Source organism: Condylostylus longicornis, unplaced genomic scaffold (assembly GCF_029603195.1).
Source record: "Condylostylus longicornis isolate FDR11 unplaced genomic scaffold, ASM2960319v2 ptg000027l, whole genome shotgun sequence".
In the NCBI taxonomy this organism is placed as follows: Eukaryota; Metazoa; Arthropoda; class Insecta; order Diptera; family Dolichopodidae; genus Condylostylus; species Condylostylus longicornis.
The window spans coordinates 4,896,505-4,968,593 of record NW_026577996.1 but is presented as its reverse complement, the minus strand read 5'-3'; the positions used below and the strand labels follow the sequence as shown (position 1 = coordinate 4,968,593).

General features: G+C 26.5%; 2 protein-coding genes and 2 non-coding genes across 6 annotated transcripts; 2 read left to right on the top strand and 2 right to left on the bottom strand.

Moving 5' to 3' along the window:
* Positions 1-21,216: 21,216 nt before the first annotated feature.
* Positions 21,217-48,485, top strand: LOC129607325 (tyrosine-protein kinase Drl-like). 3 transcript variants are annotated; one of them, XM_055518253.1, is made up of 10 exons: positions 21,217-21,298; positions 34,104-34,354; positions 45,104-45,231; positions 45,298-45,538; positions 45,617-45,824; positions 45,890-46,184; positions 46,258-46,604; positions 46,873-47,013; positions 47,197-47,493; positions 47,572-48,485. In XM_055518253.1, the coding sequence occupies exons 2-10, from the start codon at positions 34,234-34,236 to the stop codon at positions 47,681-47,683; spliced, it is 1,890 nt and encodes a 629-aa protein (XP_055374228.1). In that variant the 5' UTR covers positions 21,217-21,298; positions 34,104-34,233; the 3' UTR covers positions 47,684-48,485. The 3 variants fall into 3 exon arrangements, with proteins under 3 accessions (XP_055374228.1, XP_055374227.1, XP_055374226.1); XM_055518252.1 differs by lacking the exon at positions 21,217-21,298 and adding an exon at positions 21,666-21,893; XM_055518251.1 differs by lacking the exon at positions 21,217-21,298 and adding an exon at positions 22,710-22,815.
* Positions 48,486-53,029: 4,544 nt separating this feature from the next.
* On the bottom strand, positions 53,030-53,102 carry Trnar-ccu (transfer RNA arginine (anticodon CCU)). Its single transcript has one exon. It is a non-coding gene; the product is annotated as a tRNA-Arg (tRNA).
* Positions 53,103-53,253: 151 nt separating this feature from the next.
* On the top strand, positions 53,254-53,326 carry Trnar-ccu (transfer RNA arginine (anticodon CCU)). Its single transcript has one exon. It is a non-coding gene; the product is annotated as a tRNA-Arg (tRNA).
* Positions 53,327-68,108: 14,782 nt separating this feature from the next.
* LOC129607366 (glutathione S-transferase 1-like) lies at positions 68,109-70,198 on the bottom strand. Its single transcript, XM_055518328.1, has 3 exons — positions 70,163-70,198; positions 68,885-68,990; positions 68,109-68,798 (listed from the first exon to the last, which is right to left on the bottom strand). Exons 2-3 carry the CDS (start codon positions 68,980-68,982, stop codon positions 68,240-68,242), a joined length of 657 nt encoding a protein of 218 aa, XP_055374303.1. The 5' UTR covers positions 68,983-68,990; positions 70,163-70,198; the 3' UTR covers positions 68,109-68,239.
* Between the last annotated feature and the right edge of the window lie 1,891 nt (positions 70,199-72,089).

Sequence of the window (72,089 nt, the reverse complement as noted above, 5' to 3'; positions counted from 1 at the left end):
AAATTGACTAAAGTAATTAATTTTACTATAATATTGCTATAATAAAATTATTTATGTGAGTACAATAAAAGATTATTACTACTATTGCTATATTAATTTGCGAGTGTGTGTATGTAAAATATAATATGAAACACTTAAATCTAATAATATATTAAAGGAATTCGTTTAAAAGGACATAATTTTGGTTTTTTTTTATTTCATTTTAAATACCTACATATAAGGTACATATAATGCACTTAAATTTTAATTGTGACTAATTGCCGACAACTAAATTGCTTTTGTTGGCGCCTAGCTATATGCATATAGAATTTTATATATTAGATTTTATGTGCTTAATATTTATGTGTGCCTGTGTGTACAAGTTTACATTATGTAATATATAAGATTATATGTGTGTATTTTATTAGAAATGCAGATCCTTTTACATTTGTGTCTTTGGTCCATTTGCAATTCAAATTTTCTATATTGTACGTATGTGTGTAGTTTAATGTTATGGGTGATTTTATTTCTAAAATTTTATTTATTTTTTTTCACTTGATTTTGTTTGTATATTATATTACAGCCATTTAAAAAATTATATAGGAAGAAATTTTAAAGCGAATTTAAATTGTAATGTGTGTAGTAGTTAATAGAAGGAAGAAAAAAATCTTGCTTATTCTGCATCCTTTACCTTAACACTCATATGTGGCAGTATCTTGTATTGTAATATTCTAGATTCCTTCATATTGTTATTATTATAAATGTAAGTCATAAGCTATTGCAATAATATTCCTAATAACTCAGCAATTCACATCTGCAAGCTGAGTTTTGCATACCACGGGTCAGGATTTTATTTTAAAAGTGCAGAACCGGTGCTCTTAGTAAAATTTTCCAGAACAAAAATGATAAAACTCTCTAAAATAAAACTATACTTGATGACCTTCTATTATGAACACAATAGTGGCTGCACGCCAAATTGACAATGAATACCAGAGATTTACCCCAACTAAACAGTATTTAATTTGAATTTTAAATTTTGTATCCCTGGCAGTCGCATGATACTTTGGCATATTCTTTCGAGAATTTGTTGTGTAATAAAATTCCAATACAAGTACTAATTTTCCTTAACTTTCGAAGAACTTTAATAAAATTACTATTACTACCATTTACTATATTTATTTTCTACTCTGTATTCTATCACTGCTTGTTTTTCAACATTCAGCCAAGCCATCAGCGACGTGATCTTTGCCGACACTTTGATTAATACCCTCACTGCATTTATATTCGTATTATTGGTATTATAAACCCAAGCCAGGTTTCTCTATTACCGCCCCTCGGGACCAGACACAGACCAATAAGCTGTCCGTTTTGGATTAAACTTGCCTGAATTGTGTTCAGATTTTAATGGTGGATATTTGCATTCCGCAACCCACCAATCAACTAACTGTTAGCCGGTTTGATTAGTCTTAAGTTTGTCAATATCAAATGAGGTGCGTTTTAGGTTGGGTTAAAGTCCCCTGCGTACTACTGATTGGTCTGACGATGATTTGAGTCGACCTTTTTTTGTCTGTCGATGATTCTTAACACCCATATAGAAAATATGAAAAAGACTGTAAGTCTACATGCACATAAGGTTCCATTAAAGTGTTTGTCAATTCTTTAACAAAATTATTGAAGCAGGTACATTTGATCTTATTTTAACATCCTATAATATATTGTAATTCCGTTAACCGAACGAGGCGACAAATTTGTTACATTCTTTGAACATATTTTTTTTATATTTTTATATACAAAACCAATAAAAAAAGAACCCAGGAGTATGAAAAAAAAACGTAGTAACATTAATTCTAATTAAAAATAAAAGCATATACAAAATATAGGTGTCGATCCTAAATTCCTGAATATAAACATCAATTTAAAAGAAATAACGTCAACAGAGGAAAAAAAAAAATTAACAAGTAGAGATTTTTGTATTTGAATACAAGGATTACAATTTTACATATACTTATAGGCAGAGTTAGGCACGTGTTCGTTTGTATATAGATATTAGATTCAAATTCAAAAAATCCTTAATACCATCTAAAACTGATTTAAAATATATTTTTAGAACAAAGCAGCACAAACAAAAAAAAAATAGAAAAAATGAAAAAAAAAATCATAGGAAATGTCACGCTGTTTTACAACAGCAACAAACGCAACAATAAAAACTCAAAATAAAATAAAACAGTAAAGAGTTGCTCTTGACAATTTACACTCAGCTGGATATGAAAAGCTTGGGTCACAACTTTGTTAATTTTACCATTTCTTATTCTAATGAATATTCCCTTCTGTTTTTATTTCCTTGTTCCTCTTATACTCTTTTTGTTTTTTGTTCAAACAAATTTCTAATACTCAACTCATTTCCATTTTTCATCTCCAGCAAGTTTTTAATTATAAAATTCAAGAAAAAATTTGTTTTCGAAAGTCAATTCACGTACATACACACACATACACACAAAAATAATGTCTATCACAGGGTGTATATCTAAAATGAATACTATGGTGAGCTCTTTGATTATAACATGCATAAATTAAATATGAATACATATAAGTAGTTGATGGGTGATTTCTATGGCGTACTTATGAAATTTATGAATTACAAAATACACTGACATTAGTTTCCAGTGTATAATCAGAACTGAGTTTTAATTGCATTCTAATATGGAGAACTGTGGAAAGAATGCCTTGTTAACGACCTTTGCAGAAACCATCAGTTCTTTGTACACTGAACTGTATTTGACGACTTTCGATTGGAAACACAAAAAAATTAAGAAATGCCACCTCACACCCAAAAAGGCCAATCCAAAGGCCTAATCCAGATCTCTGCAGAGGTTTCAGAGGCCGTTACTAAGAGCATATATGTGATGGAAAGGGAGTACGGCAACTCATTTGTTTTGCTCATGTCGGGCTCTTTTGCTTAAACAATCGAAATTCTTAAGGTCGTGCAACCTATTTCTTGAGATATTTCTGCGCCCCACAATATATTCTAGAGATTTCATTAATTTTGATGAGTTGGAAATGTTTTTTCTTAACTTTTCAGGTCAAAACAATTTCGATTCCAGAATAACCCTTATAGATTTATAAAGCAAATACAAAAACACAACCATAATACGAAATAAAAAATTAAAAGGAAAATTACGCCATTAAAATTACTATGAAATCAAAGTTTAACCAATTTTTTCCTTTCTTGTTTCTTTTTTTTCTAAAATGACCTGAATTTTACAGTTTTTTTTTTTCGTTTTATAATTAGAATTTACAATTTAGACGCCTACATAGATGTCGCTGTGCGCTAGTAATCATATAATATAGTTATACAAATTTTATAGACGGGAAATTTTAAACTAATTTAAAGAAAAAAGTAAATAAATTGAATTTACTTTGGTAACATACAATCTTTGTTACATATACAGTGGTCTGTAATTGAAATGAAAAATTATTTCAATGAATTTTTGTGCTAACCATATCTGATAAGGAGTAACATTACTTTGGACTCTGAATGTCAAATTTAAAATGAAAATTGGAATTTTTCGCCACAATATTAATTTTCTGCCTAATTCGTAGTTTTTTTTTAATATAAAAAATTTTTTGCAGGAATAAAAATTAATTCTACCCTTGATAAAGTAGAAATTAATTGTTTCACATAAAAATTACTGAAATTTTCTAATTATTATTAACGATAAGGGAGGATTTGACAAAATTAACGGTATTAAAATTGCAAATTCAAAATTTTTTGTAAAACAATACGAAAAAAAAATTGCACAGTATTCCTTATATAACTTACCCAAGTTGAAAACCAGAGGGAAAGTATCATATTACTCTCTATAGATACTTTTAGTCATGGTGAATAAAAGAGCTATATGCATCACATAATTACAGTGCACTGCTTAGCAATAATGATTAACATGACATTGCTAAGAGAAACTTAAGTTTTATTAATTCCTGATGGGAACATGGGACTTCAACAAATCCTCTGAATCGAACTCTGTTTTGGGCTAGATATTTTAACGTATTGCGGACAAGCATTTTCCATTTGATTCGGCCTGCATAAGTGCTGTTTTCCGGCACGTGTTACGAGTTCTTCCACTTTCCTTTTAGCTTGTTGGTTTTGATCTAATTCCTAGCTGGCTATCGTATGTATTATTTGACCTTCGTAACACTTGTCCCAGCTGTCTCCACTTTCTTTCTATTATAAGCTTCTGGTTCGTATAATCGCCCATAGTTCATTCTTTGTAATTGTCATGAGTCAAAATTTTTCATTAATTATTTTTAGGCATCCGTTGATATATTCCTGAGCCTTATTGATATAAGCTGTTACCATCATCCATGTTTCACTACCGTGCAGCAGTACCAATTCTACACAGGCATTGAATATTCTGATCTTGTTGTTTTTTACCAAATGTGACGACTTCTATACACACCGTAGTCGACCTATCCATCCTTACTTCCGAAAATCTTTTGCCTACATCTTGTTTCCTTCCTCCAATTCGATGATGCTACCCAGGTGATTTAGTTGGGAAACGTTCTGAATTTGATTGTCGACCAGTTAAAGGGACTTAAAATAACTTCAAATTCTCACTTATCCACTCATTTATTAGTCTTCTATTTAAAAATTCATTAAATTTAAATTTTAGTATTTAAAATTTGCATTTTTGTTGTGTAGTTTTTAAATGGAGAAAACTCATATTTTTTTATTCTCTTATTCTCCTGTCTATATTTAGATAGTCTTCTGATCTTTCATCTACATAATATACATGTACATATATAGTCTTTCCATGATAGATCTTAAATATTTACTTAATACCAAAATTACAAATTTATTCAATTTTCTTCATTTTCTTTTCCTTTAATTTTATTTTTCCATTTTTTCTTTTACCTATAGATAGGTTTTGTATAACAGCATACTTAGTGTATGCTATACAATATGAACACACATATGCACATATATGAATTTTAAGAATTTCTATTCTAACTTTCCATACCTTTGCCTTTATATACCAATCCCGATACTTCAATAACTTCGTCTTTTTTCTTGGAATATACAAAAAAACTCTTTTATTTTCAATTGAATTTAGTTTTCTAAGAAAAGCGAACACAAAAAAAATATACAAATAAAACGAAAAAATATTTTCTAGAAAGTGCACTAAAAAATTTTCATTTAAAAAAGAAAACATGGCAAGGATATTCACAAGGAAAAAGAAAAAACATAAAAGGAAAACGCTGAGTTTTGATTTCAAATAGAAGACAAAATTTTTTGTTATTATACGCTTTTGTTGGAAATTGCTTGCACCTTACCAAACTTAAATAGAGTATGAAAAAAAAAAATAATAAAGAGTATAGAAAATTTTGAATTGAATCAGCTAATTGTAAGATATTCAAATATTATTCAGGGAATAAGAAAATATCCAAACAAAAAAATCCAAATATCAAACAGATTTAAATTGAATTCAAACTGAATTTCTAAATGTTTTTACTAACTAATGCATATAGAATGATTCGTAATTTGCCCCACAAGGAAGTAGGTTTCTCTACATAACAAGTAAATTAAGTTTATATAAAAATATATTTCTATATAAACAATTTCCAAGACCATTAAAGTGGTTTTGAAATTTATTCAAATTCAAAGAAAAGTCTTGTAATCTTTAAATGAATGGTTGAAATAAAGAGTCTTTAATTAGACCTCAGAGGCTTTATTAAAATATCTCTTGCAATTAAAACAATATTAGACATGTAATTAACCATGAATGTAGTACAAACATGCAGATTTAATCCATTATGCATAAGCTTTTCCTAACAAGAACATCTATTTTCTTACAGCGACAATTAAAAGCATTCAGTCATAGCAAGAAAAAGGTCTACTTCTTAGCGATCTTGTATATTAGAACATTGTCTGTGATTATATTTGTTCAATCTCTATTATTTACTGGAAATTCTTAAACTTTTTAATATGGAATAGTTCTTCAAGTACGAGTAATAATTTCAAATTTAAATTTTTTCGTACTTTTCCTGAACTTTTTCTGGATCTGAAAAGGACTGAGATACACAATATTAACTACATGAATAATCTCTTTTATGAGTTCCACAACAATCAAAAAGAATATCAGTAAGCCAAAATCTATTCCTTACTTCAGATGGCATGATATTCTTGAAGCAATTTTAAACAGTAATATCATCAATAGCAGCCATCAAGACTACCCTAGCTTCCCATATTAATAAACCTCATTCGTCTGCGGAATCAAGATGTTTATTTTATTTGGTACAAGAGGCTTTCTCTATTTTCGCAGAAGGTTATAATTAACACAAAGTTTAGCAAAACTTTAAATGTTCTATCTTTTGATGAAATTATTTTAAATTTGAAAATGTTAAGATTTCCTGATAAAATTGTGTATTATTGAGTGTCTTACCTTAACGAAAGACAAAACAGATGATAATAAATGGTTACTCTCGAGAAGGTTTCATTTTCAGGAAACAAAGAGGGGAAGCCAAGTCTGTGGTTAGCTTCCTCAACGGACATTTCAGACTCGGCTACCAATTGTACAAATTGAGACAATCTGACGACCGTTTGTGTAGATTTTGCCATAACGAGAATGAGACGGCTGAAGATATTCTCTGCATTTGTGAATTATTGGTTAGCAAGCGACTGGTTCACTTGGGAGTAATATTTGGTGGCACCCTCGAACTTGTGCGAAGTGGTATTTGAACGAATCTACAATTAGATGAGGATAATCGGCCTAGCATGCGCTTTATAAACAGTGGAATATTACAATTAAGTGTTAATGGTTGCAGTGACCTGGTGGGAAGATGACCCCTACCCCTAATATTAAAGCGGACGAAATAACCGCCATAAATATAAGAAACCCATAACACAAACTTATCAGATAATCTTAACAAACTTGTAAACTAAACATGTTTGCAGAAATAATTTTATGGTTCGCTTCTTATCTTGCTTCCTCCTTTCGTTAAGCTTTTTCATTTCTAACACAAATGCAAAAAATTTCTTCCAGATTAACAGTATTACAAACGTCTCATAAATTCTTATAGCATCAATGCGGTTTCCTTATTATTTTTATTTGTTGAAAGCGGAAAAATTAAAGGAACACTTAAAAGAAATTGTGCACCGCATCTATATTACACAAAGCAAAAACACAAAAAAAAAACTGAGGGAAATTTTTGTGCAACAATTGAACTATTATATCTAAATTTTCATTTCGTTAATTTTTTCCCTAGACTTTTGTGTGTTTTATTTCAAAGTAAACATTTATCCTTTAAGGATAATATAAAAACCAATCTATATACATATATGTATATACGTATATATGTAGATGTATTTGCATGAATGTAAAATTTATAAGTATATGAAATAACAATGAAAATTTGTTTACATTCAAAATAATGTTTGTGGTGTACTTTTTGTTTTCTTCTTCTTCTTCTTCTGTTATGCTTACAATTTTTTGTTATTTTTATATTTTTTGAACTCATCTTTTATTCATAAATTTATAAAAAAATAAGCAAAAAGAAATCTTAAAAGTAACAAACACAGAAAAAAATGTAAGAATGGAACCCTTCAGCTAAAAATTTGTAAAAGTGAACTGATGATGATCCTTTTTTTTTTTTTTTTTTTTGAAAAAAAAAACAAGAAAAGAAGGGAAGGTGTCGGTAAATTAGTTCAGGAATATTTCGAAATATGGAAACTTTTTGTCGAATCATTGAAAAATATTGTTATAGATCAGAAACAGGATTAAGTGTACTTTTTCATACTCTATGAAATTTGTCATTATTTTGCATTAACATTAAAAATAATTTGCAAATTCACTCCCTTCACAAAACTGTGCTTAGTTTATAGCAGAAAAACTTCACATAAATCTGGGATTTCATACTTCATTTTTCATTTTACTTAAGTTCAAGACTGGAAGTTTGAATCGAAAGACTTTTTGCTTACGGAAAGTTTACATTGTCGCCCTCTTCCCGGTATTTTGAGGAGGAAACGATACGTTTATTTTTTTATGCCGAATTTTCGTCCAATTTCACATGGAATGTGACAAAACCGCTTTGTAAGACTATTTGTCGTTACAAAAAATTATCCCAGTGAATTTTTTTACCACAATGGATTTAGTTTGAGTGGTTTTGCAAGTGTTTTAAGTGTTTAACAGCAAAAAACATATTACAATGTCGGAAATCTGGTTCCATCTCATCATCACCTTATTATTTACTTTGAATATTTACAAACAAATTTTTGCTTAAGGGTTCAATTCAATTGAAATCACCAATAATATTTCCTTTACATTCTTGAAAACGCGAACATCTGAAAGTTTAAGGTATTTATCTTGTATGCTAAAATGTAATTACGGCGAAATTTTTCACAACTTTGTAACAAAATAAATAATTTCTGTAACACGAAAACTAAAACATTTTTGCGGTGTTAGTCTTTTTACATCTCTTCTTTGTTTTTTGTCTTAAAAACTTCAAAAAAAAAAACTTGTCTTTTTTCTTTCTTTCATTCATCTTTTTTTAAAGAAATAAGCAAAAATGGAAAACAAATACTTCATAATAAAACACACTTTCCAACAACAAAATTTAAGAAAATTTACATTATTTTTTGAGACAAAAGAACAGGAAAGAAAAATAATAACAACAACAAAGCTTTTTAAATTATAAAACAATGCGATATGTAGAACTCCGCACGTATAAACTTACTTTTAAAGAACTACTATTCAAGATTGATTTAAATAATTCCGGAGTTGATTTAAGTTTAGGTAGTCTAGGGACAACAAAATACTGCAAACATTACAAAATAAAATTTAATAAAACTTTTGATTCTGTAATATTTAAAGTTATTCTATTAAAAAAAAAATAAGAAACACAGGACACAAATCCCATAAGGTTTTGGTTTGTTTTTCCTGTATTCTTTATATTTGCGTTTATTAATATGAAATTTTGGGAATTTATGAAATTCATTCAGGCATTTCTCATTATAAATGGATAAAATTCACTTAACACCACAAATTTGAATAAATCTTAATATTATTTTTATCGAACAAAAACAGTTTTTATATTCAAATTGCTTACATAATTAAATTTCTATATACCTGAACGAATTTCCAATCAATCATACTTGATATGTTGAACCAATCGTATATACTTAATAATATGTTGATCTGGTTTCCATATTTAATATACGTAGGTATGAGTAACGAAATAAAAGGCTAACCTACGACAGTGAACTATATAAGTTTTTACACTATTAGGATTATTTCAACATTTTTTAGTATAGTTACCAGTATGCGATCAATTATCGGTATGCGTATCTCACGGAAAGATCTACAGAGACCAATCTGTTCCAGCTTACTAGCACTCTGTAAAGGACAATAGAACAAAAAGGTAGCGCTTTGTGTATTCAAAGGAACTTTCGACAGTACTTCACGGCGATTGCGATGACCCAAGGAAATGGGAACATGGATTCTGCCACCTGTTTAAGCATGTCCAACATGTTATTATCAAGAGTAGCAGAAACTGCGGTAGGGCACATCACCTTACGGATATACTTGGCTGGGAAATGTCAGCAGGATAGAGTTCTATTTCCACCGATGTGGAGTTAAATGGTGGATGAGCTGCTTCGTTAAGGAATTGATGCTCAGGTTTATGCGGATAATATTCTCATCATCGCTAGGGGTAAGTTAGAGGGAATTCTTTGTGACATAGTCTAAAGAGGTTTGAATTGCTAAAGTCTAAAAACGTTTGAATTGTCTAATACCTGGGGCTTGTATTTCGTTCCCACTTTCTTTCTCCTTCCGAGCCATATCGGGTAAGCAAAGGCCGGACGGTAAAATGAATGTATACCATGACGATTGTGCCGTTCCTGACAAATAGAGCAATGGATATGGAAAGTGATCTTTGAAAAGGCCAGAAAGAACCTGTAACGATTGCAGAAACTCGCATGTATTTTCATCACGGGACCTATGACAAGCTTCGGCAATGAAGGTAATTTTGATGCTTACTGCTCTGCTTCTTGTTGTTGAGATGGTAGCCAAGGTTTGCATACTAGCAAAACAGCTTTAAAATTATATTACTTTTAAAACCTTTATTAACCTCAACTGGAAAATCATAAATTTAAAGAAACTATTTTCAAAAAAAAAAGTCATTAACACATAAAAATTCATAAAATACTCCTATTGTCCTTTTCCATGTATTCACAAATATATCTTCATCATAGTATAGATTTGACGTTTGTATCCTTAATTACCATTTTATTGAAAAGCAACATAAAACAAAACTAACAACAATTTAAAATTTATTTTTCATTTTTTAACTTTATTTTTGCATTTAATTCAACTTTAAATCAAAATAACAACGAAAAAAAAATATTAAAGCAACAAAATACCACGTGATTATTTCATTTATCTCATATTTCATCATACATTTACAATTTCCATTTCTAATAAACTCATTGCATTTAATTATATGGAAAATTTTTCAATTTATAAGCGAAAAATATTTTTTAAAATAAAAATGTTTTCTTTCTTTCTTTGATGTTTTTTCGTTTTCCTTTACCGTATTGCAAAAATTTTCCATTCTTCATGAACTATAATTAGATACACACACATACATATGGATTCATAATAAAACTGATATATGCACACATGCTGAGCCAAGGAAATTCAAAACTTAAAAAAAAATATTGAATTTTCTTTTTAAATTCAATTTTGCAACAATTCACTTCAACATCTTGCAATCATAACTATATACAGCAAAATTGTTTATGCACATGAATTCATCCATATATACGGGATCATATAGTATCGGAACATATCGGAGTTTGTACACATATGTACATATAGATACCTGTAATATGTAATTTCTTTATCTTTAATCTAACTATGCAATCATTTTCAGCATCCTTCTTCGTTTTGTTTTTGTTTTAGATTTTTTTTTTCATCCATCTTTCAAGTTGATATACTTTCATATCCGATATCCTTTAAAATAAACTTGGATTAAGCGAATACTGTTTTTAAAGTAGCACATTTCCCTTAATATTATATGCACTTGCAGGGTGTATTTACCTATAGCTTGGCTTTACTCAACCCTCCAGATGTTATTTCCACCTAATTATGTGCTATTTCCACATGCTCCTTGAGGAAGTCATGATAATATAAAGCTTGTGTTTATGGGATTTATTACAATTGGTTAGACTGACCGCAGTGATACTAGGACTGAATACAGGGTTAATGTAATCATAAAATAAAAGACTGGTGTCAGTGCAAAAACTTATCTTCAATCAACAATCTAGAAAAATGTACAAAATTCTGAATATAATAGCATGTTATCCTCTTGCATACATTTAGGCTGAGAATGAAATCAGAAGAATTACCATTTTTATTCTTTGTATTTATAGGAATTTCGAAAAAGTTAGAGTTTCGAAGAAACAAACAGTCGAACTTACTTAAATGCTTACTTTGGAAGGAATTCCGAAATCAATAACTGGCAAAAAGAGAGAGGCAGGTAAAAAATTTGGTTTCAACATATTCTACGGTTGTAAAATTTCAAATGTATTTACGAACGCGATAATTTTCAGAAAAGTCTAACTGACATTTGGGGGGTGAATAAAAAAAAACTAGTGAGCACATTCTCATTGGCAAATATTCGAAAAAAAAAAATTTTATTTTTTTTGTATATTTTAATTTTTATATTTTTTTTTTTCATTTTCTAGTCTCTAGTATGTTATGTAAAAACGATTTCTATATAACTGAATTTTCACGATGATAATAATGATGATAGCGTTGATGATGACTACATATATATATATGATTGTGATATTGATATTGATGATAATATCAAATGTTTATTTATTTACATGCATAATTCATCGAAAAGTTTTCCAAGTTGAAAGGATCAACATCAACAATATAAGATGAACATATTGTGTGAATATTATTTGTTATACCTACATATATGAGAAAATAGTGCATAAAAATAATACAAACACATACATACATCTATATGTATAAAATGTAGATGTTAGAGTTTAACAGAGAAGTGAAGGAATAATGTTTTTATGAATAAAGTAAATTAAACACTGAGTAAATTGAAATAATGTCAAAATACTGAAAATTACTAAACAAAAAAAAAATAAAATTAAAATGTGCTTAATAAAAAAATAAGAAACTCATATAGCGACATATTTGACGACATAAGTTATAGTTCATGTACAATTTAGCATTTATTCAACATTAGTAGCCTTTTTCATACTCATCAGATTTAATGGAAGAATGCTTGGCATGAATTGTATGCTAATGAGAATAATTTATCGATTGAAAGTAGTCTTTGTAGCTTTCTTAATTTTATTATGCAAAACCTTAACAAAGTTACTTTATTTGAATGAACTTTATTATCAGAGTTTCTATAATTATTTGCGGCCACATTATTGTCTTATTTATAAAACATTCGTATAGCTAAGTCACAAACCAATAAAACAAACAGAAAAATTCAGGCATTCTTTCAAACAAAACTTACAAACAAAATAATCATGGTCAATAGTATTTCTTTTAAACAACTTCCAACAAAGTGACGCTTTAATTACGACAAGATTTCCGTTTAAAATTTCACAAAAACTAATTACTCTCTTGATTACTAATTACTCTCTTGAAAAGCTAAATATGTTATCGCCCAAATGCAAATAGGAAACAAATCAAATACATTCGACAATGTGTTTGTTCGTCCCGCCATGAAAAAACAAGTGATTTTCAATTTCACGTAAACAAATATTGCCGACTTATTCACACCTCTGCTTTTATAGTAGAATCTAATTATAAGCTCCGCTGAACATTGCGGTTTTTCACTATCACGTTCTCGTAATATTATCTTCAAGAAATTAATTTCTTAAAATGCTTACTTTGGAAGGTTCGTACAGAACCAATAACAGTTAATCCAATGATCAGAATTTTTCACTTTCAAAGATCTTTAAAGTCAGTGATATTTATCAATTTCAGCGATGTTTTGAAAGCCATTAAAACAAAACCAAACTGTCGTCGTATACAAAAATTTTTTTCTAACTACTAATACAGTTAATCTTGAAAAGACTCTTATCTTCTTTCCAAAAATAATGGAAAATAAATTGTGAACAAAACGTGTGTTGTGTGCGAACGTATTAAATCAAAAAAATATTTACTTAACATTAGAACGTAGAAACCAAAAACACACATTTATTTTTATTATTATTCATTTGAAAAGTAAAGAAAAAAAAAACAAGTTAGCTGAACTAAATGATTTTAATGACTGTATACTACAAACTAAGTGTACGTCACCAAGAAACAATACTTTAAGATATTTTATATTTATTACATAGCAGTTCATACTTATATTTACACAAAGTGTCCGAGATTTGAAGCATTAGACATAAAATGGCCGAGTGAAAAATTTTATTTTTCATACATTTTCGGATATTTGAGGTTACCCATCAGAAGAAGGGGTAATTGATGAACAGAAAATAATAAGGGATGCCTCTTCTTTTTCGATTTATCGTTTTCTTTCATTTTCTATTACAAACATAAGAAATATGACAAAACTATGATAAATCTATTTCCAAACACATTTACTTTCAAACCTCAGGTTTTCACCTCAGAGGCATGTTGTTATGCCTTATTATTAAATTTTCTGTAGATACACTCGGTACCGGAATAAAACTTATATATTAGCTACTTTTCTCACAATAAGAACCATTACATACTAATAGTACACAAAAGGGTATTGTCTCAAGTTGTGAACAACCTCTCTTACGCTTCTGATACTTGAATTATATGAGAAAAAGGTACGCCTTCGCGATAGGTTAATTTTGAGGCCAAATAAATTCAGAAGCAGGTCGAAATAAATTTTCTCCGATATTTTTTATCCGTCTTAGTCCACCACTTTATCAGTCCACTCCGTGAATACTATCAACACTCGAACAATCTGTGTAAAACAAAAAAAACCTACCCCTCTTTAAAATTACTAAAGTATTTTCTTATCAGTTTTATTAAAGGAAGAAAACAAAAAAATTCTTAAAAAACTTATGAATTTTTTTTTTTGTTTTCTATACAAAAAAGTTTTAATCTTACTTGCCTTTTAAATAATGAAAAAAAAAAATTTCCTAATATAACTAAACTATTTATTTATGTGTGTGTATGTACATATATATGTAAAGTATATTGAACATAATTTTAATAACCTAAAACGAATCCTTACACGTACACAAAAATTCTAAAAAGTATTTATAGAGCAACTAAAAATTATTCTAAAAACAAAGAACAAAAAGTCGAAGAGAACAACAATAAAGTCGGGTCAAGCCAATGGTTTCTAATGTAGCACTTTTTCCTTCAACAAGTGAAAAACCACGCTATTAAAATTATTTTCATTTATATACGAAACTATTTCTTGGATTGCATATCTTTAGGATTAACGATTTATGCAGTTAATTTACCGTAAGCTTTCTTTATTTCTAGAAATTCGGAAAACCTTGCATTTTTGGAAAGTACGGTGCCAAAAATTCGAATTTTTCAATTTTCGGGAGACTATAATTTGAGGGTTGGTATAGATGCAAAAAAAAATTTATTCTACGGAAATAAGGTTCTAGTAAAAATCTCATCTCTCTATCTTCAAGAAATTTCATTTCGCTATCTTCAAGGGTGTAGAAGTCTTGTAAACATATCCACGAACGGACGGACGGACAGAGTGGAATTAATAAGCACTTTTTTTCAATATTTTTTTGAAAAACGTCCCAAAAATTCGAAGTGAACAACAAAACAAAAAAAGACTGTTAGAGGGGAAGAAATTTCATATCTTTTTTCCTTTTTTCATAATATTTTTAGTAAGTTGTATAAGTTTATCCATTATCCTTAAAGAAATCTACAAATTTATGTGTTAAAGAAACACAAACTAAAACAATAAGAAAAGAACAACACAAGAATTGAAAACAAACATATTTTTCTTTTTATTACAAAACTAATACCGTAAGTGTACCTAATGCACGTGATTATGATTGCATATTATTGCACCCGTCCGGAGCTCTTGTAATCCTTTTTTCATATTACATATTTTGTTGTCGTTCTGTACGTAAAAAATTTTGTGATAATTTTTTTTAAACAATGATGGCATAATAATGGAATTTTATTTATTTTATTTTTTTTTAACAGATTGTATCAGCAGTCCTCTAAATTTCGAATGGTTTTTTGAGTTAAAACATAAGAACTGTAATCAAGTGATAAACAACTGTTCAAATAATAACAGTTTTCTAACTATAAGGTGGTGTTGTCATAGATTGTGTGTCAAAAATACTTTAATGGATTTATCTGAAATGTGTCTCAATTTGTTCATGTTAACAATGAATTAAATTCAAATCTATAGATACAATAATATTTCCATTGGATTGAACTTTTATCAAAATGTAGAGAAAGAGAAGGTAAAAATTTCGTTCAATTTGTAATTTTGTACTCGTATTTTTGTTATAATAATATTTTTGAATATTTTACGATTTAATTTTTTTTGTTACTAAAACTAGTCAATGAATTTGATTTAAATAAAATAAATGGAGGGTGACTTACAAATGTAAGAATAAAAATGCAGAATTTTTTGTTTTCCTTCAACATAAAAACAGGGAAGCAATTTTCATTACGATTGAAAGTAGTTTATGTGGCATGAATAGAATTTAGAATTTATACTTTTCTTAAATTTTACCAAAAATATATTCAAGTATGTTGGTGATCAAAATTTAATATCAAAAATTGCCAGAGCTGGATGTTAGAGGTGCTACACAAAATTCTATATTGTAGCACAAAATGCTACCCTTAAAGAGAACCGAACCTAATTAACTGAATAGTTTGTACCCTGTACGTTTCGTAAGCTTACCACATTAATTTTTTCATTCATTAAAAAAAAGGTATTGTATAACATAATGGAATTGGCATTAGCAAACATAGTCACGCCCATTTAGATGCTTGATCACAGCGGAGATACAGGCAAAGTTCTCAATGGGCTGGCACGAAAGGGTTGACTTTGCAGAGCCGCTGCTACTCTGTGAGCTGCCTTCTTCCGGAAACCGGATTCGTGTCATTGTTAACCGGCGTTGCAATTTTTTTCAAAGCAGTTTCTTAAGTATTCAAGAGCTGCTCCTCTAACTCCTTGGTATATTTTCAGCTTTATACTTTGAACAGAAATTTTATGTAAGTATTCGTAGGGCAGACTACAATATATTGTGGATGGCTGCGGCGGCCCGGGGAAGTGTCCTTATGCTTACCATTCAATTCGCTAGAAAATCTGTATAGTTATTTTAAAACCTGTATTTTGGCGAATTTCACTCAAAAGCAATGATTATTTTTCGACATCAATTACATCTTCTTATATTTTCAACAATTTCAACATTTCAATAGGGTAAACATCAGTGCCAATGAAAATCCAAGTTCACCATTTTAATTTTACACTTAAAAAATATTATTTAATTTTCCAATTTTCCTATACATTTAATTTTTCTTTTTATTCTGATTAAATAAACCATACGATTAATACAATTTATTTTATATACAAAATATATAATTAATTTAAATGCCATTTAATTTTTAATTTTATAAAAAAAAATAGCAATTTCAAATATAAAATTTTCAAAAAAAAAAAAAATTCGCAATAATAACCAAAAATATTAATGAAAAACCGCGCACTTTATAAAATAAAATAATTATAATTGAAAGGCAGGTACTACAATATGAAAATAAAATTAATTTTTTTCCGATTACATAAAAAAAAATAGATGTTTTTAAAATTATATTTAATATTTTGTATTGAATTACTTTATATAATCCATTTTTCAATTGTAAATTAATATTAAATTATATAACAAGATAACAATATGAAAATTGTGTTAATAATGATGTTAATTCGAAACGATAAAATTGGTTTTAATAATAATTGCTATTATTATATTTGAAAATTATAAAAATGAAATTATAATTATAAAAGAATTACAACTTTTTTTATAATACTCGTATTAATTGTGTAAAATTAATTTTGAATAATAAAACGACTTAAATACAAAGATAATAAAAAAAACTCATATTAGTGACTCATTTTTAAAAAAACTTCAGTCCATCTCACTCATAATTTATAAATAGTATATATATATGTTCCCTATACAACTAAGTTGGCCATTTTGTGTCGTAAACTAAAATATACATAAAGCTATAGGAATAAATAATGGTAATAGTAATATTTATTGCAAAAATTTCATAAACTTTATTGTTGACATGAATCATTTATATGAGTCGGTTTGTGTTTACACTAATAATATCGAATTATTTACTTTGCAAAATACGAAAGGCAATAAAATTTGTTGATTCGGTTATCTAAAACTGAAACTAAGACGTCACTTCTCTGATCATGTTCATACGAATTCTCAAACTCTTAAATACTTTTAAGAGTTTGAAAATTCGTAAACCGGTCTAGAGAATTTACTCACAAAATTTTAATTTTATACACTTATGAGAACGATTCAGGAATTTTTTAAATTTTGAAACATAAAAACGAGCGGACAATATAAAAGTTAGAAGCACGTTTTAAAATATTTTTCAGAAATGTGCTGGGAATAGAAACAATTTTCTTATAATTCAAGAAAAAAAGAATAGAAAAACTTTAAAAATGAATAAATATTTCATAAATTTAAAATCTCTAAAATCTCCTAGTTCGCCCAGGTAGCTCTCCATTTGTTCCAAAAACTTAAATAAAAAAAAATGAACTTATTATTGAAATAAAAATGGATAAAATACAATAAAAATCAAAATTAAATCTATGACCCCGCTCCAAATATTTTCACCACTATTTTTTTATTTTTTTTTTTCTTACTTGTTTTCCTTTTTCTTTTCCTATACGAAATAACTTAAAAAAATAATATTATGGTAACAACTAAAAAAAACTCATAACAATAAAGAAGAACAGGCAAATGAAACGGTGAGAAAATAAAAAAAAAATGAATGAACAAAAAAAGTTTTCAAAAACTAATCAAAACTACATTTACTAAGAAACGGTAATTTTTAATATTTGTTTTTTTTTTTTTTATATTTTTATTATTTTTCTATTTTATGTCAAGAACTTCAAAGTTTTTTCTCTTCTTTTCGTTTTGTTTCTCTTTTTTTTTATTTGTTATTCTTCTTGGAGGCTATTGTTTTTTTTCCTTACGTTTTTATTATTGTTTTTGGTGCTGCCGTTGTTTTGTTTTTTTTTTGCCTTTCTATAATGCAATTTTCTGCCTTTCAGTTTGTTTTTTCTATCATTATTTTGTTATACTCTAATATTCAATAATATTCAATAACCTTCGATTTTTTTTTTTCTTGTTCTCTGTATTGCTTTTCGACTATATAATTTAAAACTATTTTAATAATATACGAATATACTAACGATACGAGTATACTACATTATAATAACTATATAACGGTATACTTGTATACAAGTTATGTTCATAAATATATCTATAATAATTATAAGAACAAAAATATAATATCCTTATTGGAAAATTTCCAAAAACTTTATTCAAAAAAAAATAAAAACTTGATTATATAAAGGAAAACAAGAACAACAAAAAAAATTCTTTTCAAGACAACTTTTACCAGTAAATACCAGTTACCAGAGCAGTTGTGTTTAACGATTTTTGATTTCATTCTCTCTTCTTTCTTGTTCTTCTTATTTTGTTTTTACTTTTCCTTAAATATTTTTTGCTTTCTTTTTTGTTGCATTTTGAATCCCGAAATTTTATGCTTAAAGTTGAAAAGAATAAAAAAAAATTGAAAAAAATAAATTCATATTTGAAATTTCAGGAAACACCTGTTTTCCGTTTTTGTTTTGAAAAAAGCAATAAAATTATTCCGTACCTTAATAAAAAAAAAAAACAAGAGAATTGTTTTCGTAAAAAAAAAAACACAAATGAGACCCTGAAATGTGCATAATAAATAGAGAAAATATTTTTTATAAATTCTCAAAAATCTCATTTACAAAAAAATTTTAATTCTCCTATTTTAAAAATTAACCATGCGCAATAAATAAAATTGCATATTTTTGGGCAATTAATATGTGAAATTTTTATAAAATATTTTCCCTATATATAAAATTTTCTCTCTCACCACATTCTTCCCATCTGTTTCAATTTTCAAATTGCAATGCAATCTCTTACTATATTAGAATTGTTTTTAAGAAAATCAAAAATAACAAAAATTAAAATAAATATTTTTATTCAATTACCCCTTTTCTCCTTTCCTCCCTCTCTCACACCCTTTGATTTTATAAAAATTTCCTTAAAAATATTACCAAATTTACAATAAAAACATAAAAGGAATTTTTTGTTTTTTTTTTTTTTAGAATACGCATGTGACCAAAATGTTCTCATTTTAATTTAATATTATACAAACATACACACCCACACACACAGTTGACAATGACAGTACCTGTAAAAATATTATGATAACAAAATAGCAAAACACAAGAAAATAAATCTAGAACAAAACAATTACGGATAAGGAGAATAAAATAGGAGAATCAATAAAAAAATTCATAGTTTGTAGTATAGAGGAGTATAGGGAAAGGAAGAGAAGAGAGCAATAAAGGTCATCCTGACTATATTGAGTATTAGAATTTCATTTTTTTTTTCTGTTTTGTTTTGCTTTATGTTTTAAAAATTATGCATTTACGGTATTGTATTTTCATTGTACTTTATTTATATCGTAAAAATATTTTTTTTTTTTTAATATTTCAATGAATATTTTAGGAAATATTTAAAAAATTATTTTTATGTATCGTAATTTTTCTCTCGTAAATTTACGATATTAAATCCATTCTCTATAATGTATATTCATAGCTTTATATCATAAATTTTACCACAGTAGCACAATATAAGGATAAGAAAGAAAATATTTTGAAAAATTAAATTTTTGTATATTGTGACAAAAAATAAAACATTTCAGTTAATCGCGACTATTTTCATTCTCCACTTACCCTTAACTAACTTTTTTTAAATAGAATTTTTCCTATACTTCCTATACAATATAATTTTTTTTTTTATTTTTCATAATTCCAATAATTTTTTAATATATGTATTTGAATTATGTTTAAATTATAATTTTTTTCTTATTTTCATTTCTTTTTTTTGTTGTGAATATTCTTTGTTTCGCTATATTACTCGTATGTATTGAAACTTTGCTAATTAATTTTTATTTTAAATAATATTTTATTAAATTTGTTATTGTTTGTTAAAGAATAATATCTTAAAAATTATTTTAAATTTCTTGCAAAATTTCCTATTACATTCCTATAATTACATACATAAATAATAAATTGTATATATATATATATATATATATATATATTTGAGGAGTATAAAGTACATGCATTGTTTATTTTTCTTCCGGTATAATTATATTTGCATATAATACAATCAAGTGCGTGTGTGTATAAAATGTAACAAAATTAATATAAAACAAGAAGAAAATAAACTGGGGTATAAGACGAAAGTAAATTGAAATTTAAATTTTATTATTTTTTTTTTTAAATTTTAATTTTAAACAAGTAATTTTTCGCATACTTTAAAATTCATATTTTGGCATTATTTTTAAGCATGAGTTGAGTACATTTGTACTCATATTTTAATTTTTAATATTGTTTTGTTGCTCTTTTCTCTTCTAATACAAAAAAACTCTACCGTTGTAGAGTAGGTAAGCAACGGTACTGTTATATTTTTTTTTTTATTTTAATATATTTTTATATATTCTCTTACAAAATGATTGCTTCTCATTTTAATTTCATTAACATTTTATTTTTTCTTGTTTTCTCATACCATAATTTTTTTAAAACTCTTTTATTTTGTTATTTTGTGTTTGAAATGTTCATTTTATTGTTTTAATGTTTATTATTGTTGCTTTTCCTTTCTTCTACTTTTCTTTCTTAATTTGACTTTTTAATTATATCTTAACGGGAATTTTATGATAATAATTAAAAATCAAAATACACAAGAAAGCAAAAGAGAAAGAGAAAAAATATAAAGAATTTATTATTATTATTGTTATATTTAACTCATTTAGATAAAATAAAAAAAATATAATTCGGAAATCAAACTAAGATTAAGAATAAATTAAATATGGCAATAATGAATGAATTGCATATTGAGAAAGAAAGCTATATAATATCATGAAAAGAATAAAGAAAATATTAAAAAGAAACATTTTTTTCATAAATCGCCCCAATAATATAATATAAACAAAAGGAAGGAAAAGGGCTATAATATTGTGTAAGAGAAGTATATTTTGTGAATAGCAGCGTATATATATTCCTACATTCATATGTATATACTTATCATTAATAAATCGCGATTATAATAAACAAAACCAGTAATCAGAACTAATATTGGAAAAGTATAAATAACTGTGAAGAAGAAATTCGATCCATAACAAATACCTATATAATATAACACTTTTATAATCGAACTTTTTCATCCTTCATTTTTCACATTATTTTGCTTTTGTTTGTATTTTTTTTTTGGTTAACAATGTATGTATTTAAAGTTTTTATTAATAAATAATATTTTGTGTGTTTAGCTTTCACTTATTCATTATCTTTATATGCGTGTTGGATTGCGTGTCTTAATTGCAAAAAACCAAAAAAAAAAAGGTATACATTGAAAATTAATTAAGAATAAAACTGTGAAAAATACACGAACAAATAAATAAATAAAACAAACTTAACTATGAATATATAACAAAAATGAAATATAAATATAATATAACAGTAAAAATAAAGTCAACAAAGTTATATAAAAAAATATCAAAAATAAAAGACTTCATTAAACCGTATATAAATATGAATGGGCAGTATTTTTACTTCCTGTAAAACTAAATTGGATTAAGTTGTTGTTTTTTTATTCATTTTATATTCTTTTAATATCATATATATATATATATATATATATATATATATATATATACAAACACCTATAACTATAAATATTTTAATAATATAATTCATATTCACGCAGCATATACAATCATACACACATATTTAATACAAATTATTTTATGCAAAATTTATTTTGATTTATTTATGATTATTGTGAATTTCAAACGGAAACGGAAATTAATACAAATAATATTATATTATATAATATGAAAAATGTAGAGATTTTATATTGGTATAAAATAAAATTTTGTTTTGATTGTGTATAAATTTATTAAAATTTAAAATATAAATTTAAAAAAAAAAAAAAAATTTTTTTTTTCAAAATTTTCATATTAAAAATTATTGTGAATAATATTTCATTATCATTTATATAACAATAAAAAAATAAATTAATAAAAGAGAATGTTGTTTTAAATTTGGGAAAAATTTATATTAAAGAGCCTAGAATAGGGTTAATATTTGGCCATTATAAAAAAACGATAAACGAGGAAACGTGCTGAATAATAATTTAAAATAAAATTTTTAAAATACTTGCAATTAAATAAAAATGTTAGATAAAATGTGAAATTTTCCTAATTAATGAATTAAAATTCAATTGTATATGAAAAATTAATTGAAAATTTTCTTGTAATTTTGAATAAAAATGTCATTACAAAAAAAATATTTTATTATTTAATTTTGGTGTGAATGAAATTGAAAAATATATTTAAAAAATTTTTACTACAATAAAATAAATTAAATAAATTTAAACTAAATTAAATTTATTTTTAATAGTTTTGTGGTATAATTTTATATTGTACAACAAATTTTATGAAATTTCAATTCAAAAATTTCTAATTATTCGAAATGAGAGTAAGTTTATTGAATTATCTTGAGAAAAGTGAATTTTAGAAGATTATTTTTGGAAAAAAATTTTATTTATTTAAATATTTTTTTAAGATAATGAAAATACAATTAAGATACTTTCGATTATACTTGCCTCTTCATTCTCAATGCTTTCCAGTAATGATTTAAGAATGAGAACAATCAAATTGATGAGAAACTAGAAATATTTGACACAGTTTTTTTTTTAAAATTAACACATAAAATTTTATTGGAGCACGCAATTTTCTGGTTTACAACAATACTGCTCCCTTTATTCCATAATAAATTATTTCAGTTGAATTTGGGTAAAAAATATCAAGAAACTGGGAATGTCTCTATTGACCACATTACTTTTCTAGTAGTTTGAGTTTCTTTTCTTGAAAAATTTTTTTTACACCTCACACAAGTAAAAACATTGATTTCTTTGCAAATTTTCTCTCTTACAATTAGAACATTTTGTATCTCAAAATTACCTCAATTTAAAATGCTGTTTTTAAAAAAAAAACTCGGTTCCTTGAAATTCCGAAACTCAATTTTAATCCCGTACGTTCAACTCAATTTTATTATTTATTATATTCCTCGAAGGACGCAATAGAAAGTTCATTATAAAGGTTCAATAATTCAAAAAATTATTTTTCATAATATCCGGTTTCATCTCACACAAAAATATTTTACATATACGATTACATTGAAGCAGTCAATTCTATACGTAATGCAGCCTACTTAAAAAAAAATGTTCATTAGAATTAAGAATTAAAATTATGGTACTTATGGATATTTTTTTAAAAAAATAATTAAAGTATTAAGTAAATTGAAAATTTATAATATTAATTATTAAGTGATTAAAATTTTATTAATAAATTTTGAACAATTGATTCCGAGGAAAATTGCATCCTTTTAATTTTTATTTTTCTATCAGAAGTTGAAAAATATACATAATACATGTACATTTATTCGACATAACTTTTGGGTGGAAGGAGTGTAAAATATATTCAAATTGGTAAATTTGGGGGTTTATTTTATTTTTTGTAACTTAATGTAACAATGAGTAACGACAATAGTGTTTATAACTACATATAAAAGTTTATAAGAGTATATAAGGGTCTATAAGGGTATATAAGGGTATATAAGGGTATATATAAGGATAAGCGAGTTGTTTTAAGAAAGAGCAGTTCACTCTTCTCGAATACTCCTTTAAATATGGTCGGGCAATTAACAGTACTGTACAGATGTCATGCTTTATACAATGATTTAGATAACACTTTAACATAATGTAATAATAATGATTATTTTTACAATAACAATGAATATTTCATTTTTTTTTATTAATCATTGATCTTAATAAAAAAACTTCATTTTGTGACTTAGTATTTTGCTTGACCTTAATAGCTTTAATAGCTATTAACCCTTTCGACCCGGCTGGTACACATATTTACCAGTAAAGTCTAAACATTTTTGAAAGTAAAAAAAATTACGTTGTATTTGGTTATCTATTGCATCATTTCGTTTCTACACAGGAAAAATGTGCTAGTTACACTATTCGAAAGCCGGGTCGAATGAGTTAAGTCTATTAATTTCAAGCTATGTCATCATTCAAATAATATTCCAAGTTCCGAATTAATGCTCGTCCTTAATGATTTTATAAGGTCCTAAACTTAATATTTCTTTTCAAGAAATTTCATAATTTATTTTCATTCCATAATAACTAACATGGAAACTAAACTTTCCCATGCAGATAAGGGCTACAATAATTTATTTTAAAATTTAAAAAAAAAATTTCGGTATCATTTTAAAACTCTTTCAAGTTTTTAAATCGAATCTCAAATAATAATTTTTTTGGACCCATTTCAAAATTTCCTTTTATTATTTCCTTCCATTTAAAAAATAAATATGTATGTATACAAAATTCCGAAAAAAAATTAAAATACTTATAATTTGAAAAAAACCTAGAAAAAAAAAGCATTGCTTCGGGCAGATATCAACTTGAATATGAAGATAACATTGAAATAAAATTTGGCACAAAAAAAAAAAATTAATTGGAAAATTTCTAAATTATAAAAAAAATTTCTTTTTTTGGTCAAGGTCAATAGTATACTTGTGGCTGCCCAGAAAAGCATTTGGAATCCGAACAAAAGCCTAAAGAATGAAATTTATTATACAAAATAAAAAGACTGTATATGAAATTTCAGTCTTTTGTTAAAATTTCTTTAAAATTTTTCCTCGTTTCGACAATATCATTTTAGTTTTTCTGAAATATATTGCATTATATTTTTCTCTCAAATTGTGAGAGATAAAATTAAAAATTGAAAAATAAAAACAATGATTTGTTTTCGGCTATTATGTTATTGACAATAACATAAACACACGTATAAATAAAAATTTACAAATTCCCGAAATGTGGACATTAAAGAACATTAAGGAACAAATTGGAAAATGACTAATAACAAGCAATTAGAATATAAAATTGAAAAAAAACACCACAAAAAAATATGTCATGACATACCTTGAATTCAAAAGTTTTCTGAAATAGTTTCACAAAGAAAGTTATTGGCAAACATATTAATTTTTTCAAAGAAATAAATAAATTTTTATATTATAATTTAAATAAGCTGGTAACACTATATGCTATTGAGATTTTCTCTTTTTACATACATATACAAAAATTTTCCAGCATAGTTCTATACAGAGCGCCTTTAACGGTAACTGCGTCGCCATGTCCATCTGCAAATAAATATGGGCCAATTATCCTTTCGGACGATATACCGCACCAAACAGTACATTTAAGTGGATGTAATTGGCGCTGATGTACTGCTTGTGGGTTCTCCGTCGCCCATATTTTGCAGTTTTGCTTATTAACAAAACCATTTATTTGGAAGTGAGCTTCATCGCTCATTATCAAATTGTCTATGAAATTTGGATTTTCTTCTGCTTTTTGTTGGAAAGAAATGGCATAATCAAGCCTTTGTTGATAGTCTATCTGCTTCAACTCTTGTACAAGCTGAATTTTATATGGGAACATGCGTATTGAGGCCAAAATTCTCTGAAGGGATCTTCGTGATAGTCCCAGCTGTGTCGAACGTCTCCTTGTTGATGTTCCTGGATTCTCATCTACACTGTTGACTACACGTTCAACATTTTCCTCCGTTTGGACACGGTCTTCCACGAATTTGTACGTTTCTTACTGATCCATTTTCTTCAAAATGTCTTACCAGGCGGCTTATTGTTGCTGCAGAGGACAGATTCCGCACATTGAACTATCGCCGATATGCTCGGCGAGTTAAAGTAACTGACCTGTGATTTTGATAGTAAAATTCTATGATTTTTGTTCGCTGCTGCGTTGTATACTGGTCCATTATAAATTTGCCAAGCCTTGTTTACAAGATTCTGAAATAAAAAAAAAAAATTAATAAATAAAAAAGTTATCAAGAATTCAAAACATATCGTTCCTTTTGCGCCACCCTGTATAAATTGAATTCCACTCAGAATTCAACCATCGAATTTTAGTTAAAAATTTTACCTGTATAGTTCGAAAATCCTCTTCTCTTCAAATAATCTTACTCTTATATACTTCATTTGTTCACTCTTCGTTATCTTCATATCAAGCTCAAAAATTCTCATTTCGCTTTTCTACGTATTCAAAACTCTTTTCCTCCTTTTCTCCTTATTCAGGTGTGAAATTATTTTATAATGTATAAAAACTTTCAAGTTCAGTCTATTTTATTCGGCCTTCTGACTCAACATTCAAAATTTTTCAGTTCAATATTAATGTGCAAAACTGACGGTCTTACATCGCATATTTTATTTTTGAGGAAATGTTTTAAGTATCCAATTAAGCTGTCCATTAGACTGGTACGCATACCAATGAAATAAAATTGAATTTTTCCGACTAAAATAAAATTGAATACAAAAAATTTTCTTTTGAAATTTCTAAAGCTGGAAAACAATATATTAAACTAAATTTTTTTTTAAAACATCAGAGATAACATTGATTCTGTTTTAAATTTCCAAGTTTTCCCTCTAGCATTTAATTATAAAACATCCTTTTTCCTGAAAAAAAATAAATAAAACAGGTTTGCAATTAACCACATAATAAAGTTTTTCTATATAGAAAATTAATAATAAATTAAAATTTTTTTATAATATCAAGACCATTCACAACTAATTTGGAAATCAAAATTTTCCAAAAAAAAAAAATTAAAAATGTATTTGTGCCTGCTTAAATTTTTTTTATTCATAAAAAACAATTTTTAATTAAAATTTTATTATAAATTTTTTTTTTGAAACAGATACGATTTAGACATTTAAAATTAAAGAAGAAAAAATACGGAGAATTATGCAAAATGAATTTAAAATAAATTTAAATTTTTATTATTTTTCATTTTGTATTCTTGAAAAATTTTAAATTCCAAATATAAAAAATTTATCTGTTTAGCAATATTGAATTTTATCACATGTTATTTCATCATTATGTCAACAAGTATAAAACATTATGCTTTAAAAATACATGCACAAATACATTGTACACTACCACTCACATGCAAAATCCAAAAATATCAAGGATTTAGCAAAAAATTTAATATTGATTTATTTGGATGAAAAGTAGCACAAGTTTTTCCTTGAACAAATGAAATCAATATTTTTTCTTTGAAAACGATGCATAATTTGCATTAATATCGTAAAATTTCGTTTTATTGCATACTTTGAGGAGATAATTTACAAAATTTCGATAATTTGATTGATGCAAATCCAAAAAAGGAAGTACAGAAAGAATTTTATTCCAGCTATTTTGCCATAGTAGTTTTGGGCAATAGGAGAAGGTGGTGAAATTGTGCGCACTTCAGGGGAATAGTCAATACTTGCTTTCCTAAAAAATATTTTCGGCCTATTAATGCTGTTTATGGCAGTGTAATATTTAATCTAGCATTTTATATTTATGTAATGTAAATAATTTCAACCAAACCAAAATATAACCGTTTTAAAAGACCCTTCCATTTCGCATAATTACCCACGGGTATGGGTAACTACCCACACAATAGGGTAATTGTGCGTAAAGTTAAAAGTTAAAAATGTTTTTAATTTTAATAGAAAATCTTTATTAATTCACGTTCAGAACATAAGATAATAATGTAATATAACAGAAAATTGCATTTAATTCATTTGTCTGTAATTTTAATTTAAATTAGGGTAATTACGAGTATGCGCAGCGGACAATTTATTTTCTGTAGTAATTATGCGCAGCGTGCAGTTACCTTTTCCCACTTGCCTCAAAAATATTAAATAAATTTTTAAAATAATTGATTTTCATTTCAAGCAACAGCATATTCGAAGAATTCAAATCAAATTCGTTATTATAGCAATATCAAATTTTTTTCGTCAATTTTCCGATTACCAAATATAAACATAAATATAGGTAAATTTACATTTTACATATAGACATTTCACAGAAATTTCCACAGAATCCTGATCAATCAAAATAATCATGCCGCCGTACATGTTGAATTTCAAAAAAAAACATTATAAGCACTTTACTGCAATCTTGAACATACGAGTAAATTCCAAATCTGTATACATACATATAAATTATCATTTCTTTATATTATCGTTTTTATACTGCTGAAGCGCGTATGATGAATAAATAAGTCGATACCAAGAATTTTTGTTGAAAAGAAATGAGAGAGAACTAAAAATTTACACAAATAAATTTTTTGAATATAACCTCATATACTTCTTTTTGCAATGTTAATGTTATGAATATGATGAATACTGCTTACAGGTGAGAAAAAATTTTATAAACTAAATGGAGAGCTAAGACATACTACCCAATTTCATTATAAATCCGGCCAAAATCGTAAAAATTTACATTTTCTAAGTCTAGGAGTCCCTTTAAGGAAAGAAATTCAAGAGAGATCTGGTTTCTTGTTCGCAAAAGACAGCAATGAGCACATTTACATCTTAATAGAGAGTTTAAAACATTAACCTAGTACCTCAACATTAACATAGTACCTCAATATTCTTATATTATAAACATATTTTAATTTTAAAATTTTTAAATATAAATATTAATATTAAATTTCCTCCTAAAATTGATTTAATTTTAACATAATTGAAATTCGAGTTAAAATAAGTTATTTTCATTATAATGTATGTACACATAAAACTCATTATAATAATCAGAGAAAATCCTTAAATTCATAATATCAGTTAATTTCACTGTCTATTAACATATTTCTTACACATATACGTATAACATTAAAAAAATATTTTTTAATTGCCAATAAACAAACAAATAAACACTAACAACAAGTGCAATTAAATTTATAACAGTATACATGTACCTCTCTCTGGCATAGAACCTCTTTCAGAAACAAAATACACAAACACACACCCACATTTTATTATATTCAATATAAATTTATAATGAAAATTAAACTATACAGAGTATAAATGTTTCTTTAGAGATCAAAATTTATTTTTCTCTCTTTTACCGACCGTATTGCATACAACAAGGGAAATGATGTGATGGCACCGAATTCCAAAATTTGAATTTTCGACGGAAATACGTTTTTACATACTACGGAAGCATAAATAAACTACTTTTGGAGGGATGTGTGTCGTTCTGTTTGCCTGTCTGTCTGCTTATTTTACTGTCTAAAAGATCCTGGCCTGCCGCAGTTCAAGACGGCAACCTCATAGCTACCATCCCTCCTTATCTATTTCCTTCTTGAGTTACATCAAAGAACTCTTATTTAAAATTTACTAGACTACAGTATATTAAACAGTTCAATACATTCTTGCCGGCTTTACACTTATTTTACTGTCTAAAATGGACAGACAGAAATACTTTTGCAGAAAAGTATCTCGAGCTCGGCTGAATCTATTTTAAAGAAAATTTATGTTTAAGTTTACTTTGAAAATGAAACGGTTTGATCAAATTTTCAGATATTCAGTTCAATATGAGTCAGTTCTCTGGAGCTGGATTTTTACAATTTCACAAGGCAATATTTACGTTTTTCGACTATTTTCAATGAAATAACAAGCGAATTTTCGTGAAATTATATATATCAAGGTCCGACGGCCAATACAACAAATGACCTAATTTTTTGTCAGTTCTCCGCGAGTGGGGAAATAATCAACCAATTTACTGGAAATTTAATATTTAAACTCACAGTGGTACAAAAATGACATTTAATTTTTTAGGGATATTAGGGCTCGTAAACTGAATTCGGGGTTGATTTGGACATTTTTCGCCATATCTGAGGAACTGGTTGACTTAGATAGATTAACTAAAGCCTACTATTCTATATTTCTATTTCTGTAAAAGAAATTTTCATAATCTGATGGAAAAATTTAACAGTGGGGTCGGTTATGTGCTGCGCACATCAGAATTCTTTTCTCTCCTTTATCTTCTTCACTCTTTCCAAAATTAACTTTTTAGCTAATAAACATAAAAAAGAATTTCAATATTTTAAAAATTTCTTAATCTCAAAAAAAAATATTCATTTTGTCCAAATGTTCCAAATATTTTATAGAAAAAAAATTATTATAAATTTTTATTTTATTATTGAAAATTTGCAATAAGGAATTTAATTTTAAAAAAATTTCTTAATTTCATAATTTTTTATTATAATTTTAAATTTAAGATATTTTTTTTGTTAATATTTTTTGTGTAGGTTTACAAAAATTTTATCTTAATAAATGATTTTTGATCAAAACAAAATTTCTTTGCATTTGAGTCAGTCAACCATTAAAGGATATTTTATTTATTTAAGATATATTTATGTAGGTATGTGTTATATACATAAGTACTTATTATAAATTATTCTTTTTAATATTACCACGTAGTATACCCAAAATTATGCTAGTGTAAAGGTCATTTACAGATTATTTAATATTTTACAAATACACTTTATTAAAAAATTCTTAGACCATACATACATACCGTTCTTTCAATGTGCAAGCATTCCTGAGGAAACTTTCCTTTCGATTCCTAATGGTTTACACATATTCGCCCAGAAGCTTCTGGCCTACCGCAATCTAAGACGGCAACTTTATAACTACGATCCCTCGCTGTCTACCTCATTCTAGAGTTTGATGAACATTGATGAACTCTTGTTTAAAATTTATTAGACGACAGCACATCAGTTCAATACATTCACGCCGGCTTTACAAGACAGGAAAGAAAAAATTTACTAAGAAAAACGAAAGAAAAATTTTTTCTTCACGAAGGAATAAAAGCAGATTTTCACTTATCTACTGATTATGTACAAATAAAGTCTTATAACTGGTAAATTTCAACAAATTCTTTTAGAAACTTTACACACATTCTTGGCTATTGTTGTCTACTTAATTTTTCACGTAAGTGTACTACTTACAGATGATTCTGTAACAACAAATAGGTTCAATCAACACATAACCCAGCACATCAATTTCATAACCCTAAATGAACATTTTTATTTCTCATTTCAATTTTTTTTTTTTCTCTTTTTTCTCTTGAAAGCCCCTAAAAGCCTACTATACTAATGTAGTTATGAAAATAAACATTAGGCTCATATCATCCAATTATTATAAAAACTCAAATATGAGAAAAATGAAAAAAAAACACTACAAATTTGTAGTTTTTAAGTTATCATAAAAGCCGGAAGGTTTTACATGTCCAAAAAAAAACTTGATTTGAAAATGAAATATTTAAGAAGTTTTTATTCACAAAAAAAAAGTATTAATTTTCATCCCTTATTTCTTATAAAGATCTTCTTTTTCTTTTCTAAGAAGGATAAAAATTATTTTTGTTTTTGTTATTCACAAATTTTCAAATATCTTCATCTAAATTGTAAATATTTTTTCAAGGGCTTGTTTTCTTTTCATTTTATCTTTGTCTATATGTATGAGAGTTTGTTGCCCATTTCAATGATATCTGCAATAATATATGGAAAACTTTTTCATATTTACAATATTAAATTTGTAATAAAATAAAGTAAAAAATATATGATTAGGACAGCATATAAGCGGTCGCAATGATTATTTTCTAAAGTGTTTTAAAGGGTTTTCTCTCTTTTCTAAAGGGTTTAGCGAAAAGAGTTACCTCATTGGCCTGCAAAAATGTAAATGTAGTTTATAGAAGATTTCTGAAAGAATATTTAAGTTATGTTTGTTCACTTCATCCCTGTAGAAAAAAAATAATGAGTATGAAATTTCAGAAATTTTCTAAATTGTGATCTTAGATATGGTCAATAACGTAGAATCTCTTGTAAAAATCAAGATGTTCTTGGAAAATCTGTTAGCTCATACTTGTTTCCATCACGCTTGGTAAAGTTGCAGAATGATTTTAGATGGATCGAATTTCTTTACCGGGCACCTTAAATATCACCTGCATAAGTTAGAAAATGCGAGCTTTACCTTGTGCAGATTTTGTGGAGACTTTCACGAAACTGCCTTCAATATCCCTTGTCACTAGCCGGTACTGAGTGTACTGAACTGCTATTCAATCCCTAATAGTCGGTACAGGGATATTATAAGCAGAGCTTGGGAAGGCTATAATAAGCCGCGAAAGGCTGCGGTGATTCGGTGGAGATGTCCTCTTGCCTCTTGAAAAATCTACAATTTATGACCAAATCGAATACTAAATCTGAACAATATTTGTCGCGTCCTTAAAGCAAGATACTCATAATCCAAATCAGTTTTCAGTTAAAACTGAATTTAGATCCACGAATACACAAACAGACCAATAAATATTTTGCTATCTCAATACTTCCCGTATCGAATACAATGCAATCGATAAAAAAAAAAAAAAAAAACAAAAAAAAAGAAACCAAATGGATACTATTCGTATGTGACCTTTACGTATTTTATTATTTTTAATATAAAAATTTTGATATCTTTGTAACAAGAATATTATATTTTAAGATAAGCAGTTTAGTTAAGAAAATTTTTCTAAGAATATTTGTTGACATTTTGCCCTTTTTTTTTTTTGGCTATTCATTTTGTATAAAATGGGAAAAAATCATTTGGTTACCTCTAAAAATTAGGGTCACTATGTTTGATTATAAAATATAAATTGATTTTTGTTTTTCCTCTCTCTCTCTCGTTTAAGATAACCAATGTTATGAATCGTAGCCAATGCGGTAAAAATCACATATATATATAGGAGTTTTTTTCCGGGGCTGCAGTAAAGATCCAAAGAAATCTCTATATTTGACATTTATTCCATACTTCGCATTCCAATAATATTGTAATTTTAATTATCTTACAATTTTCCTGCAAAGAATTAGACCCGTTGAGGGAGGCATCAGATTTCCTTATTGAAGCTTATTTTTTTCGTCAAATTTATTAAAGTTGACATATTTACCATATCCCGATTGATTTGCTCTGCATCTGGCTGGAAAACATAAAACAAAAACACATAAAACCAAAACCAAAATCAGAACACATTCAAAAACGCTTTAAGGATAAATTTCTTTGAAAAATTGCTGACACAATTCGAAATCAAATCGATAAATTAGTTGTTTTACGTTCGCGTTGTCAACATAGAAAAAATATTTTTGTAGTTCAATGTAAAAATTGCCTAAGGTAAATTTTATTAGTTTTACAGTTGCGTTGTACTGATTTTTTTTTTGTTTAATATTGAACTGTTGTACTGAATTTGTTAAATCAACTTTTACTTAAACCCGAAAATATGCATAAAATCTAGAATTTATTTTGAATTTAAACCCAAAAATTGGATTAATTCACCCGAAGCACGATTTCTTTGTATTATCAAAACACATTTTTTTTTCTTCAAAAACCACAATTTTAATTCTTTTGTAATTTCCTCGTTCATGGATTCAAAAACAGAAACAAAAACACACTGGTTTCATATTCCTTACATTGCATGAAAATTCAACATTTAATTATTCTTATTCCTACGTTCTTAGGTTTTCAACACCAATTATTTTCAAAAATTATTACATTTTTTATTTTCAATTGTCACAAAATCCTTAAACTTATTATTCAGATAAATAAAATTTTCTCCTATATTCGCTTTTCCTGTTCCTTCAAAAATAAAATAAAGCTGTTTTGGTTATTACAAAACTTTTCCCGATAATTCAATACAAAAATTTTTTAATTTTTTTTTTTTTTGTTTTTTTTTTTTTTACTTTACCTGTTCGTGTAAATTACAATATTATGATATAAAATATGAATAAAAAAAAATAAGAATAAACAAACAAACAAAAAAAACCAAAAACATAAATAATAATTTAATATCGTAATTTATATCGTAAAAATGTCACCTGAATTTTAAGGTCATGTAATCGGTAAAAGTTTTTATGTTACAAAAACAAAATAAAAGAAACAATAATAATAGCATAAAATCAAAAAAGAAAAGGAAGAGAAAAAAAAAACAATAAAAAAAAAAAACAAAAAAGAGGTGAAATGGAAATATTTTGGAGGCGATATCTTTTAGTTGCTTGGAATATAATTTTTCAATATTTGAATTTTGTTAATGGATATCTAGACATTTTTATTGCCCATAAAGAGTTCCATAAATTAATAGGTAAGTTTTCAATATATATTTTATATAAAATGAAATTCTTTTTAATAGAAAATATTTATTTGAATAAAAATTTTTAAACAAAGGGTTTCAGCTTTTTAAAATGTGTACTCCTGTCGGTTTTAATTATTTTCATTCTTTAATATTTTTGATTTTGTCCAAGGGAAGTAAACGGTACTTTCTTTTACCCATCTGTAATAATTTTGACGAAAATTTCCTTTATTATAATGGAAGAAACAAGTTGGCCGCCTGCCGGCCAAATCTTTATAATGTCTTTGAGTAATAATTTTAAACCCCAATTAATTATTGCTACTAAAAATCAACAATACGTCATTCCTTACCGATTAAAAACTTCATACGAACAATATCACCCTTTTCTCCCTTTCTAAAAAATCCTTTCGGAATGAGTAAATGCAGGCTGCTATTCAAAATTAAATCAAAATGGTCTGTAGTGGCTCATTCCTTTTCTTTATCAGAAAATTTCATAACTTTGGAAAATCGAACATGTTCGAAAATCGAATTTAGTCCGATTCTGTCGAATACGTTCGAAAATCGAAATTGTAAAAAATGATTGGAAATTCGGAATTAGTTCGTTAATTATCGAATATGTACGAATATCGAAATTATTGAATTTTTTTTGAAAATCGAATTTAAATCCAACACATCGACAAAATATTGGAAAATCGAAATTTATTTGAACATTAAAAAGTCGAACATATTCGAAAATTAAACTTGTAGGAATATGTTCGAAAAAAAAGTTAATTTCGAATATCGAATATGTTCAAATATCGAAATTAATTTCAATATGGAGACATATGAAGTATTTTCGAATTTTCACGTTATTTGATCGATTAGTGAAATACCTTGTACTTTACATTGAATTTCCGATTCTATTTTTAAAACAAGATTTCTGATACAGAAGAAAAAATAAATAAATAAATAAATAACGTTTATATACATATTTTAATTTAATTAAATAGGTAATCTAATTTTATGTTCGAATATTTGTCAAGATTTATGATTATATCGAAGACCATCTAAACGGAATATACTTATGTGGAAGGATCATCTACTTTGTTTTTGTTTTCTTTGAATATCCTTTAGGGACTCATAATATAGGTTCAAGTTTTTATGGGAATTTCATTCCAATTTTTCTGAAATTTATTTTTAGTTTTGTGAAAAAGAAAAAGCAGAAATCCAATTTTTTCTTAGAATAAATTTTTTCTTCCAAGACTTGTAGTGCGAAAGAAAACGCATGAGTTATTTTTCTAAAATGGTTGTTTCTTTTTAGGCTAAATTTATAGGTGAAGGTCTATAATCCTTTATTCAATTTAAGAAATTTAATGAACTTATGATTACCATAATGTGCTACATTAAATTGAAAATAAGAGAAAAAAAAAAGGGTTCTCTAAAAGCTTTTTTTAATAACTTATGCTATTAAAGAAATTTTTTCTTGATTTTAAGGCTATTATGAAAATAAAGTAAAATAAATTCCTTGTAATTTTCCAGTAGTAATTGATAAAAATAATTTGGTAATGAATACTACAAAACTCTAAAAAAATCTTATGGACCAAACGAATGTACGTGATATTGTACTCCTTGCATATATGCAAGTGGCATTGCAAACTAGCAATGCCACTTGCATATCACAAAATCACTGTCAATTTCATGTTAACCAAATTCTATACCGCAGACTCTACAACAAATTAGACACAAGTTAAAAACTATTGTTTGGGCATTTAATATGGATAGTTAGAGAGAGAGAAATTACATATATTTTTTGGGCAAGAAGGAATATAATATAAAAACACCTTTTTCCACCTCACAGAAGGCCTTAAGTAAAGATTGCACTTAAGATCACAATTGAGACTTTCCATTCTTAAGTTCATTTAAGATTTTTATGAATTGAAAAAATATATTTTGTTTTAAACTTTAATAGTTGAGGGGGGTGGGCAAATACCTTTAACATAATTTTCAAATATAAATTTAATTCTAATTACTTAAGAACCGTATTATGTATGGAAAACGTTAAAGAAAAACTCGCGAGCATAAGCGCATACGTAAACAACAAATAAATTCATATTTGTATATGAAAACAATTTGAGATAAACCATGAATTGAAATTCTCCCCAAGACAACAAAAAATTTTCGTGTCATATTTTATAAAATTTCGTGTTCATACATCTGATTCAAAGGATTAGTTCATATTTTAATTATCATAATAAAAAAAAAAACAATAAAATTATGAAAAATTAGTTGCGTATTGTATAAAAATTTTAACCCTTCAAAATTTTACTATGCTTATATGGAATTATAAATTAGATTTAACCCCTTTTCAAAAAGTTAATAACCTTATGACATTTATGAATTTAAAAAAAAATTATAATAAAAAATTTTAACGTGCACAATTTACCTTTAATTCAATTAAAGAGTTTTTAGGAAAAATTTTTCCTTTTCCGACTTTAACCTGGTTCAATTGTTCTTGCTTTTGTTTTTTTCTTCAAAATTAGAGTACTCTCAGCAATGACGCTTTTAACTTACCTAAATGAAAATATGTGACAATTTTGTGATGAAAATCAATATTTAATTGAAAGTAAATTTTTTATTACAACGTTCTTTTTAAGAAATTGAAAAAGACCCTTCACACATTTGTAAAAACTCAATCTAATTACAACACGTAACTGCAGTTATCATCTTAAGTCATTCAAACATGCTAAATTAACGTAATTAACACAGTTAATCGGCAATACTAATAAAGAAAAAAATATAAAGAACCATCATACCGATTGGAGATAGCTAAAGAAAGCACTAGACATTTCGCTAACGGAGGTGGAATTGAATAAACCCCAGAATGTAGCCAGCAACGAATTCCAAAGTCTTACTGAACGCGTGAAAAATTGGTGACTAGTGAATAAGTAGTTATTCCTGGGAAAAATAATTCGTATGTTATTCTTCTTTGTCATTACATGAAATAGAATTAACATCGTTTTTGGCAGCAAAGCCCAGGTTGAAATTGGCACGACATCGTTTGTGGGCTATAGCGAACGGATTTCAGCATAAACTTTCTTAATTATTAGACGAACTTGATCATCCCAAGTAAACGTATGATTTAAAGTCATGCCGAGCACAATTTTGTGAAGGAGTACAAAAGAATTCCTCAAATACTAACTGTGGTGAAACTATCTGTATGAATCGGTTTTTGATATATCATAAAGCATTTAGATTTACGTGAATTAACGGACAATCATTTAGTAATCGATCAGGCATTTGTGTAGTCCAAATCCGCGTTCAAGCAGAAAATACTATTCTCAAGAAGTCCAAGTGGTCTCGACAAATATGTCCTTGGTAAGCATAGAAAATAATTAATATCCCAAAATTAAACCCTATTGAAAACCAGTACTACCAGCGAAAATTTTCTGTCGTGTATTCCTTAAATAATCCTGGATAAGCGTGAACTGTGAAACTAAGTATAGGGCTAAGATGAAATTCGAAATATAAGGAATGCGACAATAAATTATTACCATTTCGGATTGTATTACAGTTCTTCGAATAAGTTCAGACGTTCCATTCTAATATCACATCTTCCCGAACCAAAAGTCCAAACATCAATACAATTTTTAAATATTCACCCCCGTTTTGCTTTTTAAATTTTGTTTTTCAAATTTTCATAGGCAATAAATTTAAAATTCATTTGATCTTTAAACTATTTAATATGATTTTGTTATAAATGTAATATAATAAAATACCTATTGTGTTTGTGTACAAACACAGTATTCATACATATAGCTTTATAATACAATCTTAAAATAATTTGTAACTATTCATTCGTAAAAGAGAAAATACATATTGTGTACTTTAAATATGACTCTAATACTCCCACTTTAATTCTTTTATACAATTTACTTACATATTTCTTATTCAATTCTAGTGTTCAATGTTTTTTTTTTCACTTACATATGTACATACTTTATATGTATAATACTTACACAATATTTATACGAGTACTATAGAAGAGAACAAATGAATGAAAGCAAATCGAAAACAATCAAAATTCCATTCATCTCTTTAAATATTTGACAAAGATGTCAGCATGAACATGCTTGACATCAATCATTTTTTTAATTCTCTTTCGTTTTTTTTTCTAGTTTTTACATTCTCTCTCCTTGTTTCTTATACTTGTTCTACTTGTTCTTGGGCTTTTTTAAAGAAGTTGAAATGTACAACTGAACTAAAATGTCTAAGAAATACAAGATGAGAAAAAAATGTTTTTTTTTTTTTTGAGGAAATAAATTTATCAAAGATCTTCAAATCATAGAAAAATCCTGTCGTTCAACACAATCGAAGGCCAAAGTAAAAAATCTTTGCAAAAAAAAAAAACAAAATATAAAAGTAAACCTGAAATTTCAAGAAAAAGAGAAAATAAATAACAAACTAATAACAATTACAGAGGAGAAGAAGAGAGACGAAGAGATTGAAAAACCGGCGAGCAACCAGAAATATAATATATAAGCATATACATATATATTTTTTTATCACAAAATGATTGATTTTTCATGACATAAATTCCCAAAAGAATAGTTTCATACAAATGAAATTTTAAGTTGAAAGGAAACAACACCAACATAAAAAAAATCATAAAAAACCAGTCACAAAAATTGAAAGCATTTATATAAGAACAATCATACAGCAGTAACATCAATAAGAGCAAAACATGTAAACAGTAATATTGTAAGAAATCTGATGTGGTCAGCATATAATCACGTTAACCATAATGTATACTGTCTAGTTCAGTAAAAGTGTTACAGAAGATTATAAAAAAACATTTAAAACACTTCTTTATAATTTTAATTCGAATTAACTGAAAAGTTCGCCAATTAGTTTGGACACGAACCAGAACTGAAACCTAAAATTTCAAAAAACTAATTATTTCGATAGATATGGTAAACAATGTGAAATCGGCTCCTAGTTTATAAACAATTTGTGTGTTCATTCCGAATTTAAATATTAAATTTCAAGGAAATTGGTTAATTACTTCTCATTATATGCACAAAAACGTAAAATCGACCCGTAAAATAGCCGAGTTTCCGAAGGCTGACATATCCCAAAAGTTGATCAATCCGTGACAAAGCCGAAATAAACTCAAATATAAAATTCCGTCGAAATCGGTTTAGCTGAACTTGAGAAAAGGCGTGTACAGCTCGAGAGACCGCCAGATTATACTTCATTTACGCTTCCTTACTGCATGGAGAAGTCCGTTCTAACGGAAAACTCGGCATCCGAAATTTAGTGCCATCTCATAACCTCCATTATTGAATGCAATGCCGTCCGCAATAATATTAGCAGTAACAAAATAAAAATAACAACAACAGTAAACAACACTAATACCCGAACTTGTCATTTCTCTCTTTTCTCTTTCTCTCCCTCTTTCTTCTCTTTTCTATTATACAATACAAGAGTACATTAATACTTTTTTATTTTTCTGATACTTTTAATAAAACTTGCAATAATAACAATTTACAAATTCCCTTAAAAAACCAAGGAACATTCTTCAAATAACAACAAAAAAAATAAAAAAAAACAAAATAAAAAACCTCAAACTTACAAAAAACTTTTCATTCAAACAAAACCATCGATTTATTTAGTCCAACTTTTTAAAACAAATTTTTATCGACAAAAAAATCTATGTAGTTTGGTAATTTATTAAAAAGAACAGAAAAAAAAAACAAAATAAACCCAAACCAATAACTAACCAACTTTAAGTAAGTTTTTAAAGCGAAAAATTAAAACATTTGCCATGAAAATTTTCTTTAATTTTCTGTCCTTTTTTTTCTTTTTTCATTTTATTATCTTCAAATTTTTCTGTCTTGCTTTTCTTATTTTTTTTTATTTTAATTCTATTTTCAATTTCAAAGTTTCGATTATTATCTCATTTTGCCATTTCACTTCAGTGATTTAAAATATAACAAAAAAAAAAATATCCCTAGCTGTTATACTATTTCAAAAAATTTGTTGAAAAAACTTTTTCATCCCTACCCTATATATAAATATTCCTCGCAGTTTAAATACGAGTAACAAGCATGAGCTAAATAAGAATAGAAATAGTGTTCAAAGCATAAAAAAAAGAGAAAGTAAGAAAAATAGATTGAGTATGAATGGAATTAACTAAAATTTTTCTTTTCCTTCTTCCCCACTCTCTCATCTTCTTCTTCTATTTCTTTGTTAAATTTATTCTAAGATCTATTCAAGAGTAGGAAGAAGAGCGAATCACTGATTACTAAAAATGTTTAACAGACTATAGATGGAATGATTATAATAAAAAACAAAACACAAATAAAAAATTACAATAAAAAATGGTGACAAGCTTTCACTAAATTTCATTCACTCACTCACTTACTTACTCACTCACCCGCACTCATTCATTCATTCATTTATTCATTCATTCTGAAAAAAATAGAAGTGGAAATCATTTCAAAATCCTCAAAAAAAAAAAATATAAATTCTTTTTTTTTTTTTGCTTTGCTTCCTTTTTTTATTTTTTTAAATGTCTAAAACGGTAAATCCCATCATAAAAAGGAAAAAAAAACAAACTGCAGTAATACAACAACAATAACAAACAAAACAATAACAGAGACAAACTCTAACAACAAATGACATAAAAAAAAAACATGGAAATCATCCAAAAGAGACACATTACGTTGCGTGCCACTCTCGTCAAAAATATTATACTGAGCTTCTCAAAAAAAAAAAAAAAACAATAAAATTGGATTTTGCAAAAAAGAAACGAAAAAAAAAATTAAACCTGAAAACGGAAAATATCTCACACTGGGTAAAGAAATTGGAAAAAAAAAAATAAAGAAAATTATAATAGAAAAGAAAAAGAAAATTATAACAATAATAATAATAACAATAAAAGAAAAGGACCTTTTTAGACGTCGGGATCGTGAACGCTCATAAAAATAAATGTTCTTATGGGTGTGAGTACACGTAATCCCTAACCAAAGAAACGTGTATCGTTTATCAAAGAAAAATTTACTATCATATACAGTAACTCTATATATATGCATATGTACACACTATATCCACACTATACATAAACTATACATATGTAACTTATTAAAGTTTGTATTTTTATATTATTAAATATATTAAAGAAAAGGATAGGTTTATACTGAAGTGTATAAGTGACTGTTTATAAGCACGTCTCCATCAATGAAATGAAATGCCTGTTTAATATTGTTTTATAATTGGTGAATTGCAGATAGCATTATAAGTAGTAATGAAACTTTTCAATTATTCTAACAATCGTGAAGATTAAGAGTCACAGGATGTATCGCTCTTTTCTTTTATTCATCGTTTTTCGTATAATACATCTTTCATCAAACAAAATATCCGGGGTTCAAACCTGAAACATTCGTTTTGACATACAAATAAAATGTGTTCAAAAAAAGATGCCATAAACACCAGTTGCCCTAACAAAACCTATAACGTTCAATATTGTTGTGACACCGCAAATTAAAACAATCCAAACGCTTTATAAAACAAAATAATGTATCGAAAATACATACAGTTTCACTAAGATTTGTATCGGCCGCAAAACTATTTAATCTACTCAATGTTCGCGCACCATACAAGTTCAATTGTTGGGGAGACTATTTCATATACTCTATCCAAGAGATATCAAACATCAAAATGTGGATACTAAGATTGACCTCGTTATGCGAATGCCTGGTTCTGATGAGAAAGGGAGAACTCTTCTTTGGAGGATATCAGTTCGACGGATTGGAGAAGCTCTCGGGGTCACCTATACGTATTCTGCTGAACTTTTTCAAGGAACTTTCAAGGGAATGGATGTGCTGTGGAGGGATGTCGATGGACCTCCTACTGGCCTAATACTGGGCGGCAGCGTTGACTAAACTATTTAAGGCGTTCAATCAACTTTCAATTAAAGAGTGAACGCTAAACGATGTAGACAATCAAAAGAGAATGATAATATGGTGTATAATTATCACATTAAAGATGACAGAAAAATTTATCAACCTTTAAATCTAAAGCATCGAAACTAATATACTAAGTTCACCCTTAGGCAAAAATTCATTAAAAGAAAAATGTGGCGAGAATAGCATGCAACCAAGTTAAAAAATCATCAGAGAATTGACCCAAAAGTTTTGAAATAGATGAATGATCATTAAACCTGGGTTAACAATAATAATTTACCCGCTTCAAATCGAAACTTCTTAATAATACAAAATTCTTATCAAAACCGGACTAACCATCAATTTTGCAAAAATAAATCGCTTTTTTAAAGATTACGGTACGTAACCAAGGACTTTATTTTAAAAAAAAATTTAATATACATTTCTGTTTATGTAAACAAAGAATCGAATAAGTTTCACAAATCTCAATAAACGTATAATATGTATGTATACCTAATATTAGCCAATTAGAAAATTATATATATAAAACATTCACATACTCAGATACACGAATTATCTACTCAAATATTCAACTTCCTGTACTAAATTCTTTATTTTCACATATACATAGGTATAGACACCCAAATATAATATACATACGAACATGTATATTACTCAAGTATAACATATGAAAAGGGAATAGGGATATGGTAAAAAAAAAAATAAAAAAAAACGAAATATAATTGAGTTGAGACAAGACTTAAGCATTTTGTAGACATCATAAAAAAAATCAGACAGAAATAAAAAATTCTATACTCAAATCCTCAGATATATACACACACCCTATATTCATATACACATGCATACATACATAGATTTACAAAGTATATATACACTTAAAATTTAACACACATAATTTGTCGAACTACAAAAAGAAAAGAGAAAGTAACAAAATAAAAAACCAAGCAAGAAATTAAGGATAAGAAGAAAACAAAAACAAAAAAAGTAAACTGTAAAATATGTAGGATCTATTTTGAAAGCTCCTTTAAATTATTTTTGATTTTGATTAAATTTAAAGTGAATAAGGGAAAAAGAAGAAAGATAGAGAGTGAAAAAAAAAATTTCAAAGTATACGAGAATTAAATGAATTAAATGGGAAACAAAAAATATAAGAAAAACCTTAGGGGAAAACGGAAAACATACAAACTAAATACTTAAAAAAAAAAAAACAGAAACAAAATTATTACCGTTAACACAATAACGGTAGAATTTTTTCATAACATTTTATTTACATTCTTCTCTTTTCCTAATTAAATATTAACGTTGTACTATAAATATACCGTAAAATTTTTCCATTTTACGCTATATAATAAAAATTACAGTTCGCGCCCATAACTATGCAATTACTTTTTTATTACTTTTTAGTACTATTATACAGATATATTAAAAATTTGTTGAGATTTCTTATTATAGTAAAATGGTTTTTAAACATTAAACAAATTAAAAGTATATTTAAGCATGCAAAATTTTGTAGCTATCTGATAACGTGATTAATGTAAATATTCTATAATTGCATAAATAAGACTTTTGATTGCCCAATTCATAAGTATATAAACAGTTCAAATTTTCATTGTTATTTCTACTGTAAATAAACTAGATTCTGTAGTAATATAAATGACTATAAGGAGGATTATCATTTCAAAAATAATATTCTCATTAACTCGCAAACAGCTCCGTCATAATTTTTTAATCAGTAAACTCGAATCATGATTAAATTTGACGCTGACGTTCAATTAACATTTTAATGTAGTTCTAAAACTTGGTTAATTGTGCTCCCGTATTTGTTAATCGTAGATTGTAGATTATACAGATATGGGGTAACAATGCACCGCGACCAGCATAAGGAATCTACTGTGATAGTCTCCCATCAAGTATGGTGCTCGCACCTAAAACTCTTCGTCGAAATCGAAACCAATGAATTCGAATAACTTAAAAGGCTTGGAAGACAGTAGCTCCGCTGGAGTGAGCAAATAGTTTCCCAGTGTTTCCCCTATCGTACAGGTGAGCGCACCAAAGCCTCCCAGATAATGCACTGAGGTCTCATCATTCCCTCCACAAAATCTGCAAGGGTCCCCATTATTTAGTTGCTAAGCCTGCAATGACCCGTCGAGACCCCGGTGAGAATTTTCACCTGGTTCCTTCCCAACCATTTGATCTTCCTAAAGCGGTCGTAGTCTACCAGAGGAAGTGCCTATCGACACCCGAAAGACATCTCAAGTTCCTTAAACGCCCCCTTCTCCATTTCCTTTCTTAATTCTTCACGAACTGTATGTGGCTCGAATTCGCACAAGGGCTTTACGTCAAGAAGAAATATGCTAGCCTCCTTTCTCGCGTCGCTATATTTATTAATACTCTGCACTGTTATATTTTCAGTAATAGAAATAATTTAATAGAAAATTACAGAGAATCAAAATTATTAAATTGAAAGAAAATATTCAATTTAATATAAACAGACAGACGAACATTGCAAATCAATTTAGATAAAGTAAACTACAAAATTGAATCAAAAAGAGCGGATCAAAATAATTCATTTTGTTTTATCACTCTTACTATTTGCCTCTTCTAATTTATTATCCCATTATAACTTGACAAAAATTGGATCTGAATTCCCTCCTTACAACGCGATATCTAAATTTCTTAGTAAATACGAGCAAAAAAAAAATGATTCCAAATAAAAAAAATAAAGAAATGAAAAATAAACTGATTTTAATTTTTAAAAAAATTTTTTTTTATATTTAAAAATTAATTTAAATTTTTATATTTGAATAATCATTAATAGGATTAGAAGCAGATTTATTTTATGTAAAAAATGGTGCTGTCAATAGTTTTGCAATACAATTTCGTGTTCCGGTTAAAGCTGATCATTTTGATATACAATTTTCATGGCAAAGTTTAACAACATTTCCGGTAAAATACTAAATTTTAACACTAAATTCAAATTCACTTTAAATCTTCATTTACCATATTTAATAGTTACCATATCGAATATCAGTTGAATATGAAATTAATGCCACAAATGCAATTGGATCACCACAAATAAGTATACCAACTGAAGGTTATGTACCACAACAAGTTGAAACTTTTACTATTAATTTACCATGTACTGGTAAAGTAACACTTGAAGTTCCTTTTACAATACATATGTTTGTTAAAGGACCGCCGCGTCATAATGACACGAAATTGGATTTAAAAAGAAATAAAAATTGTACAAAAGGTAATTTTCTAAAACATGCAAATTTTTGAAAATTTATCAATTTAATTTTTCTCTTCTAATTTATTAAAAAACAAAAAGGGTTTCAAGCACCACCTAAAAAATTTATTCAAGCACCAGTTCCTGCTCCGGCATCAGCACATTCACCTTCTTCAGCTCAGGCGCCATCACAAGGACCTGAATTATTGGGTGCAGCTGCTTGTGCAATGGGTTTAATATTAGTTGTTGCATTAATTGCTAGTGCAATGTATGTTCGTGCTAGAAAACAAATTCGTCAGGATTCATTACAGTAAGATTACAAAACAAAAATGTTTTTTTCTTTAACTTTCAAAAAATTTTTTTCTTAACTTTAAGAACTAGTTTTACTACAGCCGCTTATGATAGTCGTCAAAATGTTTTTATACGCTTAGATCCATTAGGACGTCCACCAAGTGCAAATAGTGGATCATATGCAACAATAGCTAGCTTAAATAAATTTCCATTAACAGAATCAAAAAAATCATGGTTTCGGAATACAGGTTCAACACCATCACCATATGCAACAGCATTACTTCCAACATCTGATCAAATTGCTGAAACAATATATTCAAAACCAGAATCAGTCTGCCCATCTATGATATCATATTATGCATCATCACAAGTAACTCAAGTAATATAACACTTTATTTATCCTTTCTATTTTATTTGTAATTAATTATATTTAAAATTTTTAATATATATAGTTATTATCAACACCAAAAAGTATACGTAATAATGGAACTTATGAAGCTAAGGAAAAACTTCGACGTATACCAAATATACAACCTGGTATGCTAACATGTGAAACATTAATTAAAGAAGGAACTTATGGGAGAGTCTATTGTGGTAAATTGGGTGACTCGTGTAATGTTTTAATAAAAACAGTTGTTGATGGTGCTTCTTTAACACAAGTTGCATGCTTAATTGCTGATGCTTCATTATTAATTGGTATTAGCCATCAAAATATTTTAACACCAATGGTAGCAAATACTGAATTACCCGGTCCACCTGAAATTGCATATCCAAATCCTCTAAAGGGTAATTTAAAATTGTAAGTACACAAGCACATATATTTTATTATAAATTATATATATATCTACACATAAGTAATATGATATCAAATTAATTTAACAAACATAAAGAGATAAAAGAGAAAACATTAAAAATAAAAGAAACACAAAAATAATTTAATTGCATATTTAAAAGGGATAATTTTTTTTAATCCTTTTTCTTTTCTTTTTTCTCTCTTTCTCTCTCTCTCTCTCTCTCTCTCTCTCTTCTATTTATTTATTTTCTATTCTATACCATCTCAACATTAGATATCTTGAAAATGCTAGAGAATTAAATTCACAATTAAGTACACGAGTTTTAGTTGATTTTGCAATTCAAATAACAAAAGGATTGGCACATTTGCATTCATTAGGTATAATTCATAAGGATATTGCAACTAGAAATTGCTTGTAAGTATGGATGACATAAAAGAAAACAATAATTTTAAAACAAAACAAAAAAAAAATAAAATTGTGTTATAATATTTGAAATTGAACTTTAAAAGAGATTTTTGTCATTTTCCGACTCATTTTTAATTCATTCCTTTTTCTATTTCTCTTGTTTTTTTTTTTTTTGCAAATATTTGGATATAGTCTGGATGGTGAAAATGTAGTTAAAATAAGTGATAATGCATTATCGAAGGATTTATTTCCAGATGATTATCATTGTTTAGGTGACAATGAAAATCGTCCAATTAAATGGATGGCATTAGAGACATTACAACAAAAATTTTATTCAACATCAAGTGATATATGGAGTTTAGGTGTTTTATTTTGGGAATTAGCAACATTAGCTGCAATACCATTCGTTGAAGTTGATCCATTTGAATTGGGTCCATATTTAAGAGATGGTTTTCGTTTAGGGCAACCAATTAATTGCCCTGATGAATTGTAAGAAAATTCCATTAATTTAGCTAAAAATATCGAAATATTAAAATTCTAAAAAAAAATTTTTTTTTTTCATATTAGCTACACCGTTATGTCATGTTGCTGGTTAGCTGATTGTAAACAAAGACCATCATTTCCACAGCTTACTGCCTATTTACAGGATTTTTATGAAGACTTAGGAAAATACATTTAAAAAGCAGTAAAATAATAAGATTTTCTAATCTACTCTATAATTATTTTGTGCAATTTTACGAATTTATTATTGATAAATTTAAATTTGTTTTTTTCTTTTATATTACGCCAACAAGCAACATTTTTTTTTATTTTCAAAATAGTTCCACATGATTGTAAATAATAAAATAAATTAATGTTAGTTATTATATTGAAAACTATAAGAAAAAATCAAAAAAAAAAAAATATTAAAAAGAAAAACAAATTATACCTTAAACCTAAAACATTTCTCCTAATAATTATACAAAAAACAAAAACTGTCACACATCGATTGTCAATCAAATTGTAAATTAGTGCGGAAGAAAATTGAAAAATAATCGAAATGAATCGATTTGTCAAAATTGATTTTTCCTAAATTGAGTGATAATTAATAATTAAAATTAGCGTCATTGCAAAGTAATCAAACTATACCCAAATGATTTTAATTCAAATACAGTAGAACATCCATAATTCAAACCACATTAAATTTCAAAAATAAATTCAAATTGGTATAGTGTGAAAGTAAGGAACGCATGTAGGTAGGAAGTGAAGTATTTTATAGTATTAAATCAATAAAAAATACTAATACATATATGTTCCATTTAAATTTAATTCGAAGTTCACGTAAGACAAGTTTCACTGTATCTTGTGTGAATAATTTCTATTCAAAAGTGTATTGAATTATATGACATACAAGGTAAAATATTTTAAATTTTAATAATTCAAATAAATAAATCAAAAACAGGAATAATTAAACATTATTTTTAACATCAATCAAGTTACAATTTCCAATTTTCAATTTTACAATTTCCAATTTGTTTTTCAATATAACGACAAGATCCACGACTAAAATTTACAATATGATAAATGGCAATGATGTTGTATAATTAATATATTATAAATGAATCAAAATGAATTCAAAATGAATGTTATTATTTTTTTTTCTCTATTATTTATTCAACAAAAAAATAAAAATTTAAAATAGCTAGTTTATTTTTAAAAATATGTTACTTAAAGATTTTTTGTTACCAAATGATTGTTTTATAGGAAATTATTTATAATATGTACTAATAGCTACCATCAAAAATCCTAAAATTCTTAATTTTAAATAGTGTAATCTAATATTAAAATGCTGAATATTATTTTCTTTTTAATGATTTAAGAACAAAACTAATTGTCATTGACCAAAGAAACAATAAAAATGTAAAAATGTAAACAAATCAATAAAATCAAAAATACTCGAAAAATACTCGAAATATCAATGAAATACTCGAAAAAGAACAAAAAAGTTATCTTGAAAATAAAAAAAAAATTATGACAAACATTGCGTGACAAATTATAATTTGGGGATCAACCTAAATGTGTGCGCAGCGTGTCACGGGAACACACTGCGTAGTTTGACATTTATTGTCAAAAAATTTGTTATGTGTCAAATTTTTTACTAGGGTATAAAATTTTCCCAAAAAAAAAGGGGTTTATATTGTTAATTTAAAGTTTCTAAAATCCAAAATTATTTTAAAAAAAAAAGTTTATATTATTAAATTTTAATTATATGGAAACGAGAACAATTTGACACAAACACTATGCGTTACGCGCCAATTTAGGTAGATTTCTAAAACATTTTCATTGACAGCTTTCAAAATTTATTTTTTTTATAGTAATTATTTTTATTTTTGGTTTTCAATATAAAATTGTTAAGGCCAAATTATTTCTTGAGCGTAAAAGACATAATTAAAACATTTTACTACTTAGATTATTAAAGCTTAAAAAATAATTTTTTTATTAATAAAATTCAATAAAAACTTCGATGTTCCATAGAAATAAAATCAAAAGATTCACTTTAAAAAAAAAACAAATTAATTTTTTTTTCCTATTTTAGTTTATAATCAAAATTTATTTTTTTTATTTTAATAATTAATTAAAAAAAAAATTCAACTGATATTAAATAATTATTAAAAAAAAATACAAAAAAAAAAACAAAAAAATTATGTAACAAGGGTATTTTTTTATAAAAATAATTACGTATATATAAAAATTGTGATATACTAGTAAGTGTAGTACATGTTTTTTAAAAAAAAAATTATTTATTAATTATTATTATATAAATATTATAATTATTAATTTTTATTGTAAAAACAAAAATAAATTAAAAGAAAATATAATAAATTATATAGTAACTAAATTAAATAAAAAAAAAAAACAAAAAATAAAATTTATAAAATAAATAAAAAAAATCAAAAATTGTAAGTAAATTAAAAAAAAAAAAAACAAAAAAAAAATATTTTCAAATTCCTTGCATATAAAAATTTTAATGGAAATTTAAATAAAACAGGATAATAAAAAAAATAAAAAAATTAAAAAATAATCAAATTATTGAAAATTACATTAAAGTTAAAATTTATCAATAATTGACAAACAAAAAAAAAATAAAAAAAAACCCAAAAAACTGTCAGTGTCTATATACGAAACTCTCAAAAAATAAATTTAAAAAACAAAAAAAAAAAAACAAATGCTAGTTTTACTTAAATAATGTTTTAATAAATGATAATAAAAAAAAAAATAAAAATGAAATTAAGAATTAATTTTGGTGTTATTTTTTCATTATTAAAAATGTTTTATAGGAAATGAATCGAATTAAATAGTAAGTATATGAGTAAATGTAAACCATGGTCGATTCCTGGAACGTTTGACCAAAAAACAATATGGCTCTCTTAAGACCAAAGGGCAGGAGCTGGCCAGATCTAAGTATATTAGTAAGTGTTCTCACTGCGGACATAGCCTCTCGATTTTCCATTTAAAGGGAATGGAGAAAACGGCGAGTGAGATGTGCCGTCTTTGCCTTGAAGAAGACGCGGCAAAGAAAGCATCTGTTGTGCGTGTATGGGAGGCAGTGATTCGCCTGATTTCCTTGAAGAGTTTCATAGTTCGTCGTACTGTCAGCTTATATATAAAATTTTAAGCTAATATATGTGTTGAATATTTTATTAAAAATATAAAATCGTAAGTAGATAATATCAAAAATAAGCTCCTGGGAGCTCAAATATCGCGAAAATTAATCGAATCGTTTCTTTTTCTCGAAAATTCGAATATGCGAAATTTGGTGCCATCACATAACCTCCCTTACTATATGCAATACAGCCGCCAAAAAATTTAAAAGCCATCTATCGGAAGGAATAAAAATATACTTCCCCCCCTCTAGTAGACAAACCCCCTCTAATCCCTCTACAAAACCCCCTCTAATAGAACCCCCTCTAATAGAACCCCCTCTAGTATACAATTAAACAATAAGCTGAGTAATAAAGTGAATATTACAAAACACACCAGATAATAAGCGTAATAATTGTTATACATCTATTATGTTATGCATATAAAGTGTTATATAAATATATAATAATAATTATTACCACATAAATTGTTAAAACGATATAAGTTTGAATACACCTACATTTTTCTACTAAATTAAACTAATTTTTTTAAGTTCAATTTAAACTAAACACTACTAATATATAATTTAATATAATTTAATTAAATTTTATTTTACATTTTATTTCTAATTATTTGTAAATTTTTTTTTTTGAATTTATTCAAATTTTTTGATTATATTTCAATTTTCATTCAACTACAATTTATTTATTTATTATATTTAGTACTATTCGTATTTTATACATATATTTTAATATATATATATATATAATAATATAATACAATATTTAATTCGGTAATTAAAAAAAAATTTAATATCAATAAAGAGCTCTTTTAAATTTTATAATAAAAATTATTATTCATCCAGAAATGTTATAAAGTAAAAGTTAATTGTATTTTCTTTTAAAATAATTTGAAATAAAATGTTCCTATATATATATATATAATATACACGTAGGTATATATAAATATATATAAACAATTATATATATTATTAAAAGCACTTACTTTTATATGCATATTATTGAAAACTTCATATATACACTTGAAAATATACAAATACGGACGTAATATACTATATTAATATTGTATGTTATGTTGAAATATATAATTATTATACGCACATGCATATAATGTATAACACATTACATATAATACATAATATAAATGTGTATAACAATTCAATGTATGTACTTGTCTGGATAAATAATTAAATTTTAATTAAAAATTAAAATCTGAATTGAAATTGAATTCAATCCCATTTATTATTGAGTTTAAAAGTACAAACACTTAATAAAAAGTCCTCCTAAAAGTATGCATACATATGTATAATATATGTTATGTAAATATACATAATGTTATATATTATTATAATACCTAATATACTATATGTATATGGTAATAAATTTAGATTTTAAAGAAAATTAAATAGAGAAAAAAATAATATTGCATACTCGTATTATATGTATAATAAATCTTTGTACAGAGTTATTCGAAAAAATTTAAGATTTAAATTTTGAAAGAATCTATGTATACAATTTATGTGGCAGTCAATACGGCAAATTTTTTACTAATAATAAAATTATACAAGAAAATACCATATTTATATAAGATTTACTTATGAACTACGAAGTATAGCTCAGTAAGCAACAATATGACTCAGTTTACAAAAGCTATAACAAATAGCTATATAGAACAACAACTGTAGAGCAATTATAGAAATTCTCTTTGATTCGTTTGTTATTGCATTTATTTTTTCTCGAGAGAGATAGCCATTCGAGATAGAAACCTGACGTAGCCAATATAACATTCATGCTAAACTTCGAAATATCATTAAAATCCTTTAAAATCATTTTTATTAACTTTGTAACTGCACTAATATATCAAAGTTTTCCAATTAATCAATTTAAATTTAACAAATAATTTGTTGGAACTCATAAAATACAAGTTATATATTTTCTTAAATTTCATTCATAAAATGAGATATCAATAAAGATGTAGACAGCATTTCGTAATGTTTGTAAATAGTTTCAGGTATGAAATTCGAATAGCGATTTGGATTTAATTAGATTAACCAAGTAATTATATTCTGCTCTTGAACGTTAAATGTATAAAATTATGTAAAACAATGTATAACCGGCCTGCTTTTCCTTTATATGATGTGTTTTGGAAAAATATAACATTTTTTCTCCTTGCCTCCCATCAAATTATAAGTGTTACGCATTATTTAATCACCCCAGCCCTAAAATTTAAAAAAAGAAAACCACAGCCCTTTTACCATCATATGAACATTTTAATTCGAGTAATAGAAATCGATACATATCAATAATCGAACTGTTTACGAAACTAGTTAAAAATAATGCATTGAAAACTAAAAATTTTAAAAATAAAATTATTTTCTATTTTATACCCCAGATGGGACTCGAACCCACAATCTCCGGCTTAGGAGACCGATGCCTTGTCCATTAGGCCACTGGGGCTACAAAATTTATTTCTCTTCAAAAAAATTTTTTTTAAAACGTATACTCTATAATGAATAATAAATGAAAAAAAAATTTGGAAAGTTGCCACAAATTATGACAATATCCTTTACTTATTTATATTTGTAAAGAAAACAGTATTTTTCATGTAGCCCCAGTGGCCTAATGGATAAGGCATCGGCCTCCTAAGCCGGAGATTGTGGGTTCGAGTCCCATCTGGGGTAAAATTTAAAAAAGGCTTGATTTTTTAAAATTTTCTTTTTTTTTCTGTTTCGGTAATTAAGCAATACACGTTTGGTGTTGCACCTATTTTACGAAAAATTTGACCAATTAATTTTACTAACTAATAAAATTTGTGTACAAATTGTCATGAAATTATTTTAATTGTGCCTCAAAATTAAATCTAAAAGTGAAGAACAACAGCTCATTTAGGACAGTTCATCTAAGAGTGAGGAACAATGCGACCATAGAAAAGGTTTTTTAACTAATTCTTACAATTTACGAGAATTTTAAACAATTTCAAAAATTCTTTGACTTTAACTCTTTGATTCATTAAATTGATTTTCTAACTTAAACATTAGACTAAAACTAACGAATAAACTTAGAGAAAACTTTGCCTTTTCATATACTTATTTCAGGTTTCTCATACTTTTACCATTATTCTATTTTAAATGTAGTAGCAAAGTTAAATATTAAATAATTTATTAGTTTTAGTTTATGTTTAAATATTCTTGAATTTCTATAAAATTCTTAATTAAATAACATTTACAACTTTTTTATGAAATTTATTTTACCAAAAAGAAAAAAGAAGGGAATGAAGAATTCATACTTAAAGTCCACTTAATTTTCTATATCACAAATATTATCAGAACTTAATGGACAATCAGAACAAGTGCATTTCTTTCAGATTTTTCTATTTTCCCTTCTCTTTTCTTTTGTAATTTTTCTATCAAAAATATTCTAAAAAGCTGTTTGGTAATAAAATTTATAATTTGATTGCATCAACATTCTTTTATTTTTTATCTGCAGAGTAAATTCCAGTAAACTGAAAAAAATCACGAATATTTTAAATCCTTTTAACCTTTAAATAAACGTTTTTTGAAAGCGAAAATAATAATATAAAATCCTTTGGGGCTGTCGATTTAATGTACATTTTTTTTTTTTGGAATAGAGTAGTGACACTAGATTATTTTTAAGTATATATGAGTTTTAGTAAGAGTAAATGGAATTTTAATTTTTTTTTTGCCAGTTTAATTTTATTCTATTTTATTCACCATACAAATATTTGGTTTAAAAGAAATAATGGGATCATTGAATAATATAATAGAAAAAAAAATCAAATAATGTAGAGGATGAGAAAAATAATAAATTTATTTTATTTAATTTTCAGGATATTTTCTGGAATCATTTATTTCATACTTTATCATATATATAACAGGATATATATAGAAAGGTATTAAAAGATATTGTACACTCACCTCATATTTACAAAAAGAGCAAACAAAATTTTATAAATAGCCAACGCATAACAGATCACAAGAGCTGATAATTATGTAGCAAAAGCAAACTCATATACAAATATAAATTTTGATCAAAATTCGAGTCAGCGGAACTGGAGATACATGCATGCGTACACAGACCGAAATTTCGTTAAATATTGTTTATTTATATGCTTTCATACTAAGAAAAAATCTGTTTCCATCGAAAACTCGATATTCGAAATTTGGTTCAATCACATAACCTTTCTTATTATATGGATTGCGGTCGGATTGGAAGTTTGTCTGCTTGGAGCAAAATTTATATGAAAATTGAGCAAAATTTGGAATCATGAGCTTATTAAACTCAATTTACCATGAAAAAGAATTTACTAAAAGGAACCTTCTAAAGTATATTGGAAACTATATTACTAACTTAACCTTTCAATTTGCAAGATTTGGATATGTTATAAATAAATGAATCTTTTTCATTTCATTTAAATATTATTATAGAATCAATCTCATTAAACTCATTTAAATTTCTCCAATATTAACTAAATATTTAAGAATTGATTATTAAACACAATATAGCAATATAGCAATACCGGATATCCTCCTATTAAATCCACTCCTTTGATATTATTTTACATTTGATTTTCACCCACTTTCAATAAATGTTTTTCATAATCTCTATTTAAATATCTACAATAATTTAAAATAAACTTCATTTTACCTTCGCATATATATACGCATATTAATTTCCTTTTATACGAGTAGTACAAGGATATATAAATATTCCAAAGTAAAATCATAAAACAATCAAAATCACACATGCATATGTGAACGTCCTTTACCAATAATAAGTAACTCTGTATAGTCTAGCTCTAGCATATAAGCAATAAACTATTTCACATTAAATTTAAAGAAAAATAGCTTTATTCATTATTCAAATTGTATGTATGTATGTGTATATAGGAAACGTGAAACGTATTTAATTAAAAATTCAAAATCCTTCATTATCATAAATAAATAAATTGCAATAAAAGCTTGACAACCAAACAACAAAAAAAAATTTTTTTTAACTCCCCCTAAAAAAAAAATTTTTTTTTTGATAACTTTGCCATTCATACATTCAAACAATAAAGTTAAAATTTCATGTGAAATAGTAACAGTGTAGCTAGCACACTCCCATTCGTAAATATTAAAACACACAAAAAAAAAATTTACAATCGATTTACTTTTATTGTTGCACTTTGACCTGAATTCAGACCCAACATAGAAAGCATTTAACTATTAAAATTAAAAAACAAAAAAAAAAACAAAATATTTTTTCTGTTTGCATAAATAATAATACAAATAATATATTTACATACATACATACACAAATAAATTATAACAGTAATGAAAAATTATTTATTTTCACTTGAAAATTAAACAACAAAAAAATTTTCGGAAAGGTATTCCAATTGTTTCGATAACGTACAAAAAAAATTTTTTTTGTTTTTTTTTTTAGAAAAGGAGCATAAAGAAACTTTCAATGATTAGAAAAACTCATGTGTATAACAATTTTAAGTACCTGTTTGTAAATGTTTGTATATAAAAAACACTAGTGTGCATATACAATAGAACTTATATGTAAAATATTTTAAATCGATAAACAAAAAAATTTGTTTTAGTTGTTCTTGCTTGCTAAACTTTTATTTTACGCTCTTAACCAATAAGTGACACGAAATCATACAAATAAATTAACCCTTACATGCCGAGGTACACCATTAAACACATATTATATTCGGTTTTCTAAGGAAAAAAGTAGTGGCAAACGGAGAGAGTAGAGAAACTGAATAAATGAAGTCACTTACTCATTTGACAGTAAAGAGAACAATTAAACAAAAATTTTGTTTTACATTAGGAGTTTTTTTTATCATATAGATGTCGTTACTCGTAGCAGCGTTTTTTTGTTTTTTTTTAAATGCCAACAAGAATTTTTGAACTTTTAAACATTTTCTATTTGAAGGATTCAGTGCATTCCGCTTTACGGTCTATACAAAAAATTTTTGCCTAAGTAACACAGGGCTTGCGAAGTTGTACTTATTTCTAAGGTTTTCCAAAAGATGACTTTATTTTCCGATAGGTGGCTTTTTTTTATAAGAGGGCAACTTTTTTTCATTAATTCATTAAGAATAAAATTTAGGATGTCAAAAAATAAATGTTACGTAGAACAATAACAATGACAATTCAATGATTGTTTAATATTCCTCTGCTTAATAATAATGTACAGTGTGTGAACGCATTCATAATTTTACACAAAGCCCGCGTGTATTATTTAATAAAACCCAGTGATTTTATACGAGTAAATTGAATAGTGTATTACAAATGAAGTGGAAAATTCGAATATGCATTATAAAATTGCGTCCCCATACACAGGTGTAATATAAATTAAAAAAATAAAAGAAAATCAAGAGGTGAAAAAATGAGAACAAAATTTTATAATAATGTGAACCAAAGGAAACGGATTTTCTTAATATAGAAAAAACTCATATAGGAAAAATAAATAAAAAACAATTTTTTATTTATTTAAGTTGAATTTCCTTGACATGGAAAAATTCTTTTGTTTTTCAATTTTTTGTTTTTTAAAGTTTTTATTGTCTTATTGTAAGAATCTTTTTAAATTTTTTTGTTATTGCGAGTCTAGTGTTAAGTAACTATAAAAATAAATAAAATAGGAACTTTTGATCAAATAAAATGAAGAGAAACAAAGTGTAATTATTTTTATGCATTTGCACTCCTTATAAATCTCCAAATACACCCAAAAATATAGAATAGACGGATAAAAAATAATGAATAAGTACACGTCGTATAAATTAAAGGATAATGCAAACAAACATTAAACGGCATGGAATGTATGCCGTAAAGGATAACAACAATTAAAAACTCATTACGTTTTTATTTATTTTAAATTTTAGTTTATTTTTCAAATTATTTGAACAATAACAATTATCAAGGATAAAAAAATCATAGCCCAATTTTACGTTTCGATTGAGTTTTTTTGGAAAGGGAAAATTAATAATTCCGTTGTGTTATTATGAATATATTTTCCGCCTCAAATTTAAAGTTAATTTAGAAAATATAAAATTATATTTTAGTATATTAGAGAAGTTAAATTGGAAATGTAACTATGTTAGATGGGGCGGGCGACTGAAATTGATATAAATGAAATGATCCTCAATTCCTAGTCCGCCCGCATTAAGCACGTTTTAAGATAATATCTTGCCAACGTAAGGAAATATGATAATTGACGTGTCACCTGAATCAAAAAAATATGGAATCAACCACGACATACGTCAATCTACGAATATACGTAAGAGGGAATATAGCGTAATGAACAATAGTATAGAAGTTGAGCTTAAAAGTGATCTTCAAATACAGTCCCCAAAATCCAAAATTGCATTCATCCTAGATTGTAAATTGTAGATTGCAAAGAAGGAGGTATGCTTGCCCGCTTTCTCGCCAACACGTCCGCTGCCTCGTTTCCTTCTACGCTTACATGTCGAGGCACCCAGTACAGTGTGACGCGGTTGCATCTACCCAATTTGTTGAGCTTCTGAAAACAGCCCTATACTATCTCAGAAGATACTGAGAAAGAGCTCAAAGCTCTAATAGCACCCTGAATATCCGACATGATTAATATTTCTTGTCCGCGGTATCGTCTCTCAAGGTTGAACTGTACACAAATTTCAATGGCATGCACCTCCGCCTGAAAGACACCGGGATACGTTCCCATGGGTTCGGAGAATTTGGTTCTTGGCCCAAAAACGCCCGCACCCGTCCTCTCACCCGCCTTATTCCCACCTCAGGGATAAAAATCACTCCAGCCACCCGCCAGGATCCGGGGCTGTGCACAAGAGCCAAGCTACTCCTGAATATTCTTATTAAGAAGGGAAATATCTAGTCCAGACTGCGCTGCAGAAGCGCTTGTGATATCCCATCCACTCCTGGAGCCTCAAAAGGCTGGAAGGTGCCAATAGCCCATCTTACCCTCTGATACGTAAAAATATCCGCTGTCGTTTCCCAATCCTCGCGACATGGAGACCTACTTTCCCATGTCATAACTACCATCCGGCCTCCTCAGAGATGCCGGGATTACAGCGTTGTCTTTTGCCAACGCCATATGTAGCCTAGCAGCAGCCAGTGTTTCCGCTATACCTTCGCAAAAGGATCTGAAGCTTCTACGCCTGGCCCTGCGGATCTCCTTGTTATAGGTGGCCAATTTTTCCCTGTACCTGTCCCAGATCCTTTCTCGTTTGGCTTTATTGAAAAGCCTGCGAAAATCGTCCCTCATGTTCTATAACCTTTGCGTCCACTATGGTGTTTCGCTTGCCTCTCCCGGCCTGCTACGGGGATAGTTAGTAAGATATCCTCATCAACAGTATAATTAAAGTGGCTCATCGAAATTTCCTGACGAACTTCCTGGACACCTATCTTTCCGATAAATTTCTCCGAAAACTTGCGTCTACTTTAGACAAAAAAATTTTTTCATTAAAGGAAAAATTAAGAAAATCATTTATTTGCATATAATTTAAAAAATTATGGTGACGCGAACATCTTACAAAACCTGTTTACCCCCACTAATTCATACCCAAAAATAATATAATAAAAAAATTTATAACAAACCTTGTATTATTAATGTGACTTCACAATAATATACGAGTATTCTTTTCTAAAAGTCGATTTACTCTTTGATTATTCCATATAAGTGAATATGATTTTGCAGATAATCGAAAAACAAGAAGAAATAATATAGTCTCCTATATAACAAGAATTGGGTCATCATTATTATCCTTTTCAATAACTACATAATAAAAATCAAAAGGCATAGCTAGTACCTATACCTACATTTACAATTTTAATATATTTATAAAAAAAATCCGCATTTAATTTTAATACCAGGGCTTCATCACATTATTAAAAAAAATTATAATATTTAAAATTCTAAACTCACGTTGACTGCATCATTAAGATCTGCATCAATCATATTACTCGTATATGGAACATATGTACTTATTCAAAAGGTTATTTTAATCCCTTAAGATTCAATTGAATGTTCACATACAAAATAATGTACAAATATAGTTTATGTAGAGAGACGAACATGAGAGTACTTCTTTTTTGTTTTTCTTGTATATTTATTGAAAACCCATTCAATAATATTGTGTGTGTAGTATCCTTTTTTTCTGTTGCCTTTTAAAACAAATTATTTCAAATAAATATATTTTATTATATTATCTTTTTTCTACAATAATAAATATATGAAATAGGAACGATATTAGACTGTTAAATGAAACTCTTTTGATCACAGCATTGAAATAAAAAACAAAATGAAAATTTATCCTTATATATACAGTTGATTGTAATCAAAGCCCTTTGATCCAATTTATTCATTTTGTCATTAATTGGAATAAAAAATATTGTGTTTGTTGTGTGTTGGTTTTTTGTTTTTGCCCTATACGTTTTATAGGTCAATTACAATATGCTTTGAACCATTTTTGTACTATTTAAAACTGTTATTCATTATGGATTACAAACAATTTTCTTATAAATTTTATTATACTCGTATTTAAGTCAATTGATTCTTTACTATATTGGAAACATTTAAATTATTATTCTTAACTTTATCGAGAACATTTCAAACCTTAAAGCCGATTAAGAAATTAATTTAAACAGTCGTGTAACCGTATTAATTTCATCCGTGTTCAATAGGTAGTATCTATTAGTATACCCTCTTATGAACACCTCTCCTGTATCTTCCTTTTATTTCTTTTTAAGTTATCCTCTGTAATTTTGTGGTCACATGCGTAAATATGTTTCGCTCAACGTTTATAATGCAATCACAAAAAGTCACAAACAAATTAATTCATTTTCAATGTTGGTACCTTAAATTTGTCCAGATTGTACCAACTAATTTCCTCTGGAGATTTTTTGAATAAACATGGTATAAATAACATTTTAAAAATTTCTAAAAAATTTTTTTTTAAATTCCAGAAATAAATGGAGAAAAAAACTTCCAGTACATCAACATTTTTTATTTCTGAATTTAGTACAAATGTTCCTTCCTTCCTCACATACATAATCCATTTGGAAGTTATTAAATGAGGTAGTTCGTAAACTCGCGGAACAAGGACTTTGTCAAAGGATCTTTTATAATTTCAATCCCCACCTACATTAGCCCCACACCTAGGACTCGCCTCGCACTCCCACAATAAGTGTTCCATGGTTTCGTCCTCCTCCAGGCACAAACGGCCCCACCAATAGCCTAAAATCTGGACGACCGAGCATGGCCAGACCCCGTCCCCGTAGCCCCAGGAGAGGCACAAATTTCTTAGAGTGTCAAACTACATCAAAGTTAATTTGTTGTGCCTAGCCAAAACTCCGAGGGTATCGATGCACTCCTTCAGAGAGCAGCAAGAAAATCCTTACTGTCCGACATAATAAATATAATGCTCCTTCTTATGTTCCTCCAAATACATTCCAGAGCACACAACTCTATGGCATATGTCTCGCCCTGAAATTTTAAAGGACAGTGCCCGAGGTCTCTCGTTATGCTTACGCCCTCACCGTACACAACACCCACGCCCACCTCCTCACTGGTTTTGGATCCGTCCGTATAGAAGACCACGGCCCTTAAACCAAACATATAACTAGCTGGAACTAAATACATACATACACACATACATATATTAAGTTTTTTGATTCCTTAATTAATTATTTTTTATAAATTTCCTTTCAATTAAACAAAATTACAATTTGAAATTGTATTTTTCTTGTCAATTAAAAATTGTAATTTTCTAAAAAGTAAAAATTAATAAAAATATTGTAAATATTTTTATTTGAATTTTCAAATAGAATAAAAAAACAAAATACCACAAAGTGCTTACTTTAGTATTTAATTTCCTTGTGCATTATTCAAATGCATTATTACCCAAAATATTAATTATAATTTCTGAAAATTTCAACATGATTCAATCAAAAATTTTTGGGTTCGCAGAACTCTCGTATGTATGTATGTATGTATGTATGTAAGTATATTTGTATAAAATTATCTTATATAAATCTATACACTTAACGTTATCCTCGCATTTTTTTTTTAATGTATGTACATGTAAGCATAAATTTGGAAATTTATTCAATTTATTTGTATAACTTTTATATTATATTTATGTAGTCATTTTATGTTGCACAAATATAGTTTCAATTATTGTAAACCAATTTTTGTCTCAGTTCGCTCTATCAAAACTATCAATCAAAAAAAAAAAAAATTTACTTTTAAATTGAATGTTTTCAATTCTTATTTTTTGCTTTTTGATTTTTATTATGGTTTCTTTGTTAACTTTAATTGTTTTTTGTATCCTGGATTGCTTAATTCTTGAATATCTTACATACATATGTACGCATGTATGTATGTGTATAGATTTTCATTATTACAACTATCAGGATTTTTACAAAGAAAAAGCATATAGAACAGGAAGTTTATTTTAAAAAGAGATACTGCGAGACTGTCATGATAATTTTTGCTTGTAATATCAAAAAAAAAAGAGAAGAAACAATGAAAAATTGCAATTTTTTTGTGGGACTGCGATTTATAATTTTGATGGAGATATTATATGAAGAGAATTATTCGGCTGAAACGGCTGAAATTTTGGTTTTTCTTTTCCAATTCTCTTTCTGAAGTCAAAAAAACAAGGGAAAATTTTTTTTTTACAATTATTGGAAAACAATATAATAAGATAGTATTACAGTAACACATAATATTTGTTATATGGAACTATAGAATAATAAAAAGGTAAAATGTATCCAAGTGCCGTTACTTTAGTCTGAAGTTTTAACTGCAATCCCACAATAATCAAAAAGCAATTTTTCTGCAATTAGAGGGATTCAGACTAATAAGCTATGGCACAATTTAATAATACTATAGCATATGGGCAAACCACCGACACGTTTTTGAATCGATACCAAGTTGACGCAGTAAGTTGCAGATAAAGCTATTAGTTGTTGCCAAACGCCCCCAACCCATGTCGAGGAAACATCCTGCAAATAAAAAAATGTTTAATTAGAAAATGTCGCATTTGTGAATTATCAACGAAATCGTTATTTGACAATATCGAATTGAATTCTCGTCTATATACGTTTACGAATGTAATGACATCGAAATATAAAATTTTTGTTATTTTTTTTTTTTGTGAAAACATAAAACGGAAATATCCTTTGCATGAATTTTATGTGAATATGTATATAGATTGATTTTTGTTATTCGATTTTTTTGGAATCCTTTTTTATGTTTTTTCGAATTTTTGTTAAAAAAATTTTTGTATCTATTTTTTCTTTCTTTTTATTTTTATTTGTCTTTTTGTTATTGTCTATGCGGTGTTTATTTTGTCAGATGGTGGTTTTTTCGTTTATTTTATTTGGTTACACACATATACATGCACATGCACAAATATGTAATATATTTGTATGTATGTGTACATACATTTTATACTTTTTGTTTTAATTTTTGTTTTTGTTTGTTTATTTGAGATTTTTTTAACAATTTTTTTTATTTCTTTTTTTCACTTCATTCCATATTTTCATTTTTGCTAATTTAAATATTATCATATAAATCTGAAATACAATATTATGTACATAATTTTTATATACAGATATTCAAATATATTTTTACTTTACACATACATGTGTATAATGTATAGGAGAAAAATTGTATTTATATGTAAACGAATCCTGTTTACAAAATATACAATGTATGTTTATATTTTTTTTTGTGTTTATTACGTAAATTTTAATTATTTTGTTATGATGAGAACGAAAAAAAAAAAATAAATTTGGAAATATAAAACATTTGATTTATTTTTCAAAAACAAAAAAAAAATATATAAAATCAAATAAAATGTACAACAAATTGAAAACAAAGTCAACTATGAAAAACATCATTGATAAGAAAAACAAAACAAACATAAAACATAGCGAAATATAAGAAAGAAAGAAAGAAACAAATAAACAAACAAAGAGAAAAAAAAACGTTAATTACGCCATGTTTAATTGATATTACATTCAAATTTACAACAAGATTGGAAACGGTATTAATTATAACGATAATAAACAATAACAATAATAATAAAAAAAATGAAAATATAAAAATATAACATTTATAAAAAAATAATCTATAAAAATATAAAATTTATAAAAATATCAATATACGCTATTATATTTTATTTTTAATTAAATTTAAATATTATATTTAATTTATTTATTTTATTTTTATTTATTTATTTTTATGCGAACTATATAATATAAATGTTTCAATTTTTGTAATATGTTATATTTTGAATTATTTACAATATTGAAGTAGTACAGGTACATGCCACTATACAAATATAACATACAAGGTGTTAGCAACAATTATCCAGAATCTCCTAAGAAAAAAATTAGAAAACACAATAGGAACAGACTGGCTTCCGCCTGTCTCGAAGTAGTGTCGATTGAGCGAACACGCTTCGAATAATAGTCGAACAATCAGAAGAGTACAGAACACCACCATTAAAACACTGGGAAACTCCATACAAAATAATCATAGTAGACAACATAATACAAGTCTGTTCACAGAAAAGGAGTATAATATGATATCTTCCTTACCTTAAAGATCAGACAGAAATACGCGAATGACATCCGCCTTCTCTATCAAAATACAAGTGACATGCATAACAAATTAAAATACCTCGAAAGACTTAATAGCGAACAAGTAGAATTGCTCAGCAGCTACTACTACTTGGGCAGCATCACAGCACATGATGTCAGGCCCTAGGTAGTTGTGGACAACAACCTGAAGAAAACAAAGCCATCGCTTAGTAGACTATAGCCGATATAGAGAAGCAGCCAGATATTTAAAGCGACTAAGAATATTCCGTTCCTATGTAAAATCGATTCTGTTGTACCGCAGTGAAACCTGTATAAGATAAAAATCTGGCAAACCAGAAGTTGCAAGTATTTATCAATAGATGTCGAATCTGTTAAATTTGATTCTGTATGATAAAAACTCTGTTTTCGGCTGTTTTCATTTAGTAAGGACACATGTAAGAACACAAAAAAAAACTACTTTTTGGCATTTGAATTTGATTCGCTAAATTATTGACATGATTGTTTTATGCCGAAATATTTTTACACTGTATAGAAATTTCACTTGTTGAGTATTAATGCCAATTATTTTTAAATATTTTTACTCCTTTTCGGGTTCAGTTGTTTTGCAAAATATACTTATATATATATATTATATGTGCTATATATTGTACTTTAGCGACAGCAATTTTAAGCGAAATACACCAGAAGTTTTATAACTCCTTGCAATAAATTATACGCTACATAGCTAGACGACCCTGTACACATTGCATGTAATATAAAATTTCTACATTTTTATTTTAAAAAATATCACGATAAAATAACCTTTGAATTGTTATCAAATAAATCAATAATTTATTCAATAAAAACATTTTTTGCCGAATTTTAACAATTTTTAAAATTACATAAAATCTAAATTTATATGCATATTTTCATTACAACTTATTTTATTATTTATCTAATATAAAAAATAATTAATTTCCCTGTGTATAAAGTTCGTATAACTTTTCATATACATTGTATGTAAAAATGACCGCAATATAATAATTTTTAATTATTTTTAAAAAAATTGTTGTTGAAAAATTTTCAATTAATTTCCATAAAATATATTACAATTTATTTTGTATTAAAATTTTAAATTATTTAAAAATTTTTAAATACAAAACAATTCCTCTTTAAAGTGAAACTTAAAACCTCAACAGCAAATATACGATGAACACTCGAGCATTCAATAGTTTTTGAATTGAAGTCCATTGAATTCTTTAAAAAAAAATTGTTAATTGTAAACTAGTTAGTCTGCTGGTTTTTAAATTTTATCGAAACTTAAAAATTTTCTTCAAATTTCTTTTCTATTCAGTGAATAATTTTTAATAGCAAAATTACTCATTTATTATAATTATAGCTTTTTCAATATTGAAAATAGTTTAAAAAAAATTGATTTGTTCATTATTAATTCAGACCATTGCGTATTTAAATAATGTTAATTTAATAACAATAATAAAAATAAATCCATAATATTGAATTGTTGAATCATTAATATAAATATCATATATGCAATGTACGCCTTATAAAAATTTTAACAACAACAAAAAAACAAAACTCGAAATCGTATAAAATCGAATTGGCAAATTTATTGTACAAACATTGAAAATCTTTAATTTCCTCAGAATATTTTAAATCTAAATTTCGAATTGAGATACAACATCGAACACTTGACTTTCGACACAAATGCGCTCGACTTTGTATTTTTGGTCTTAATTCAAATCCATAAAGCCTTTCTCATATTGCAAATTCAATTTCATAGTTAATTTCATTACTATTCTTCGTCAATATTGCAATACACAAAATTTCTAAAATCTTTACCAATTTCCTTGGTCTCGAATTTAAAACAAGCTCTTAGATTTTAAAATTCTAATTATATCAATTCACTTTAAATAATTTAACACTTTATAAAAGGATCATTTTATAAAATTATTTTATTGAATAAAATAAAATTTTAAAAAGAACTTTTCAATTTAATTTCATATTTTATTTAATCACATTACTAAATTATTTTAATAATGATCACCCCATTATAAAATTTATTCAAGTTCATATCACAATAAGTTCATATAAAAAAATAATTGACATATTGATTGGTACACAATCAAACAAATACAAAAAAAGATCAATGAAAAAATGAGAAAATTCGCGTTAAACATTTTCACATTTAAATCCAAGAGTGCCAGCGATAAATAAAAGAAATAAAATTATTGACTATAAATTAATTTCTACATTATTTACGTACACATATATTATTACACATACACATATATATATCAATGTACGTAGTGCATGTACAGATGTATGTTTGCAGCATAAGCATAATTTCATTACATAATATTCTCCTGTGATAAATTTATGTTGATAATGTGAACAAATAAAACTCACACTTAACCAAAAATTGGGGGAAAAAATGTAATAATAAAATAAAAATAATCATATAAAAATTCACAAAAAAAAAAATAAAAGTAATCAAAAATTAATATTAAAATATACTGTTATACTACATACACATATATTGTATATAAAAGGATAATAAAAAACAGAAGTTGCCTTTTAATACTCTGACATCTTATTTACTTATTAAAATACAATGAGAAGTAAAAATAAAAAACAAGAAAAAATTTATTTTATAAGAAAGAAATTGTATATGAAGAAAGCAGTTTTAACAGAAATATTTACTTAGGATTATTATTATGATATCCTTATGAATTTGTCATACATAAAATAAATACCCAACAAACAAAATTAACGAATGCTTTATATCTATTATAATTTTTTGATAAACTAGAGAATAATATTGTATGGGAGCAATATCACATTTATATAAACGAATAATTTCAGCGGTTAGTGAGTTACTACAGTCTCCTAAAAGAATGGGCCTAAACATTCGAGATGTATAAGACTTCTACCTATAAAACTTCCGCCTATGTAGGCTTACGAGAATGTTTATACAAAATAGGAGTTTCATGTCCAAACTTTTCTTCTAAATATTTGGATTTTAATTTTAAAACATTCTTAGAATGTAAGACGATATAAAGTTTTCTTTGTCAGTAAAATGTCACACGTTTACGCTTACTAGTATACTAATACAAATTTAACTTAAAATTAAATTGCATAGACAGTTTATTTCGGTGTACTAGAGTTAATTCTAAAAATTTTGTATAAAACGAATATAATGTATACGCATTAGCTATGTAATCTAACAATATATTATTATTTTCGTTTTATTCTGATAATAAGTACATATATGTATGTATATGTTTGTACATTTTAAGTAATGCCATCTGGTGAGAAAATTATGAGATAACCATAAAAAAATATAATAATAATACAAAGAAAATAATCTAATTACCCCGGCTCCAAAAATAAAAACATAGAAAAGCAACAAACAAAAGGTTTGTAAGAACAATACAGGAGCAATAATAAGTCTTTTCATTGTTTGAAAAAGAATTCTATTTAGGTACATCATCTATGTTGGGTCTATTATCATAATAAAATTTCCCCCATCATAGAGTAAAAAAAAAGTGAAATATTTCGTCTTTTGTTTTTTCTTTATAACACATTAAATTTTTTGCTGTTTCTTACCTATATACAAGTACTAAACGCATTAAAAACGTTAATTTTAATTTGGAACAATAAATTTCAATAATAATTTAATTCATAATGAAGCACTTTTATAATATACAAGTGTGTATGTAGATATGTATATATTACATACTGTTATATTATTTAAAATTACAATTTGCTTTATTTCGTTTCTTCATCTTTTTTATTATATGAATTGACAAAATTTAAGAAAATAACAAAACATTAAATCGCAGAATTGAAAAATTTTAAAAAGAAAAAATATAATAAATGTCATACAACTTTCAAGCCACGAGCAACATTTTGGTAATCATACATATTGTACATGTCATGTATAACATGTATGTATGTATATTCACATGTATATAATTATTTACTTTTTTCAATAACCAAATCTTGTAACATTTCAGCTCCAACAAAATTCGCTTCTTTATAATATGGTAATTTTGTTAATTTATCAAACCAAGCATGTAATTTTGGAAATTTTTCTACATCAATTGGTACTGTTCTACTAACTGATGAAACAGATGCTAATAAACATAAATCTGCAATTGTTAAATTCTCACCAGTAATATATGTATTAGCTTTTAAATAATTTTCCAATGGTTCATAAGCTTTTTGAATATAATCAATTTTATCTTGTGGAAAACCTTTTTGTCCAAAATATATTATTGGTTCATATAAGAAACGAATTCTTGAAAATACATTTGATGCATCAAAATATAATAAAGTATCGACTAGACGTCGTTTTTCTTCATCTTTTGGATAAAGTTTATCATCTTTACCATATTTTTCAACTAAATATGCACTTATAACATGACTATCAATAATAATAGTACCATTATCTTCCAAGCATGGTATTGTATGTTGTGGATTCTTTTGTAAAAATTCCGGTGTGAAATGTTCACGTTGTATAAGATTCATGGCCCTAAAAAAAAGAAGGAAAAGTTAATTATAATATAGAAAATACAGAAAAATTTTTGACATTATAGAAAAACAAAATTAAATATTTACTTTAAATCCAATTCTAAACCAAGTTCAGCAGCAACAAGTAATACGGAACGACATGGTGGACTACGTTGAGAATAATAAAGAATTGGTTTATTGGCCATTTGAAAATCTGCAATAATATAAATACAATATTAGTATATTATATAAATGTAAATTGACAAATGTCATAATTTGGGTTTACTTTTTACTCACAAACATACATATTTATTGCCAGCTTTAAAATTTAAAGTCTTATCGCTATATCTTTGTATTAAACGTGTTTATTTTGTTAATTGGTAAGTAATTGATGATTTTTTAAGGTTTGGTTTTCGAATTTAATACAGAACATAGAAAAATTAAAAATTTAATTTTTATTTGTACTTAAATTCATAAATCAATCGGTGCAATTTGCTTTTTAAATTAATTTCTCCCTGAAAACATTATTAATAAATATTTTGTCAAAAGTTAATAAATCAGAAACGTTAATCGAACAACACTCCGTGTGGTGTGAAGACGAACTAAATTGAATCGAATAATCGATAGGATGTTGAAACCTCTTTAGAAACACGAGTAATGTGTCAAAAATAAAAACACAATAAAAATCAAATAGAAAAAAAATCACCCGTTGTTATGAGAGTCAAAATATTATAATTCACATACAAAATTTCGATTAATCAAATTATTAAATTGCACTATTTAATGAGTGCAATATAATAAATTATATATGAATATGTATATATAAGTATATATAAAACAATTTGTACTGAAATGATTGCATAAAATCCATAAAATTTATTTTAAATTTTCGCCGGTTTTAATTATAAATTTCTACATATATACATACATATGTATGTACATGCTTCTTTCCACTTCCAATTTAAAAGAATAATTTTTTGGTTTATTTGCAAAACTTGAATTCTGTATTAATTATTAGAAAATAAAATTTTTTTAATGTACATACATACATATACGATATATACGTTATATACACATTTTTAAGTACATATATACAATTATGTATATTTATTAATAAGTCGTTCGCCCAAAATTTGTTCCATTTATATCAACACACGAACATATTATGCATATGCACATTATAACAAAATAATATTATTAATAAACTAAATAAATAAATAAATTATCTATTTGGAATAATTTTTCATTTTAATTTAATGAGATAATTTATTAAAAAATAAATTATTCAAATTTAATATTATTTAAATTATGTACATAAATATAATCCAAATTGTCATGTAAATTTTGTATTAAATTCTATAATTTATTTAAAAAAAAAATATTTACCTTCAATTTTACTTGCTGCTTTAATGTTTGCTGCTTTAACGAAACTACCGATATGAAGAGAGAATTCAATCTTATATATTAAAAATTTGAAAGTAGAATCACAACAAAATTGGTATTTACTTTTAATTTTAATTGCAGTAGATGAATAAATACAAAATAAATTTTTGCTTGCATGCATGTATTTATTTTGCTTCAATAATGAATAGAGCCTGTTTCGTCGTTTATTGAAAATATTACTAAAGTTTTAATAAAATTAAATTTTAATCTTATATTAAACATTTAGTACTTTAATTCAAAATCTTATACATTTTTAAAAACGTCTAACTACCATGTTACAAATTAATTCTCTCATTTGTACTATCATTTTATTCAACACAATGGCAATACTAAAATATATTTATGATCATTTTGAAAGTTCAGTCAGTATGAGAGAAAGTTCAAAAATATCAAACAAACATAATAATACTCGTATGTACATTATTTTATTCTCCAAATCTCCACTACATGCTACAAATACAAAAAAATGAACCGGTATCATATAATTTACGCTCATTTTTTGTTGAAATACAAGTGGCATTTATAAATAATTTATAAATATATACATATATATACATATTATGTATTTTTATATATCAATGAAGATTTTATACTGCTTAATTTAAATGATCATTATACCTTTGTACATACATATGTACATACATTATGATTTCATTTTATCAATTTCTCTTCTAATTAATATTTTCAATTTAAAAAAAATTTTTGATATTTTAAAAGGCTAGACACGGGCTATCAATGTTAAATTTTAAAAATAGGTACAATTACACTTTTAATTTCAAACAATTATCACGAAATTTTATTTTCAAAATTGGCGTGAAACTAAAAATTAATGTATGTAGAAAGATTTTACTAAAAAAGTTTGTAAAGGTAGCAAATAGACAAACCTTCTCCTTCAATTCTGCTCCATAATTCTTACATATGGATGTGTGAAGGTGTCTCTTTCAAAAATCAATTCTATTTAATGCATCCTGCGTAACGGAATCACTGCATTTACGTAAAAATAGCATACTTCCGAATTCCGTTATAACTACTACAACATTTTCATTTCAAAATACACATGTATGTAGCTACTTATTCACTACATTCTATCATACTCTCGTTGCCTCTTTTAATTTATAAGTCCAAACACTATTGGTATAAACCAGTTTAATATATAATTTGATCACAAGACAAACCATTTTTATCGGCTATAAAAAGCTTATCAGTATTGAAGAGAGTTTTGAAAAAAAGTTATTACTTTCTTATACAGTTAAATATCTTTCTCTCATTTTTTAAAAACGCAAGAGCAATGAAATTATTAATTACAAAATATGCCGGTCACGCGTTTCTAATGAAATTCCAATGAACTATTCCAAAAAGAAAATGCTATTGAAAATAAGAATAAACAACAAAAATTTTATTTTAGATCATTTTTAATAATTTTTTTAAATTTAACACCAATACTATAGATTTGGAGAAAGGCTAGAATGGTTTATGTACTCTTCCTGGTTTCATTAGCAAGTGATCTGTTAATGTTAATGTTAAGTGATGCTCAAAATGTTATCTAGTGAGAGACATAATAACGTAAGTATATGTGTCAATGTCAATTATATTGTCATTTAGTACTAAAGTATTAGTAATATGAAGCCGCTTGGTGATGACGGGTTATTTTTGTTTACCTAATTCGATTGAAATATTTAGTTCCATAGACAAGTAATGATTACCGCTTATTTTTAGCTTATAATCTTGTCAAATATTATGCGACAGCGCTCAATTTAAGATTGTAATCTTAACATTTTAAAACTACATTAAATTTTAAAATAATTTCGTATACTCGTACCTACAACAATTGTTGCAAAAAAAATTCAGTAATATTTCAAAAGAAAATTTT

Coding starts and splice junctions, on each gene's coding strand:
- LOC129607366 (XM_055518328.1), bottom strand. CDS start 68,982: ATGGCCAATAAACCAATTCTTTATTATTCTCAACGTAGTCCACCATGT. Junction 68,799..68,884: donor GGTTTAGAATTGGATTTAAA/GTAAATATTTAA, acceptor TCTTTTTTTTAG/GGCCATGAATCTTATACAAC.
- LOC129607325 (XM_055518253.1), top strand. CDS start 34,234: ATGGAAATATTTTGGAGGCGATATCTTTTAGTTGCTTGGAATATAATT. Junction 34,355..45,103: donor AGAGTTCCATAAATTAATAG/GTAAGTTTTCAA, acceptor AATCATTAATAG/GATTAGAAGCAGATTTATTT. Junction 46,185..46,257: donor CATCATCACAAGTAACTCAA/GTAATATAACAC, acceptor TAATATATATAG/TTATTATCAACACCAAAAAG.